Source organism: Quercus lobata, chromosome 8, assembly GCF_001633185.2.
Source record: "Quercus lobata isolate SW786 chromosome 8, ValleyOak3.0 Primary Assembly, whole genome shotgun sequence".
NCBI classification, from domain to species: domain Eukaryota; kingdom Viridiplantae; phylum Streptophyta; class Magnoliopsida; order Fagales; family Fagaceae; genus Quercus; species Quercus lobata.
This window is the reverse complement of record NC_044911.1, coordinates 15,267,354-15,339,007: the sequence shown is the minus strand read 5'-3', so window position 1 is coordinate 15,339,007 and position 71,654 is coordinate 15,267,354. Positions and strand designations below refer to the sequence as shown.

At 35.5% G+C, this 71,654-nt stretch overlaps 1 protein-coding gene and 1 pseudogene across 1 annotated transcript; both read left to right on the top strand.

The window, feature by feature from the left end:
• Positions 1-33,003: 33,003 nt before the first annotated feature.
• LOC115956467 (chaperone protein DnaJ-like) lies at positions 33,004-33,396 on the top strand. Its single transcript, XM_031074835.1, has one exon. The coding sequence runs from the start codon at positions 33,004-33,006 to the stop codon at positions 33,394-33,396; it is 393 nt and encodes a 130-aa protein (XP_030930695.1).
• A 15,733-nt stretch (positions 33,397-49,129) lies between these two features.
• Positions 49,130-55,157, top strand: LOC115956466 (annotated as a pseudogene).
• The last annotated feature ends 16,497 nt before the right edge of the window (positions 55,158-71,654 follow it).

Below are 71,654 nucleotides of genomic sequence, written 5' to 3'. Positions count from 1 at the left end.
GCAAGAGTTCTCTAGATCTGATGAGACAGAACAAGTGATATTGATGCTCAAGTCCACATGAAGCCAAGATGAGAAGACCACGTAGACGAAGTGAGAAGCAGACAACAAGGGTAATCTCAACGTTCAAGTCTCCATAATGAAGCGAACGGTAGTAGATGAGCAAGGAAGACATCACGAGCAATTTGAAGAGAAGGTGATAAATGCTAACTGCTAAGGTGACAAGATCCGTTGGAGGTTGCACAACTGCGACAATTTCTACACCCCTGCAAAAAGAAAAGAAAATCTATATTAGAGAACAACTAGAGATCTGAAGATAAGAAACCCTAGACTGAAGTGAAAGGGTATTGGGTACGTGGCACCTAAAGGGTCTAGCCCACTTGCTTGTCACATTAGTCAAAGTTCAATTAATGTGCTTGCTTCCTCATGCTTCCAAAGTCGGCATGCCATTCCTTGGGCAGTGACCAAAGGTCTGACTTCTCTTAATGAGAAGTGTTGTAAGGCATGTGGGACACGCTGAAGAAAAGGAAAAGAAAGAAGCAAAGGCCATTCGGCCTTGTGTGGGAGCTGAAGCAGAAACAGAGAACTAAAGCATGGAGAGTTTCGGCTATTTCTGTGTGAGTTCTAGAGTGAGCAAGTAACACAAAAGAGAGAGCTTCAGCTGAGAGGTGTAGTCCAAAAAATAGAGAGAAACACAGTGAGAGTATGAGAGAGTGAAAAAGAAAAATGAGACATTTTTTTTTTGCTCAAGTTACACACAAGGAAGATAAATTGGTGGAGTTCTCATGGAGTTTATGAGTGCTACAACCATGGAGAGTTGGAGTATTCAAAAGAAGATTTTGCTACTAGCTTTGTGGTAAGATTGTATTTACTCCTTGAGATTTATTTGTTATATATCCAATTTATTGTGGACTCAAGTTTAGCATAAACTTGATAGTTGTAATCTCTATTTATAGTGGATATTTTTCTCAGCTGCCCCGTGGTTTTTCTCTCTACACTAGAGGGTTTTTCACGTAAGATTTGGTGTTCTTGCGTGGTTGTGTTTGTATGGTGCTTGCTGAATTTTTTTGTTTCCATAATATTGCTATTGCTTGGTAGTTATATATTTTAATTCACACATAGACATTGAGGGGATTAGGATTTTTCCCCAACAAGTGGTATCAGAGCTATTGGTTGCTTGGGTTTGATTGTCTTGTGTTGGATTAAATGGAGAATATGACTATGAATACTATGGTTAAACTCTCGGCATCGAATTATTCGATATGGAAGCCGATGATGGAGGATGTCCTTTATTGCAAGGATTTGCATGACCCTATTGAGGGTGATAGTGCCAAGCCTAGTGATATGTCAGATAGAGACTAGGAGAAATTAAATAGAAAAACTATTAGGTGTATTAGACAATACATCGATGTTAGTGTTTTTCACCACGTGTCTCAGGAAACAAATGCAGAGGCTCTTTGGGAAAAATTAAGGAGTCTTTATGAAAGAAAGACAGCTAAAAATAAAATTTTTATTGCTAGAAAACTTGTGAATTTGAAGCTTAAAGAAGGTAAGTCCATTGCCAAGCACCTTAATGAGTTCCAAGACTTGGTTAATCAGATGATTACAATGAAGCTAGTAATAGATGATGAGTTGCAAGCTTTATTGCTTCTGATTTCCTTACCTGATAGTTGGGAGACTTTAGTAGTGTCATTTAGTAATTCTGCTCCGAATGGTGTGTTACAACTTGCCATGGTTAAAAATAGTTTGCTTAATGAAGAAACTAGAAGAAAGGATATGGGCAAGGATATTGCACATGCTCTTGCCACAGAGAACAGGGGGAGAACTAAGAGTAGAAATTCTAAAGGGCGAGGTAAATCCAGAAGTCGGTCAGAATCAAAAGGAAAATTCAAGTGCTTTTATTGTGATAAATAAGGTCACATAAAAAGGAACTGCAAGGCTTGGAAGAACAAACAAAAAGAGGATAAAAATCAGAAAAAGGTTGTTATAGTGTTGGAAGATGAGGTCCTAGCCATAAGACAAGATGATTGTTGAACAGTTTCAAATCCTTATGTTGAATGGGTGATTGATTCAGCTGCTTCCTACCATGTCACTCCCAGAAAGGAGTTATTCACTTCATACAAAGTGAGAAACTTTGGGAGAGTGAAGATGGGCATTAATAGTTATGCCGACATTGTGGGAATTGGTGATATATGTGTTAGGGCTAACACCGGATACACCTTGATTTTGAAGGATGTGAGACATGTTCCGGATATTTGCCTAAATTTGATTTCCACTCATGTTCTTGATAAAGAAGGTTATGGCAATTATTTTCGTGATGGAAAATGGAGGCTTAGCAAAGGATCATTAGTGTTTGTTAGAGGGAAAATTTGTTTTACACTTTACAAGACAAGTAAAGTTGTGCAAGGATGTTGTTAGTGCGGCTCAAGAGGATTCTTCGCCTAACTTGTGGCATAGGCAGCTAGCTCACATGAGTGAAAAAGGGTTGCAGATCTTGGCAAAGAAGTCTCTCATTCCCTTTGCCAAAGGTACGTCACTAAATCCTTGTGACTTTTGTTTATTTGGTAAACAACATAGAGTTTCATTTAATATACCCTCTACTAGAAAACCCAATGTATTATATCTTGTTTATTCTGATGTATGTGGTCCCATTGATGTTGAGACTTTAGGTGGCAATAAATATTTTGTTACATTTATTGATGATGCTTCACGAAAGGTGTGGGTTTATGTTTTGAAAACAAAAGACCAGATATTTGAACACTTCAAGAAATTCCATGCCATGGTAGAAAGAGAGAAATGAAAGCCTTTGAAGTGTCTCCGTAGTGATAACGGAGGTGAATACACATCTAATGAATTTAAGAGTTAGTGCTTCAAGAAAGACATTAGAAATGAGAAGACAGTTCCTGGTACCCCAAGCAAAATGGTGTGGCAAAAAGGATGAACTGCACTATTGTTGAGAAGATCAGATGTATGTTAAGAATGGCTAATCTACCTAAGTCATTTTGGGGTGAAGCTATTGTGACTACATGCTACCTAATTAATAAATCTCCATCAGTTCCTTTGAATTTTGATATTCCAGAAAGAGTATGGACAGGGAAAGATGTTTCTTACTCTCACTTGAAGGTATTCGGGTGCAAGGCATTTGTTCATGTGCCTAGGAACAAAGATCAAAGCTTGATAGCAAATCCACTCCTTGTATATTTGTTGGATATGGAGATGCAGAATTTGGCTACAAGCTATGGGATCCTAAAGAAATGAAGATGATTAGAAGTCGAGTTGTAGTTTTTCATGAGAATGAAAACTTGGCAGATTTTGAGAAAAGTGAGAAGCATAAAGCTACAGTTGGAGGTGTTCCTGATCTTACACCTAACTCTTCTTCCTCAAATAATGCCACAAATAGGGAAGAGGTACAAGATGAGAATTATTGTGATGAACCAACTGAATTTAATGCTGATGAGCCAGCAGGTGTTGATGGTGATGATGTGATAGATATAGATTGTGTTGAGCAGAGGGAGCAGCCTCCTCCAATAGAGATGGTAGAACCTCAGGTGAGAAGGTCTACTAGAGAGCATCGTCCATCGACTAGATACCCCACTTCTGAGTATACTATGATTACTAAAGAGAGGGGAGCTAGAAAGTTTTCAAGAAGTATAGTCTCATAAGGATAAGCAAAGTTGGTTGAAGGCAATGCATGAAGAGATGAATTCTTTGAACAAGAATAAGACTTATGACCTCGTCGAACTTCCTAAAGGCAAGAAGTTACTAAGAAACAAATGGGTGTTTTAGCTAAAGAAAGTTGGTGACAAGTTAGTGAAGTATAAAGCTCGATTGGTGGTCAAGGGTTTCAGTCAGAAACAAGGGATTGACTTTGATGAGATATTTTATCCAGTAGTCAAGATGAGTTCCATTCGGGTAGTTCTAGGATTAGTAGCTAACTTGGATCTTAAGCTTGAGCAACTTGATGTGAAGACAGTTTTTCTTCATGGTGATTTGAAAGAAGAAATCTACATGGATCAATTAGAGGGATTCAAAGTGAAAGGGAAAGAACACATTGTTTGCAAGTTAAAGAAGAGTTTCTATGGCTTGAAGCAAGCTCCAAGACAGTGGTACAAGAAGTTTGACTCATTCATGGTGGGTCATGGGTACACAAGGACAAATGCATATCATTGTATGTATGTCAGAAAATTTCCCAATGGTAAATTTGTTATTCTTCTGCTATATGTAGATGAAATGTTGATAGTAGGACAAGATGCAGGTGTGATTGGAAATTTAAAGAATGACTTGTTCAAGTCATTTGATATGAAAGACTTGGGTCCTTCAAGGCAAATTTTGGGTATGCAGATTCTACGTGACAGGAAAGCTAAGAAGCTATGATTATCACAAGAGAAATATATTGAGCGGATTCTTGAAAGGTTCAATATGAAGCATGCCAAGCCAGTCAATACACTTCTTGGTTCTCATTTCAAGTTAAGAAAGAGATCTTGTTCTTCATCAAAGAAAGAGAAGGGAGACATAGCATCAACCATTTATTCCTCAGCAGTTGGGATTTTGATGTATGCTATGGTTTGCACACGACCAGATATTGCTCATGTAGTTAGTGTTGTCAACATGTTCATGGTTAATCCTAGTAAAGATCACTGGGAAGCAGTGAAGTGGATCTTCAGGTACTTGAGAGGTAGCTTTAAATTGTGCTTGACTTTTGGTGATTCTAAACCAATTTTGGAGGGTTATGTAGATGCAGATTGGGCAGGTGACTATAATGGTAGGAAATCTACATCGGGGTATTTATTTACTTTTGCAGGGGGAGCTGTATCATGGCAGTCAAGATTGCAGAAGTGTGCTGCCTTATCTACAACTGAAGCTGAGTATATTGCAGCTAATGAAGCAGGTAAAGAGATGCTTTGGTTGAAACAATTTCTCCAAGAATTGGGTTTGAAGCAAGATGGGTATGTAGTTAATTGTGATAGTTAGAGTGCTATAGACTTGAGCAAGAATTCTATGTATCATTCACGCTCGAAGCACATTGAGGTGAGATACAATTGGTTGAGACTAGTTGTTGAACAACAGTTATTTGAATTAGAGAGGATTCACACAGATGAAAATCAAGCTAACATGTTGACCAAGGTTGTGTCTAGAGAGAAGCTAAAGCTTTGTGTCGGTTGGCCAGCATGAATTCTAACAGAAGAGTTGAGTTAAAGATCTCCTCCGTAGTGGGCTAGAGGGAGAGATTATTGGGTACGTGGCACCTAAAGGCCACTTGCTTGTCACATTAGTCAAAGTTCAATTAATGTGCTTGCTTCCTCATGCTTCCAAAGTTAGCATGCCATTCCTTGGGCAATGACCAAAGCATGGAGAAGTCTGACTTCTCTTAATGAGAAGTGTTGCAACGCATGTGGGACACGCTGAAGAAAAGGAAAAGAAAGAAGCAAAGGCCATTCGGCCTTGTGTGGGAGCTGAAGCAGAAACAAAGAGCTGAAGCACAGAGAGTTTCGGTCATTTTTGTGTGAGTTCCAAAGTGAGCAAGTAACACAAAAGAGAGAGCTTCAGCTAAGAGGTGCAGTTCGAAAAATAGAGAGAAACACAGTGAGAGTGTGAGAGAGTGAAAAAGAAAAATGAGACATTTTTCTTTGCTCAAGTTACACATAAGGAAGATAAATTGGTGGAGTTCTCATGGAGTTTTTGAGTGCTACAACCATGGAGAGACACTACAAGAAAAACAGGCTATTGCGGCGGGCCAAAAGTGCCGCTAAAGCCCAAAAAAGCGCCGCTAAAGGTACATTCGACCTATAGCGACGGGTGCTATTGCGGCAGGCCGTCCCACCAGTGTTGCAATGCCGCTATAGGTCGATTGCGGCGGTCGCGAAAAGCGCCGTTATATATGTACCTTTTAGCGGTGGGTGAAGGTTGATTGCGGCGGGCATAAAACCGCCGCCATACATGTTTAGAATTCATGGCATTGACTTTTAGCGACGAATCATGCACACCGCTATTGGTGTCTACCTTTAGCGGCGAGCAGACTACGCCGCTATAGGCAATCAATCAAAACAGACTAATTGAACTTTTAGTGGCGGGTAGAAACGCCGCTATATGTTTCAACCTTTAGTGGCAAGCAATAAGCGCCGCTATAGGAATTCATTTAAAACATAAAATGTGCACCTATTGCGGCACTTTTTGACTGCCGCTATAGGTTTTTTTTTTTTTTTTTTTTTTTATCAATGGGTTTTAAAACTGCTGTTTGCATCAAATATATTATTCAAACCTATTACAAAGAACCTGTAATAGTTTTAACTCTACTAACACAATTCCACAAATGTAATTAATTAACAACACCACAAATGTGAATTCTAAAATGGATAAATGAAAATACATGGAAAGATAGGATTCATAATGAGAAAATCCGCCTAAAGATGAGTGGCCTTATTAATGAAAAGATAAAGGAGAGTCACTTGACATGGTTTGGTCATGTTCTATAGAGAGCAATTAATGCACTAGCAAAAAAAGGTAAAGGATTACCAAAAATAGCATAAGTAAAAGTAGTAAAAAAGGACATGTCAATTAAGAAAATAATAAGAAGTATGATTTCAGTTTACAAATAGAATAGAATAGTGGAAAAGAATACTTGTGACAAATTCTAACAAACTGTTACAGATCTAAAACCAAACCCAAAAAATTTAGGATTAGGGCTTGGTTGTTGTTGTAATCATTTAGAATTCCAACCATTTCAAGCAGCCCAAGACTGGTTTAGGCAACAAAATAAATTACCTTGAGGAAATAAGGGAAAAGAAACTTCAGATTTTAAGCTTGTCCAATACTTTTGGTCTCACTTTCAAAGGTGGAGATGAGAGATTTTATTCATGGGTGTTGGAGTTACAGAGTGTTTTGACTGAAAAATGAATTATGGATATTATATTAAACGTGCATAGCATATTACATACTCAAACAAAGTTAAAATGTAGCCATTTGTACCTAGGATCGGCCACGTTCAAAAGAAAGACTTGGCTCAATTATGAAACCAAACTAAGAGTGAGAGTTAAACAATCTGACTTACAAACAAGGTCGAGAAAAAGGCATCAAAGCTTGAAACTTCATGCCAATGACAAACACATCAATGATCTTTAACAATTTTGTCTATATGGAAACAATATGTAAATATTTTTGTTATTAAATTTAAAAGAGACAATTGTCAATTCTTTTTTTTCATTAGCCAGTTACTTGTGCACCCATGAGTCTCGAACTCACAATCTCATCCTTCACCTTATTCTTATACCATTTGAGCTAGAGTTAATTGGAGACAATTGTCATTTCCCAAGTAAAATACAAAGGACATGTATAGTTTCAACAATACAACCAAATACCTATAATAATAAACAGCAGAAAAATTATTTTGCTAGTCATACATAAGCCTTTTTATTTACATTTATCATAAAATGAGCAGCGATGTCCCACACAGAAAAACATATGGAACAGCAGAAACTGAAGCTTCTTAAATCTCAATTGCATTATAATTATAGTTTGTTCCTTTAGCTAACAACAAAACATTTTCACCAGACTTTATTTTGGAAAACAACAGAAAAGTACTCATTACCTATGTAGGTATCCGAATAACAATTAGCAGTTCTCACAAGAGTAAAGAGCCAACAGCAGCGTCTCATACATTGGTAGTCCCATCCTCAGATGCAGCACTTCCTCCATCTACAAAAAAAAGAACAGGAGTTAATTTTAGTTCCCTTGTGAGAAAATATAATATGGTAAAGAATAGCTGTAAGCAAGTATTCAACAATAAATGTTTTAACAGTTAGGCACACCTTCACCACCTGCTGGAGCATAGGGAGACTTCCAGTATCTTGTTTACTGTTGTGTGGGCTAAAAAAATAAAGCACCAAGAATAACTTTTCATGAGCATTATAGAGATTTCAAAATAGGAATAAAAGTACAATCATTTTAAATGTTAGTTCTTGTATGTTGATATAATAGGTAAACATGTCCAACTAGTTCTTTTTAAGCCGATCCATAAAGCTAACCATTAGATAGGCATGCTGACAGTAGCCTACTCAACTCATTTTGGCATTTCAATCATTCATGTTGGACTTAGCACTTTGCCTCAATCCTAAATTATATAATCATACTTTTCTTGTATGCAAGATGCACCTTATGCATACAATTTTGTATACTTGCGCGCAAGAATCTATGTATAGATACAACTCATACAAGCTGGCATGTGCGCGTGTGTGTTACACACCTAATGTTGTTAAAAGTGAAAATTGGCCTCAGGGTGCCAAGTTTGTATATGGCCCACAAGGCACTAAAAGGAAGCCTACATAAGTGAAGACAACAATGTCTAAACATGTGCAAATATTATAAACTCAAATTATAACCTAAAGTAATAAACTGGAATCTTAATGAATTGTTTTCTAGAAATGTAATGTATTCATTTACAACTTGGCATTTTGTTAGAAGGAAGAGAGAGAGAGAGGAAACATTTATGTGTTAAGAGATTTTGACTAAAATAAAGGGGAGTTTTCAAAAAAAAAAAAAAAAAAAAAAAAACAGAAAACCAAAACAAAGCAAAATAGAATGATAATAATTTCTAATAAGTTACCAATTGTCCCAAAAGTTTAAATTATTAGGAAATTGTGAATTTAATTATTTAACCATAATTCTAACACTTCCCCTTGGCCTAAACTCTCCCTTAATAAGTGGAGCCCAACATATGAGATTTTTAACATTTTAAATGGGAGGTAGACACAGGGATCAAATTTAGGATCTTCTGCTCTAATACTATGATAAGTTACTAATTGTTCTAAAAGCATAAGCTATAAAGAAATAGTGAATTTAATTATTTAACCATAATTCTAACAATTTCAATTCAATAAAAAAAAATTACAAAAATGGAGCCATTTTATAATTTCTTTACTCTTTATAGAGTAAAATATATGAAATTTGGGGTATAAAATGCATGTTGGGGAAAAAAAACCATTTAACAGAAAATAGAAAAGAAACTGGCTAAGAGGAATCACCCTCCCTTGAGGTTTTGGAAAATGTCAAAAACTCTCTCCTATTTTTTAAAAATGACACTTATTCCGTTGTGATTATTACTTTTATTTTATATTTTTTTTCTAAATTTTCTTATTATATAACCAATCTAGTTACTGAACAATCTTTTAGAAGTCATTGTTTGATGTGGTGCATTTGGTAGGAGAGAAACAACCAGTGTTTTGAAGACTCTGAAAAGACAATAGCCAACTTATAACTTTTCTTCTTTAAAACACTATTAGATTGGATGTCTATCATAGGAAGTCATTCTATTTTTCCGGTTTATGATTTGATGGATGCTTGCAATTTGCATATTTGATTGTTTTGGTCTCTTGCAATATACTTCCTGTAACCATACCGCAACACATGGCATTAACATTGTAACTTAAGTGGAGATACTTGTGTGTTGTACTGTAACAAGTAACCAAACTATGCCAGGCAATAAATTAGTTATCATCTCATGGTTAAGATATAAGTGGGTACTATAAAAACAAAAATAAAAAATTTGTTGGTACTATAGAATATGAGCTAGGAAAACACATTATTATACTAATCTGAAAAGCATGAAGTAGGAAAACACTTATAAGCATTAAACATAATACTAAGGTTTGACATCTAGCAATCATATCTTTGTCTTGGTTACACATAATTGAAGGAATGCACATTTACAAAACAATTTCAAGTTTAGTTATTAGCTAACCAAAAAGATTAGGCAGGACTTTAGTAGACAAACTTCCACCACTTTATTTGGAATAAAAACAAATTGGGCTATACATGGATATTGATAATCGAAAGAAAAAAAAAAAGCTTTGAAGTGCATATAATCAAGAATTAGAATGGTGGTCTTTTTGAGAACACAAGTGGTATACCAAGTACAAATTTGATCCCTACCACCAAAGTTCTTTAAATACGTTACACTCATTTGGTAACCAAGCTGATAAAATGTTTTACCAAAAATATTTTACATATAAAATATTTTACTTCGAAACAAAGAGAGAGTATGTAGAAAACATTATTCAAGTGTTTTATATTTTAGTGCTATGTCAATTTGAAGAGAACACAGTAGAAATTGGTAGAACCTTTGCTCGTTCTAAAACCAGCTCTGCATTAGCCTCTTCAAGCTTTGACTGAAGTTCACTTATCAATTTCAAATGGTCCTCATTTTTAGCACCTGAACAAGTATGGACACATAGATAAAAAAAAGTTAGGACCAAATTTTGTAGCTTGGAAATTACCACTCAAGAAAATGTATTTTTAGTGACGAAAAAATTCGTCACTAAAAATCCTGTTTTTCATCACTAAGAACCTTTAGTGACAAAATTCGTTTCGTCACTGTAGCCCCGTCGCTAAAAGTCCTGGCGACGAAATTTTTCGTCACTAAAAGTCCGATTTGTTTAAAAAAAAAAACTTTTAGCGACGAAAACGTTTCATCGCTAAATGTTTTCCTCGCTAAAAACAGTGTTTAGTGACGAAATATTTTCGTCACTAAAACTATTTCAGTTTATTAAATCATATTTAGTGACGAAATATTTCGTCACTAAAACTATTTTTGGGTACATTTAGTGACGAAAAAATTCGTCACTAAAACTATTTTTAAGAAAATTCAGACACATATAGTGACGAAATTTTTAAGAAAATTCAGACACATATAGTGACGAAAATTTTCGTCATTAAAACCATTTCTTACAAAATTCCGCTGCATTTAGTGACGAAATATTTCATCACTAAAACAATTTTTTGTTGCCATATTTGTGACGAAAAAATTCGTCACTAAAACTTATTTTCTATTTTTATTATTTTCATAGCGTTGATATTAACCTGTAACCTGTCATTATATTATTAAAACCTCACATTTGATTAACATATTTATTTCAACAACACATTTATAAAAAATTGATCCATACATTCTACAAGTTAAAATTAAAGTAAGTATCCAATTCAAACTCCTTCCATACAATAAGTGTTTGCAACACATACAATAATTGTTTGCAGCACATACAATAACTTAAGATGTTTTATAACAATACAAAAAATGTGGCATAATATAATTAGAACTAACGGAAGATGTCCTCATATGTCTTCAAATAATGCCTAAAGGAAATCCCCTAAATCCACCAATAAGAAATATGCACAAATATAAATCTTTAGTCAAATATATTCTACATAGTGCCAACAGAAAATTCACTTCTATATCTTCAGTATCATAAACTAAAGATTAAATAACCTATCACGTGACAAATATTAGTTTCAAATGATACATAAAAAATGAAGCGTTTTAATTTAAAGATAAAGTACTAACCAATAAGTGATTTAGCTTGAAGATGAACCACCTCCATAGGTAAAAGCATCATCATAACCCTTGCTCCTCAAAAAATTAAGAATATTGTTTTGGACCTCATCTTGCTTAGCTCGTGCCTCTTGCTCCTTAGCTCGCTCCTCTTCGTCCCTGGCTCTTGCCTCTTTGAGCTCAATTATCTCACTTTCTAACCGATGAATATACTCCACCGAGGAATTAGATGAGGTAGTGGTTACTAGAGAAGAGGAAAGTCTCATGCCAAGTCCTTTTACAATACTGGATTTCTTCTTAAAAACCAAATTTGAGATCTCCTCTTGTGTAAGGGGAATTGCATTAGGATCTTGACAATGATCCTCTTGCACTTTGAGAATAGTTTCCTACCATTTGAAAGAGAAAAAAACAAGCAATCACAACATTAATAATACATATGTTATAACTTTACAAACATGATAAAGATGGAATAATAGGGATGGAATGATACACATACATATGTCGCTTCATCCTCAGGTTGTATCCACCTATTTGTATTTGGATTGAAATGAACATCTTTGTAGATTTTTGCCAATTCAGGAACTTGACCGTCATTATTATTTGTCTAGTAACATTCGAGTATTAGTTATTTATATTTAATTAATCATAACATGTAATACACTTAAGGTTTAAGAAAATGAAAAAACACACCTCCTCATCAACCCTAACAACAAGTGCCTTTGTCCCGCATCTATGTTTGCCTGAAGTTTTGCTCCTATTTTCAGAGTTAATTCTTGATTTTTCCTAATAAAGAACATTCAAGATATTTATTAGATCATGACTAAAACAATATACATTTACTTCATCTAAGTATTAATCTAATCATTTGACAACATAATATAGTAAATATTAGATAATAATAATATACGCATAAATAATTTACCAGCCAATCCTTATTGGTCCATCTCCCTTCAATAAGTCTAGTCCACTGCGCAAGTGTGGCATTCTTTGGCAGGTGGGTTTTTGCATAGTTAGCACCATGAGATTGTACGAGTTTTTTATAAGTCTAATACAACTTGTTAGAGCCGCTACTCAATAATCTTCCACATTTTGTATTTATTGCTTTCGTTACTAAGTTGGAATCTCCTTCTAGCTCAAACTGATCCTGTAAATTAAAGTATATATGTATTATAAAATTATTATTATATTAATTTAATATGCTTAGTGATAACAAAGACGAGTTAGACGTTATCAATATGAATTTACCTCGATACTTTGAAGCACCACATCTTTAGTAGCAGCATCAACACTTTTCCAATTTTTTACGTTGTAACTTGACAAATTACTTCGTACTTGTACACCAATTTGATTGACAAGCTTGCATGCATTCTTCCCAACAGGAGCATCATACTCTGCAGCTATATGTACTGGCAGTTTACCACTTTTTTCAACAAGTGCCCGTACGGCTACACCACGTGTTGTTCCACGGATATTTTTGCTAGTAGGTCCTATTTAAAAATTATCAATGTTATAAAATAATACATTCTATGTACATTAAGTATATGAAACAATCAAGCTCACTTATTAATCATCTAACTACACTACATATACCACATTCACTATAGAAGAGCCAAGTAAATAGTTAATAATAGTAGCCCAGCCTGTTCTCCCACCAATTAGCTCACAACCATATGGTGCCAAAGTAAATTCTCATCAACGGATTCATCATAATAATATACTCAAAAAGATTAAGTTATTATAAATGCATCAAAATAAACTAGAACTATTATCAAGAAATTTCAAACCCATCTAAAATCCTACCAAACAACCAACCCCTCTAATGGTCATATCCCTCTCAGGCATTTCATCAAACAGCTATGTAGCATTCTCAAAAAGCATTGCATTTTACATACAAAGAGCAATGAATTGGAAAAACAACCAACAATGGGCATTTTACCACAACCAAGCCTACCCAATCCACCACAACTAGCTATCAAGCCAAGAAAAAAAAAAAAAACATCGCACAAGGAGAATTGAAAAAAAAGAGAGCAGCCAAAAAAAAAAAAAAAAAAAGGAAAGAGAGAGCATGTATACCAACGGTGAACAGCCAGTGAGACGACGGCGAAACTTTGGCATTGGCGACGGCTTCAACGACAACGGCGACGGCTTCAACGTCGTCGTAATAGATCTCGACAGCGACGGCTTCAACGTTGTCGTAATAGATCTCGACGGCGACGGCTTCAACGTCGTCGTAATAGACCTGGGTTTCGGAGATGGCGTTGACGGAGATGGCGTCGACGAAGACCTGGGTTTTGGTGAAGTTCAGGTCGGAGACGGAGATGGTGTCGATGGAGACCTGGGTTTCTCTCTTTTTTTTTTTTGAGCGTGGGTTTCTCTCTTTTTTTTTGAGCGTGAGTTTCTCAGTTTTTTGTTTTGCTGAGGGTGTGAGCTTTGTTTGGGAGTATTTATAGTGGTATTTTAGCGACGAAATTTTTTCGTCGCTAAAGACCACTTTTTGTGACGAAACATAAATTCGTCACTAGAAGTGGGCAATAGCGACAAAATAATTTCGTCGCTAAAGACCACTTTATAGCGACGAAATGCTTTCGTTGCTGTTTCCTACTTCTAGTGACGAATTTTTTTTTTTCGTCACTAAAGAAACCATTTTTTTGTTAAGATTTTTAGCGACGAAATTTAAATTTCGTCGTTGTAGCATATTTTTAGTGACGAATTTCTGTTTCATCACAAAATGACCCAGAATTTGTTAAACTTTTAGCGACGAATTTTATTTTCGTCACTAAAGAAACCATTTTTTGTTAACATTTTTAGTGACGAAATTTCACTTTCGTCACTGTAGTATACTTTTAGTGACGAATTTAGGTTTCGTCACTAAAAATATATAAGTGCAAAACTATTATTATTTTTAGTGACGAATATGTTTCGTCACTAATTCTTCTTTATAGCGATGAAATAATTTTCGTCACTAATACTATCCACAGCAATTCCTACAGTGACGAAATATTTTGTCACTAAAAATTTCAACTTTTAGTGACGAAATATTTCGTCGCTATAGATTAATTACACTCCCGCCAAAATTTCCCTCTACAGGCACCCATTTTTTAGATCTCAATAGTGACGAAATTTATTTTTCGTCGCTAAATGTTATAATTTTTTTAACTATTAGTGACGAAATTCATATTTCGTCACTAAAGCTGTATTTTTAGCGACGAAAAATATTTCCTCACTAATTTTTGTCACTAAAAATATATTTTGTTGTAATGTACATTGGTTCAGTAAAGTGCCTTGGGACCTACCCTTCTTATTTGTAAGGGCAGCTTCTAGTCTGGACAAGCGTTCCTATTATATAAAAACCAGCTAGTTAGCAAAATTCCAGCGTAAATTGGAAAGGGGAAAAACAAACCTATATTATTTACTTTAGAAACATAAATACTTTTTTACTAAATGAATTGCATCTAAGATATAAAGTGCAAAAAAAAAAAAAAAGCCACAAGAAATCGTTTTTTTATACAATTAATTTTAAAATTGGGTTGAATGGGAACACATTTGGGACACCTACAGCAGGTTCCTGACAAGCAAGTTTTTTTAAGGGAAAAACTTCCATCCAGTGATCTCCCGCACTGGACGGGATGTTGGGCCGACACGTAACCATTTTAGGATACATGTCATGCTAGCTAGTGTCACCTCCAGTGAGAACTAGAGCCAAGCCAAACCCTTCCTTTTTTTTTCAAATGGGTAAGTTATAAACGCGTTCACTGATTCTTGCTCTTGTGGAAACCAAATTGTTCTTGTGGGCATAAAATTTTATACCCAAACAATGTGATTTTCAACTTGCAATCAATTCTAAATGAAAAGAAGATATACTTTTTTGTACTCTTGTAATGAGGCTTCCAGTAGCCATCAAAAATCCAAGCAATTCATCTCTCACCACATACAACCTCTATGAGAAACAATGTGATAAAAACAAACCTTTTTTTTTTTTTTTTAATTTCGAAAACAAAAACATAAGAAGAGAGAGCATATAAAAAATGCCCAAGTTTGAGTCCAACCAATCGCAAGTTTAATTCCAAACTACTCAAACATGCTTTAATCTACATTCACATAAGCATACACAAAGACATAAAGGTCGTAAAATAAAAAATTAAAAAAAAAAAAAGTTTTACATTTAGGAACCAACTACAAAATGCCAAATTGTGTTGTTTTATAAACCAGTTACGCAATTAACAACAATTTCAGCAATCCTCATCCAAACCACAAAAACACATAAACTAATCCATACTATGTAAAAAACACAGTTTTACATCTAGGAACTAGTTACAAAATGCCAAATTGTGTTGTTTTTGTGATCTGAACATGCTATTTTCTACGATCACAAGTCCCAAGTCCCAACAAGTTCATACAATTCCCAATTTCAGACATCCTTAGCCAAATTACCAAAAAAAAAAAAAAAAAAATTCCATACAACAAACATGTAAAAGCACATTCAGCTACCAGTTAGAAAAAAACTCCAAGATATTGCAACTTTTTTTTTTAGATTTAATTAGATTAAGTCAGGTATTGGTCCGTTTGGATAGGCGTTTTGGGAGATTAAAATAGCATTTTTAAAACCCAAAACTCTATTTTACAACCACAACTCCTCACAGTTTTTTTTACCAATGCTAGTTTTAAACTCAAAACACAGTTTTCCAATGGCTTATGTGCTTTTTTTTTTTTTTTTTTTTTTTTTTGATAAGGGCTTATGTGCTTTTAATTCTAGATAACGAGGAATTCAAGGTATTACCGTCATGTCTGAAAATACAGACTTTCTTTTGCCTCGCGAAGCACAAAAAGCCTCTCCGATCGTCCCAAGAATACACATTGGCGCCCTTGGCTTTGGTGATTACAGCGTTGGTCTCCAAACTTGGGAGCCTATGGAAAGTGATCGATTCCGAGAGCGATAGAAGGAGCTCTCTCAACTCCAACACTTCCATTGAGATTAGATGCCTTCTCGAGAACCCAGCCACGTTTCTCTCCAGTACGTACGGCTCCCTGCACAGATCTTGGGCTTGAGGGAGGTAATCGGACGACGGAGAAAAGTCAAGAAAAGTTTTATAAAAAAAGAAAAAAAGAAATGAAAATAGAAGAAACCAACCTCAAATTCAGAAGCTCTTTGGTAAAACGGCTCCAAGGTCTTTTCCAGGTGGCTTTGATTCTCAGATTCCCCCATTTTTCTTATTCTGTTGGGTTTTTTTTTTTGGTGAGGGGTTCTTAGTTTTTTCAGAACGGCTTCTTCAACCGTCAACTGCGTTGGCGTGGTGCTCGGGTTTTAGAGGAGAGGAATAAAAAAAAAAAAACAACGGCCACCCACAAACCCTCATCACTGAGGAAATCGAAGAGGGCATATTGAAAGCCATAGCCGTCGCCCAAACTCTTCTTCCTCAACCCCAAGCCGCCGCCCAACTACGTCACCGGTGAGTGGATGAGGTGGTTGGCTAAAAATTTTGTGTTTAGTAGGGTTCGAACCTGGGCAACACATTATTCTGCGCATGTGTTACCACTAAATTAGTAGTACTCCTCATTAAATATTTTCTACATAATAATATTTAATACACTAGTATTATGCTTGATTTATAACTTAATAAAAAATTATATATAAATTAAAAAATATATTTTTTTATAATAGAATATAATTTAATAACAAATAAAATAGTCATTTTTAAAAATTATGGCAAGTTTTAAATTTTTAGAAGCTCTTTGTAGTAAAATTTTAATTTGTTTATATATATGGCAATTAAAAATCTTTCCATTATACTTGCTAACAAATTTCTTGCATATATAACCAAAAATAAATTCCATAAATTACAAAAATAAAGTATCTAGATTGCAATGTATATGTAAATTTTACCTATAATTAGCATAATCAATTAAAAACACCAAATCAATTTTACCTATAATTAGCATAATCAATTAACATTGTCATAAGTAAGGAAATAATCAATTATGCATAATCAATTTTACCTATAATTAGCATAATCAATTTTACCTATAATTAGCGTAATCAATTAACATAATCAATTAGCATAATCAATTAGCATAATCAATTTTACCTATACTTAGCATAATCAATTAACATTGTCATAAGTAAGGAAATAATTAGCATAATCAATTAAAAACACCAAATCAAAAAATCATATCAATAATTAAGATGAATTGCATTATCTGAATTTTTTTAATAAAAAATCATAGAATTTAAGTAACAATTGAATTACGTTAATAGAAAAATAGGAACACAATAAAATAAAATAAAATAAAAAATAGCTCTTCTCACATAAATCTCCTAATTTCATATTGTAGATGAGTTCCATCCCAAATAGATTTGGTGATAAAATTTCTTGTATATATGACTGAACTAAATATTCCATAATGAGTGTCTGATCATGATGGGGAGGAAGAGAAAGAGGGAAAGGGGAGAACGGCTGCTGCTGAAGTGAGAGACAAATGCTAAAAAATAGGGTTAGTAGGGTTATAAAGCAAACCCAAAACGACGTAGTTTTGGTAATAAAAAGAGAAAAAATAAAAAAAATAAAAAAGCTTTTACTATGGGTCAAACCTGGGATGAATGGTGGGAATGTGAGTGTCCTTGCCGCTAGGATACCTTGAACTTTTTGATATAATTTGTAAAATTATATTATGAACATATTTTATAAATAAATATTTCATAAATAGTAATTTTTAATCTTTAATAAATAAATATTTTATAAATAGTAATATTTAATATTTTCTTGATTAATAAGATTGAATATAATACTTCAAATTAATAAAATATAATTTAACAATACAAATTAAAAAAATAAACTATATTAATTAATAAAAATATTTTTTAATAATTCAATTTAACAAGATTTAATTTAATTTAATTTAATACTTCAAATTAATAAAATATAATTCCTCACTAAAAATTAGTAAAATATAATGTAATAGCTAAAAAAATTGTAAGATGAGACTTGAGGACCAACAATAATAAAATATAATTTAATATTTTAATAGGGTTGGGTATATAAAACCTATTTAACTAATTGCTTCTAACCCAAACCCAACCCAACTCAATTATAATGAGTAAACCCCAACCCACCCAATTATAAAAATTACCAAAATGCCCCTAAAGTGTAAATGACCAAACTACTCTAAAATCGTCAAAAATGACCAAAACACCCCAAAACCTCAAAATTACCAAAATAACCACGAAACCTAAAAATGACCAAAATACCCCCAAAACCCAAAAAAATGACCCAAATATCCCAAAAACCAAAAAAAATGACCAAAATACCCCCAAAACCCAAAAAATTACCAAAATACCCCTTGAACCCATAAAATGACTAAAATACCCCTTGAACCAATAAAATGACCAAAATACTCTCTCTCAACTAATATGTTCTTAACATGCATGCTAATTTTCATGCCAATCCGGTTTAATTTACATTTGATCTTTAAACTCATCTTTTATGCATTATTTTAAATAATAAAAACTTGAATTTAAACAATTAATTAATTACATGGCTATTAATCTTTTATCACCTTGAAATTTTGTAAGCTAAAAAAATATATGAAGATAATATAATCTAACGGTAGATTTTTCAAAATTCACATTGAATTAAGAAATATAGGGTTGGGTTCAAGTTACACTTGATGTAACTCTAAAAAATGTTACACCATCCAATAACTTATTGTTGAATTTATATTTTAAAAATCCAACCGTTGGATCACATTTTCTATATGTTCTTACCATGCATGCCAATTTTCATGCCAATCGGATGTAATTTACCATTTTATCTTTAAACTCATCTTTTATGAGTTATTTTTAAACTACAAAAACTTAAATTTAAACAATTGATTGATGACATGGCTATTAATCTTGAATCACCTTGATATTTTATAAGCATGAAAAATATATGAAGATAATGTAATCTAACGATAGATTTGTTAAAATTCACATCGACTTAAGAAATATAGGGCTGGGTTCAAGTTACACTTGATGTAACTCTAAAAAATGTTACACCACCTAATAACTTATTGTTGAATTCATATTTTGAAAATCCAACCGATGGATCACATTTTCTATATGTTTTTAACATGCATGCCAATTTTTATGCCAATCGGATGTAATTTACCATTTTATCTTTAAACTCATATTTTATGCGTTATTTTAAACTACAAAAACTTGAATTTAAACAATTGACTGATAACATGACTATTAATCTTTGATCACCTTGAAATTTTGCAAGCAAGAAAAATATATGAAGATAATGTAATCTAACGGTAGATTTGTCAAAATTCACATTGAATTAAGAAATATAGGGTTGGGTTCAAGTTACACTTGATGTAACTCTAAAAAATGTTACACCATTCAATAACTTATTTTTGAATTCATATTTTAAAAATCCAACCGTTGGATCACATTTTTTACATGTTCTTACCCTGCATGCAAATTTTCATGCCAATCGGAAGTAATTTACCATTTGATCTTTAAACTCATCTTTTATGCGTTATTTTAAACTACAAAAACTTGAATTTAAATAATTAATTGATGACATGAATATTAATCTTGGATCACCTTGATATTTTGTGAGAATGAAAAATATATGAAGATAATGTAATCTAACGGTAGGTTTGTCAAAATTCACATCGACTTAAGAAATATAGGGCTGGGTTTAAGTTACACTTGATGTAACTTTAAAAAATGTTACACCATCCAATAACTTATTGTTGAATTCATATTTTGAAAATCCAACCGATGGATCACATTTTCTATATGTTCTTAACATGCATGCCAATTTTTATGCCAATCGGATGTAATTTACCATTTGATCTTTAAACTCATATTTTATGCGTTAATTTAAACTACAAAAACTTGAATTTATACAATTGATTAATGACATGACTATTAATCTTGGATCACCTTGATATTTTGTAAGCATGAAAAATATATGAAGATAATTTAATCTAATGGTAAATTTGTCAAAATTCACATCGACTTAAGTAATATAGGACTGAGTTCAAGTTACACCTGATGTAACTTTAAAAAATATTACACCATCTAATAACTTATTGTTGAATTCATATTTTGAAAATCCAACCAATGAATCACATTTTCTATATGTTCTTAACATGCATGCCAATTTTTATGCCAATCAGATGTAATTTATCATTTGATCTTTAAACTCATCTTTTATGTTTAAACTACAAAAACTTGAATTTAAATAATTGATTGATGACATCGCTATTAATTTTTGATCACCTTGAAATTTTGTAAGCATTAAAAATATATGAAGATAATGTAATCTAACGGTAGATTTGTCAAAATTCACATTGAATTAAAAAATATAGGGTGGGGTTCAAGTTACACTTGATGTAACTCTAAAAAATGATACACCATCCAATAACTTATTTTTGAATTCATATTTTAAAAATCCAACCGTTGGATCACATTTTCTATATGTTATTACCATGCATGCCAATTTTCATGCCAATCGGATGTAATTCACCATTTGATCTTAAAACTCATCTTTTATGTGTTATTTTAAACTATAAAAACTTGAATTTAAACAATTGATTGATGACATGACTATTAATCTTGGATTACCTTGATATTTTGTAAGCATGAAAAATATATGAAGATAATGTAATCTAACGGTAGATTTGTCAAAATTCATATCGAATTAAGAAATATAGGATTGGGTTCAAGTTACACTTGATGTAACTCAAAAAAATGTTATACCAACCAATAACTTATTATCGAATTCATATTTTGAAAATCCAACCGTTGGATCACATGTTCTATATGTTCTTAACATGCATGCTAATTTTCATGCCAATCATATGTAATTTAAACTCATCTTTATGCGTTATTTTAAACTACAAAAACTTGAATTTAAACAATTGATTGATGATATGATTATTAATCTTTAATCACCTTGAAATTTTATAAGCATGAAAAATATATGAAGATAATGTAATCTAACGGTATGTTTGTCAAAATTCACATCGAATTAAGAAATATATGGTTGGGTTCAAGTTACACTTGATGTAACTCTAAAAAATGTTACACCACCCAATAACTTATTTTTCAATTCATATTTTGAAAATCTAACCGTTGGATCACATTTTTTATATATTCTTAACATGCATGCCAATTTTCATGCCAATTGGTTGTAATTTACCATTTGATCTTTAAACTCATCTTTTATGCGTTATTTTAAACTACAAAAACTTGAATTTAAACAATTAATTGATGACATGACTATTAATATTTGATCGCCTTAAAATTTTGTAAGCATGAAAAATATATGAAGATAATGTAATCTAACATTAGATTTGTCAAAATTCACATTGAATCAAGAAATATTGGGTTGGGTTCAAGTTACACCTGATGTAACTTTAAAAAATATTACACCAACCAATAACTTATTTTTGAATTCATATTTTGAAAATTCAACCGTTGGATAACATGTACTATATGTTCTTAATATGCATGCCAATTTTCATGCCAATCGGGTGTAATTTACAATTTGATCTTTAAACTCATCTTTTATGCATTATTTTAAACTATAAAAACTTGAATTTAAACAATTAATTGATGACATGACTATTAATCTTTGATTACTTTGAAATTTTGTAACCAAAAAAAATATATGAAGATAATTTAATCTAACGATAGATTTGTCAAAATTCACATTGAATTGAGAAATATATGGTTGGGTTCAAGTTACACTTGATGTAACTCTAAAAAATGTTATACCAACCAATAACTTATTATTGAATTCATATTTTGAAAATCCAACCGTTGGATTACATGTTCTATATGTTCTTAATATGTATGCTAATTTTCATGTCAATCGGGTGTAATTTATTATTTGATCTTTAAGTGGGAAGGTGAAAAGAACAGAAGGAAATTTAAAGGTCTATTGCGGGCGGTCCAACCTGCCACTATAACTAAGAAAGGGCGCTGCAAAAAGGATCCCTATTGTGGCGAGGTTTTGGAGCGACACTATATCTCAGTTACCGTTGCTAAAATAGGTCTATTGCGGTGGTTTTATGTCCTGCCGCTGTAGATGCCGCAAAAAACCCTACCTATAGTGGCAGTCACAAAAAACGCTGCAATAGATCTATTGTATAGCGGCGGGCCAAAAACGAGCCACAATAGGCGACATATAGCGGCAGTTTTCGCACCCACCGCAATAGACCCGGCGCAATAGCCCGTTTTTCTTGTAGTGAGAGTTGGAATATTCAAAAGAAGATTTTGCTACTGACTTTGTGGTGAGATTGTATTTACTCCTTGAGATTTATTTGTTATATTTCCAATTTATTGTGGACTCAAGTTTAGCATAAACTTGATAGTTGTAATCTCTATTTATAGTGGATATTTTTTGGAGCTGTCCCGTGGTTTCTTCTTCTACACTAGAGGGTTTTCCACGTAAGATTTGGTGTTCTTGTGTGTTTGTGTTTGTGTGGTGCTTGCTGAATTTTTTTGTTTCCATAATATTGCTATTGCTTGGTAGTTATATATTTTAATTCACACGTAGACATTGAGGGGATTAGGATTTTTCCCCAACAAAGGAGAGTACCTACCGTGTCCAATATATAGAGGGAAATTTAGACATTGCTTTAAAAAAATAATTAGTTAAAAAAAATCCCCCTCAATCAGGGGACGCCGAAGGCAAAACAACAAATCACAAGGGAACAACATAATTGATTTCTATCCAATATCAGTCAATGCCCAAAAGGAAGGCCGAAGGTAGCACTGAAAGGAAATAAAATTTTGATTACAATCAATTTTGGGGTGTAAAAGGAAAGGTTGGGAGCTAGGGTGAGAAATTAAATCACTATATCAGCTAAGGAAACAAATCACCAGTTAATAGGAAAACAAATTTTCAACGGCGGGAGTCTTAATACAAAAGGAAAGTAAGCATTGGATTGCTCACCAAGGTTTTGAGAATCAAATTAATCTCGGTAGTATCTGAGGGTCAACATTGCGTGGTCAAGCCAAGCAGGAGGGTTAATTTTGATCATTGACGTTGTACCCCAATGTGATGTGCTAGGCTACCTTTTTTTGCATAAGAGTGTTGAAAGTCATGCATGCCAATTTGCCAAAGAAGCAGACGAGCAAGCCACAGCTATGTACCCAAAAAAAAAAAAACAAAGAAGGGTCTCACACACGTAGGCTCAAAGCTTGATTGTCTAAAGTTGAAAGAAAGGAACAACGTAAGTTGTATTGCCATTCAAGACAAATCTATCGTGCAAACAAATCAAAGCTCACTTATAAATAAAATAAAATAAAAAAAGGTTAAAAAAAGAAATCAATCAAGAAGACGGTGGACTTCAATCCTTGTCTCATGCATCACAATCATGCACGAAGCCAAATCTTGAAGTAAGGGCATTTGTAGACATCAAAATTTTATGATGTATTCACAACCATCCGATTGATCATGATCAAATATTTGTGATCAAATTAATCTCCAATTGATGATGTGGATGATCAGCCAATGAAATCATGCCACGTGGCAGCATCAAGTGAAGAAATCCACATGACAACGTCAAAAGAAAAGAGTCATATGGAATGTTCTTACTAAATGCAAGGCCAAAATTAAGGTCAAATTTGAATTTAAATTCAAAATTTGTCATTAACTCTCAGTAAGTGCTGAGAGAAAATTCCAAATTAAATACTATTGAGTTGCCTAAAAATAGAGGCTTCTCATATGAGAATGGGGAGAAACTTAGAGAGAAAAATCCAATAACACTCTGCCAAAATAGAGTGTCATCTCTAAGTCCAAAAGAGCATTCTTGATCCCTCAAAATCAAGGCTCATTTCTACTTCCTTAAATCAAAGTAGAGATTTTCCTTCAATTAAGTTCGAGATCAAGCCAACGGCCCTCAACTTCAAATCAAAACTCAAGGACATCCAATCACACATCCAACTTGGAGACATCAAAGTACAGTTCAAGATCAAGCTTCATAGCCCTTCGGATCATGAAGTTACTTGGAGATCAAATCAGAGGAGTTTTATTGTATTCTTTCATTGTAAAGAGTCATACAGAGGATTGTACTTGCTTATATACAAATCAATACAATTGATAATTTGTTACACTATTTCGTGATCGTGTGATTCTTCTTTTATGAAAATTGTGTGTACAGGCATAAAGAGCATTTTAAATAAGGAAATTTAGACATATCCTAGCCAAGAAGGCTAGGCCAACATTAGTAAATCAATAAATCATGCTAGAGAAATTTAAAAAAAAAAGCATTAAAAAAGCTTAAATTAAATGGGTGTAGATGTAGCTTTTTGGCTACTATCTACACCCTCCAACCTCAAAACCAAGGAAGAGAGAACATAATATTTTTGGTGTGTTTTTAGAGACAGAATTGTACGAGAGAGAGAGAGAGAGAGAGAGAGAGAGAGAGAGAGAGAAATGTTTCTAGAAAAATGCCTCATAACCCCAAAATTCACTCCTTTGGAAATTTGGAGGGGGCAGCGAGTATTTTATATTTTTTGGGGAACTGTGAATTGGGCACCTACTTAGGGTGCGCCCGAATTTCCCACACGTTAAGTGTGCTCCAATTCTTGATTCACATGCCTTCTCAATTTTCAACTTCGAAAGCTTGTTTGGAAGCCTTACCAAACTCCAATTGACTTAATTCTAGTGGCTAGATCATTCCATGGACCAAAACATTGTGGGCCCCTAAAGTAGACTACCTTGTTTGGCATTGTTTTCTTGATATATCGACAGTTTTAACTCTGATTTTGACCTAGGAGTAGTCGTTTGGAAGGGAATAAAAAATATCCTTTAATATGATCTAGGATTTATCCTAATTAGATGGTCGGATCTAAATTTAACTCTCGGTCATCAAAAAAGTCAACCTAGGTCAAATTTGGACAATATTGACAAAAAGCTCCAAAACCTTGGATTTGATATAAAAACATGAAAAGAAGTATTTTGTTGAAGTTTTGACCATTTTTTACCTTCGGTCAACTCTCAGTTGACTAGTGGTATTTTGGTTATTTGACCTGAACAAACATTTTGAGTACTCTAATGCCCAAACGGGATAAACCATGATGTTCTAGTTGTTCCCATGGTCTCTTGATTAGAAAATGATTTTCTATTTTTTGAAATTTTTGGAGTCTGACACACAAATCGAAGGAGGTCAAAATGCTGTATCAACATTGTTGACATTAAATGTACAAATTGGGTACATTCTTTGAAAAACTGTGTACCCTTTTTTATAAGAAAAAATTGTGGACATTGAATGTACATAATTGTTAACATTTTTTGAAAATTATGTACTTTGTATAGAATTGTATATATTCTTTGCGAAATTGTATACGTCGAATATATAGGGATGTGTACTTTCATTGTAAATTGTGTACATTGAATAGACATAAATTAGTATATTCTTAGGAAAATAGTGTACCATGAATATACAGAGTTGTGTACATTCTTTGAAATATTATGTATTTTGAATGTATAGAATTGTGTAAATTCTTTGGAAAATTGCGTCCTTTGAATATATAGAGTTGTATATATTGTTTGAAAAATTGGGTACATTCAATGCACAAAATCATGTAAAATCTTTGGAAAATGTGTGTTAAATATACAAAATTGTATACATATTTTTTAAAATTTACATACGTTGAATGTACAGAATTTAGTACCGTTTTTGAAAAATTGTGTATGATTAATGTATAGAATTGTATATGTTTTTTGAAAAGTTGGGTACTTTGAATGTAGAGAACAATGTACACTTTTTTGTAAAATTGTGTTAGTTTTTTTTTTTTTTTTTTTTTTTTTTTTTTTTTTTTTTTTTTAATTTTTTGAGAATCCAAAGCTGAAGCTTTTCATTAAGGAAGGCAGTGTAAGTTAGCCAAGAATACAGGTATAAGGTCTGATGGTACTTCTTCCATCCAGACGAACATTTGTTGAATAATGGATGCATGTCTAGCTAATGAGTGTGCTAACCTATTACATTGTCTCCTTACAAAAGAAAACTGAATCCTGGAGAAGTGGGAAGTAAGGAATAGGATATCAGCTATCAAGTTGCCGTAGTGTGCAAGTGTGTTTCTACCATCTTTTATGGTCTTCACAAGTACTTCAGAGTCTCCTTCAAGTATCACATTGTCAAAACCAAGCTCTAAAGCAAACTCCATGGCTCTTCTTGCTGCAAGGGCCTTTACCTCAATGACTGATGTGGGTAGAGGAATCCGTTGAGAGAGTGAGGCCATGACCAGTCCAGCTTCATTGCGAATCACCACCCCTATTCCAGTAGTACCGTCCTCGGCAAAGGTTGCTCCATCAAAATTCAACTTGTAGTTGTGTGCCCCTGGTGCAGTCCACGTAATTGGTGTGCGTTGTGCATGGGGCAAAGGCAGTTCGGTAGTCATGGCATTGTCTTCTGTAACAGTGGCTTCATCGAGATTCAAATTGTGGCTATGTGCCTCTGTTGTAGAGTACGAAAACAGAGAGGTACTCATAGCAGCTTCAGTCAATTGTTCCCGGGCAAACTCAATTACCTTATTGAGAGGTAATGTAGGTTTACCCAGGCGTAAGTTATTGTGCCAAGTACACAATGTCCATATCATAGCCGCAAACAAGTCCGGGTCCTTATTACCTGCAAAAATACAATCAAAGATGTCAATAAAAGAGGTGCACGCCTTGAGCATGCCATGATTCCACTTTGGCATTGAACTCCATAGAGGGTCGTAGGTTAGGACATAGGAATAAGGCATGGATTGCATCCTCCTGCTGTGTTTTGCAAGCATCACAGCAACCATCTGTGATGATTTTACGACGGACCAGATTCAGTTTAGTGGGCAGAGCATTTTTACATGCCTTCCATGCGAGGTGTTTAATTTTATTGGGAACATGGAGACCCCAAATCCTATTCCACAGCAGCTTCAAAACTTCCACTTCAGACAGGCCTGGTTGTTTCCTGCATTGTTCGTTATACAAGAATCTATATCCGGATTTGACTGTATACACCCCATCCGGATTGAAGGGCCACAGCAATACATCATCTTGAATGGACCTACAGAGCGGCATGTTTTTCTGGTGGTTGCCTCAAAAGCCAAGAAAGTTCTGTCATTTGCATCCTCATTCCACACCTTATATACCGGGTCAATCAAATCACTAACCATAGTTAAGCCACTCCCCTCCACCTTTGGTGAGACAACTTTGGGTGCGGCTTTGAAAGGCAACCAATTGTCCCCCCCAAATATATACTGATCTGCCCGAACCTATTCTCCACCTTGCACCACGCTTGATCACATCACACCCCTTCATAAGGCTCTTCCAAGCATATGAAGCATTGGTTATTGTTAGATTTGAAAAAATCAGGAAAATCTTCCATTTAAGTAGAAGACCATAAGGCCTCGTTTGGGAGGAGGGAATGGAATAGAATGGAAAAAAAATAAAAAGAATAATTTTAGAATATTCTTCCCTTCCCCTTGTTTGGGAGTTTTAATGGAGGGAATGGAAAGCTCATTCCCTTATTTGGGAGTTTAAGTAGAAGGGAATGGAATGAGTAGGAGGGAACACTCATTCCTCTCTATTCCCTTAAAACCTCAAATTTTCATTCCTCCCGAAATTGGGAGGAATGAGAGGGAATGAAATTAGATTTAATGATTTTTTTACTAAAACTCCCAAAATATCCCTGTATATTCAATTATTTATTTTAAAATAAGGGTCTAATAGTAATATTGTTATAAAATGAATCCATTCCATTCCCTCTATGTTGCTCCCAAACAACATACATTCCATTCCTTCATTTTAAAACATTCAATCAAGGTTACCTAATTCCATTCTATTCCATTCTTTTCCATTCATTTCTCTTGCTTAAATACATTCCATTCCATTCCGTTCCTTTCCATTCCTTTATGATCATTCTATTCCATTCCCTTCCCTTCCCTTATGAACTCCCAAACGGAGCCTAAAGGTCTTGCATGTTGAAGGAAAATCTTACCTAAAAGGTCATCCATACAAGAAGACCATCTTCCACCACAAACTATCTAACAATGAATAAAAAGCATAACTGGCAAGGGCATTTAATGACATAATAGGCGACTACAACCCAGCATCTAAATGGCCATTAAGTTAGAAGACGTTACAATTAGAGCAATAAATGATAAGAATCATCCAAAACTAGCATTAAATGCTAGCATTTATAGAAGAATAATGGTCAAGCAATAGTTGTGCACGTTAAATGGCCCAGGCGTTACGCCAATCATATAAACGCACAACATTAAATGACAGATAGGCAATGGCTAGAAGATACAACTATAAAAGGCAACACATCTCCATAGATAGAGAGGTATGTGCTACATGAGACATATACCTCTTTTGACTATCAAAGTTATAATATTATTTCCTTGGAGTCTTGACTTAAAAGTCGAAGACCCTTAGGTTGGTGCCACATTGGTACCCCCTCCAATCAACCCTATCTTTTTTGTAGGCTTGGTGGATCTTCCAACATCATTTCTTCGAAATGATCTTCCATCGATATCTCTGAACGAAGGTGAATTTTCACTACAACAATTATGATATTGCATGGTAAGAGTTCAATACGAAAACCCGTAGTGATGGGTTTCTTTCTAGCATCATCAACTAATAAAGTTACTTTTCTGTTAGAGGCTCGATAGCCAAACGTTATATCGATTGCATTATATTTCATATCCAGTAGTTGTTATTCTTCATTTGTACACTATTTAACTATTTAAGTTGTATTCCCAAGTATATGATATCTTGTAATTTTGAAGACTACTGGTTAAAATGGCTTCTTCAATAACAAAAATGTGGCTACATATATATATATATTGGCTGAATTGAGGCTACTTATAACCTATTTAACAAGTATATATTTAATCTCTCTCTCTCAAAAAAAAAAAAAAAGTATATATCTAATACTATATTTAAATGTAGAAGCAGAGACAAAGTTAAAATTTTAAAACACTAAACTTGTTAGGGCTTTTAATGAGAAAATCTTGGAACATAATTTCTTTTTTACCACAACTTTTGTTACAATTGTGATATGATACAGTGTCTTTTGCCACCACTTATTTTTACCAACTTATTTTACCATTTAGTTTATTTTTGCTACTATTTATAGGTTCCACTGTACTTTTTGGTACTATTTATGAGTCTCACTGTACTATTTCAGCTAACTTTTATCTTTATCTACAGTACTTTCAGCAAAAAGTTTTCAATTTCAACAAAATATGCAGATTTCAAGCAGACTCATAGTGTGAGTGATTAAGAGAAAATAGTAGATCTATATAAAAATGTTAGACAATCACTCACAGTAGGTTCATCTGTGTTGTGGCAAAAAAAAAAAAAAAAAAAAATTGTAATCCTAAAACCACTAGTGTTACTTCAAAAAGTTACTTTTCTACTAGAAACAAATTCACAATTTTTGTTACAACTCTCTCTCTCTCTCTCTCTCTCTCTCTCTCTCGTGTGTCAACCTATGATGGGCTGTCTCCCATTTTCACATGCTATTCTTTTCTCCACCAATTATAGTGAGAGTCACGCGAGGGACTTGCCGCAAAATTTGTAATTTTGTTGAGTTTCTAGATCTTTATTTTTATTTTTAATTGAGCTTGCCTTCCATGAGGCGACGTAGATAATTTATTTTGATTGGTTTTAAAAAAAAAATAATTTTTTCAATAAATCATCCTTATTTTTGTAACGGTAACATTCCCCGTAGTCTGTTAAACTCAAGGAACGTCAACAGTCATCAGTCACACCCAGTCACCCACCACTCTCCTTCTTCTATGATTTTCTGGTGTAATGCTTGAAAGAAGAATCAAAATCTGAATGTTTTGCAAAGAGAGGCCAACGCCATTGTGTTCGACAAAATGTCGGTGTATATCAATTATCAAGCACGTCGTGCAGCACCCCCCGTTAGGAAAAAATCACATATTTCTATCTCATTTTTTCCCCTTTTATATTAATTTCAATGTCTGCTTGTAGTATTAAATGGTTTTTTATGATGTCTCTTTTACTATGGATTGCTGCCAAGCGAAACGGTTGCTCTATGTTTCATGTGTTTGATGAAATGCCTATTAGAAAGATTAAAAAAGAAAAAAAAGAAAGAAAGACGGTCCTGTTTATGTAGAACAAATAGGAAGAATATATGTTCAGCAATGCATACTATTAAGTTCCTAAAGCTTATTGACAAATTGTTTTCGAAATTGAGAAAAACTTTTGATGTGTGTTTTATTGAAACAAATAAAAGGATTAATTCAAGTGTATGGGAATGAAGTTGTCTCATTAAAATATCATAGGCTCATTCTCTGAATAAGTTTTTTTTTTCAACTTTTGTAAGAAATTGCAGGAAAATAAAGAATGCAGGGTGTTGATGGCTATGGTGACACTTGGGAAGTGACTCTGTGCATCAATTCACGTGTCCTTCAGACAATGGCGGAGCCAAGGTTTTAGTTTAGGGGGGGCAAAATTGAAAGACTAGATTGAAAGTAAAATTAATCTAAATATTACTAATCAATTTAAATAACAAAATAGATAAACAATTATATACTAATGTAATTGTCATACAAGATCAAATATAATATAAACTTTAATTTATATTTGCATACCTAGTTTAATTTACTCAATTGGAAGATTTGCAAAATATACCTTGATACAAGTTTGTTTAAAATTTGATTTGAAAATCATTATTTTGATTAGGCTTCATCATAATCTCAATTGCTTACAAGTACACATTTTATATAATTAAAATAAATAAAATCACTTCATAGTTAATAACAATCAAATTAAGAGATTAATTTAAAGACATAGAAGTTAAACATGTGATTTGATTCCTCAAAATAAATCAATGTAAAAATGTTAAGGATATAAAAATATACCAGCAAAGTTGTACTTTCTTGGCCTTGAATACTCTTAAAAAGTTATGTAAAATTCAATATTTCTTTCTCTATTCTTTTAAGTGGTAAGAACTTTTCTCAAAAAAATAAAAAAAAAAGTGGTAAGAACTAAGAAGTTAAAATTTTGGTCTATGACAAAAATAAAGTGTTTGAAACTGTGAAAAAGTTAAGATAGAAGAGAAAACAATTAGGAGGCTAGGGTTTTAGTTTGATATAAAAGGTCTTAAATATTATTTTTTATTATTATGATGATGTGGATACCCTAATTCAAAGGAAATAATTGTGTGACAAAGGCACCAGGGGGAAAAAAATTGCAGTTGCTTAAGAACATGCGGCAGAAAAAAAAAAAAAAAAAAAAGGAATATGGTTTTTAAGTGGGACCCAAAAAACATAGTTTTGTTTAAAAAGATAAATAAACCTAGGACACGTTTGTGTTATTTCTTATGGAAACTATACATGGAAAAAGACAAAATAGTGTTATTTGTCCTCTGGGTATGGAACATTTGAGTTCAAAATGGCAGGTATTGTAAATTGCAATACTATATAGGATTTTTTTTGGGGGGGTCAGGGGGGGCAGTTGCCCCCCCTCGACCCTCCCTGCCTTCAGGTAAGTTTCACCCTTTAATGCCTTTTGAAGGTTGATGTTGCACAGAATCAGTAGGCTGAATGCTTCGGCTCTAGTGGGCTACTAGTGGCTGTGGAAGGCCTACAAAGATGAACACACAATCAAAAGGGGACCGGAGTTGACCGGCCAAATATCCTCCGATGGCTAAGTTAGTTTCTCACAAAAATGGAGTTCCAACTTTGTAGGAGTAAAATTTCAGAATGTACTTGCCTCGGTTTGATTTAGACCGGTCCTTTATATAGAGAACCTTGGAGTGGTTATTAACTTAGTAACTTCCCCAAGATTCATGCAAACCAATGAGTCCAGACATAACTTCCTCAACGGCTACAAAAGTTGCAACCGCTAATGGAAGTTAAGTATTCGAGGAATTTATGGCGATAATCATGGGTTTGGTAACCGTTCCATGATACTGAGAATTTCCCAAGTGTTGCATGTTCATCTATCCATTTCATGGACGATTTGGTTGTTCTTGGACGTCTGATCATTGTCCATGGAGACTTCATTGTCATCGATGGACGATTTCATTGTCCATGAACAATATTCTTGTCCATGACCATCCTTCTCATCCTTGGGTGATTTCTGATCTTGCTTGCTCTCTGGGTCCTGGATGATACCTTTGGACGAATTGGACATAACAAATTTTTCGTTATCCCATCGAAGGTTTTTATATTTTTCCCAATATATATATATATAGAGAGATGAATGTTTAAGTATTTCAATTTGCCATAGTCAACAAGACAAATATATAGCACCTTAATGGCCTGTTTGGAAGTTTTATAAAGGAGGGAGAGTAGAGTAAAGGGAGGGAGAGTAATTCAATTACCTTATTTAGAAGTTTTTTAAGGAAGAAGGGGGAGGGGTTTGGAGGAATTTGGAGGGGTTTCAACTACCTCTAACCCCTCATTTTAATTCCCCCAAATTGGAGAGATTTGTAGGAAGAGTAGAGTAGATAAATTATTGATCAAATAAATTCCCCAATTTACCCTTTCTAAATTAACAAAATTACAAATTGATTATATAAATAATCTTTGTTTGTTTCCTAAGAAAATTTAACACTACAAATGACAAATCTTCCAGTGCTTTCTTACAAACCAAACACAATTTCTACTAAATTTAGTATCTATACAATTTCTATCCAGAACAAATCTTCCTAGTGATGCCATGGCGACTGAGGCAAGGCCGTATTCCTTGTCGGCGGTGGTGCATCTGGCGAGTCTGTATGAGGTGCTTAGAGTGGAGCGAACGGCTTTGTTGAAGGAGATAAAGACGACGTACCAGAGCCTGGCCAAGATGTACCATCCGGACGCCATGATCCAACAACACCACCAAGATGAAGACAAGCCAGAAATCCAGTTGGACTCTGAATCAGACGACAGAGATTTCATAGAGATTCACAACACGTACGCGACACTCTCCGATCCAGTGGCGTGTGCGCTCTATGATCTCTCCTTGGGGAACACAACTTCCCAGTTCAACAACCAGAGGGGACCGTTTGGGTTCGACATCGGATTCAGATTCTCAACTCCGAATCAGACTGGATTTTACTTGACCTGAAGATGGGAAACCAATCAGTGCTGGTAGCCTGAACTAGGATCCGATCAATGTCGGATTTTACCCAACTCGAAGATGGGAAACCAATCGGACTGGATTTTCTTTTGCATTTTTTTTTTTACCCCAAAAAAAAAAATTTTCGTTGAACCTCTTGTGGAACTCATGGTTTTGTTTGGGTTTAAAATTTTTGAATTCTGTTTGGGTTTTGAATTTTTGAATTTATTTTTATTTTTATTATAATTTTTTTTGAGGTAATAAAAATTATTTTATAATAGTTAATAGTAGTTTTATATTTTTATTAGTGGTATTTAATGGAATGAGAATGTTGATTAAATAATTATTTAATCTAACAAATTAATCATAGATTAATATTGCAAGTCCATTTTCAAATAGGAGTAAATTTGTCTATTTAAATCATTTCCTCTCATTTCCATCTTAATTTTTAAAACATCCAAATAAGAGGAAGGACTAATTACTCCCTTCCCCCTTACTAATTTGAAAAACATCCAAACAAGGTGGAGGATAACCATTCTCCTTTACTCTCCTCCCCTCTACTCTCTTTCTAAACTTCTAAACAGGCCATAAAGGAAGAAAGGAGTACTAAAGAAAGGGAGAAAACAATAGGACACTTGTGTCCAATTTATGCCAACATTGTTTAAACCTAAAATGCAAATGCTATTTTAGCTGTCGCAAGTAGAGCTGGCAAACTAAGCCCAAACCCATTTGTCCACCCAAACCCACCCACTCTAACTAAACCCAAACTCACCCAATTATTAATTGGGTTAAATGGGCATCAACCCAATTAGACCCAATAATTATTGGGTTTTAATTAAAAACCCATTGAGCCCCATTTAACTCAAAAACAATATACTTAAATTCAATCCAACCCTTCTCATAAAAAAAAAAAAAAAAAAAAAAAAAAAAAAAAAAGAAAAGAAAGCAGTATATGAACAATCAAAGTATAAATTTATATTCCTATAAAAAAAAAGTATAAATTTATATTTTTCCTAGAGATTATTTTCTCAGCAAACAATCATAGAAATCAAAATCCTACGAATCTAGCAAAAGTAGTATGAGTTTCTAGACTAGATAAGGTACTATTCTTGACCAGCAATGTCCCAGATCTGAGCCTTCACGCTCTTGTCCTCAATGACAAGAGTGTGAGTATGGAACTCAACGCCGATGAAGGCTTTGGAGTCCAAACTGAACTCGTTGCATGCGAACCGAGCCAGTATCTGAGACTTCCCGACTGCCGAGTCACCTATCAGCATCACCTTGAACACATAGTCTATATTCTGGTTCGAATCTCCATATCCTGCTCCTCCACCTCCACCGCTAGCCATTTTCAGAGAGAGCTATGAATCTCTGAGCATTTTTTGGTTACTCTGTACTTTATGGAAGTTCAGAGATTGGTGAGGAAAGGCTTAAGTTTTTTTCGGTGTGTGTGAGAACTGTGAGAGGTAGGCAATGTTTGGATAGCATTGTGTTTTTGCTGAGTTGCGTTTCTGCGTTTTTCTTTTCTTTTTTTTTTCTTTTTTTTTTTCTCCACGCGTTTTTCCCACAAGCGGCTACTGTTCATGCAACAGTAGCCGCAACTTTTGACTGGTCTTTCATGAACAGTGCATCTGTGCACTGTTTATGGATCCACAAATTTCATTTTTTATCAATTTTTTCATTAAAAATGGATCCCACGGTACTATTCACACATTTAAAAATTATTTTGCTACAGTATTTTCAGTTTTCAGTTTTCAGTTTCAGCAAAATAAGTTCTATCTAAACAGACCCGTAAAATGAGATTGATTTTGATGAAAAATGAATGAGCAACACGATTTTGTTGATTTTTTGTGTATTTAAATATTTGGCTTTGTTTGTACTTTATATTATAATAATTGATAAGGATGCGTTTATATTTCTCTTTTTTTGGATCAGAATAATTTCTATTTGTTGTTTTCAAAATTCCAGAAAAATTTTGAGCTTGTAATGACATTTCTTTGTATTTGTTGCACTTTTTGGTTGCCAAGAAATTAAGTGAGAGAAAATAGAAAAGAAAAGAAAATATTTTTTTATTTGGATTTTTAATATAATTGCTGATGTGGATGTGCTTATGTGGAGTTTTTTAATCCCAAGATTGGATACTAGAGAGAGTGGAAAAGGGAATCCAAGAAAGTGTTAGGGTTTTCACTTTAATGGTATTTTGGTAATTTTGATAATTGGGTAATTGGGTAAGTTGGGGTTTATCCATAATAATTGGGTTGAGTTAGATTTGGGTTAGAAGCAATTAGTTACATGGATTTTAATGGGCAAATGGGTTTTATATACCCAACCCAATTATTCCCATCCCAAACCCACCCATTTGACACCCCTAGTAGCAGGCCACAAATTTCTAATAACATTAAATTGTAAGATAATTGCTGCAAGAGCTGGTAAATGCTCGCAAGAGGTCCAAAACCAAAGTGGATGTTAAGATCCTAGCTGATCTTAACTACTTTAGACGGATTTGGGTGAACTGGGGAAATTAGGAAAGGAATTTGGGTAGGTTTATATGAGGAACCGGGCCTCCTAGAGCATGATAGAGAAACAGAGAAAGAGATTAGAAACTAAGATTGATCAAAAAAAAAAAAAAAAAAGGAATATGGTTTTTAAGTGGGACCCAAAAAACATAGTTTTGTTTAAAAAGATAAATAAACCTAGGACACGTTTGTGTTATTTCTTATGGAAACTATACATGGAAAAAGACAAAATAGTGTTATTTGTCCTCTGGGTATGGAACATTTGAGTTCAAAATGGCAGGTATTGTAAATTGCAATACTATATAGGATTTTTTTTGGGGGGGTCAAGGGGGGGCAGTTGCCCCCCCTCGACCCTCCCTGCCTTCAGGTAAGTTTCACCCTTTAATGCCTTTTGAAGGTTGATGTTGCACAGAATCAGTAGGCTGAATGCTTCGGCTCTAGTGGGCTACTAGTGGCTGTGGAAGGCCTACAAAGATGAACACACAATCAAAAGGGGACCGGAGTTGACCGGCCAAATATCCTCCGATGGCTAAGTTAGTTTCTCACAAAAATGGAGTTCCAACTTTGTAGGAGTAAAATTTCAGAATGTACTTGCCTCGGTTTGATTTAGACCGGTCCTTTATATAGAGAACCTTGGAGTGGTTATTAACTTAGTAACTTCCCCAAGATTCATGCAAACCAATGAGTCCAGACATAACTTCCTCAACGGCTACAAAAGTTGCAACCGCTAATGGAAGTTAAGTATTCGAGGAATTTATGGCGATAATCATGGGTTTGGTAACCGTTCCATGATACTGAGAATTTCCCAAGTGTTGCATGTTCATCTATCCATTTCATGGACGATTTGGTTGTTCTTGGACGTCTGATCATTGTCCATGGAGACTTCATTGTCATCGATGGACGATTTCATTGTCCATGAACAATATTCTTGTCCATGACCATCCTTCTCATCCTTGGGTGATTTCTGATCTTGCTTGCTCTCTGGGTCCTGGATGATACCTTTGGACGAATTGGACATAACAAATTTTTCGTTATCCCATCGAAGGTTTTTATATTTTTCCCAATATATATATATATAGAGAGATGAATGTTTAAGTATTTCAATTTGCCATAGTCAACAAGACAAATATATAGCACCTTAATGGCCTGTTTGGAAGTTTTATAAAGGAGGGAGAGTAGAGTAAAGGGAGGGAGAGTAATTCAATTACCTTATTTAGAAGTTTTTTAAGGAAGAAGGGGGAGGGGTTTGGAGGAATTTGGAGGGGTTTCAACTACCTCTAACCCCTCATTTTAATTCCCCCAAATTGGAGAGATTTGTAGGAAGAGTAGAGTAGATAAATTATTGATCAAATAAATTCCCCAATTTACCCTTTCTAAATTAACAAAATTACAAATTGATTATATAAATAATCTTTGTTTGTTTCCTAAGAAAATTTAACACTACAAATGACAAATCTTCCAGTGCTTTCTTACAAACCAAACACAATTTCTACTAAATTTAGTATCTATACAATTTCTATCCAGAACAAATCTTCCTAGTGATGCCATGGCGACTGAGGCAAGGCCGTATTCCTTGTCGGCGGTGGTGCATCTGGCGAGTCTGTATGAGGTGCTTAGAGTGGAGCGAACGGCTTTGTTGAAGGAGATAAAGACGACGTACCAGAGCCTGGCCAAGATGTACCATCCGGACGCCATGATCCAACAACACCACCAAGATGAAGACAAGCCAGAAATCTAGTTGGACTCTGAATCAGACGACAGAGATTTCATAGAGATTCACAACACGTACGCGACACTCTCCGATCCAGTGGCGTGTGCGCTCTATGATCTCTCCTTGGGGAACACAACTTCCCAGTTCAACAACCAGAGGGGACCGTTTGGGTTCGACATCGGATTCAGATTCTCAACTCCGAATCAGACTGGATTTTACTCGACCTGAAGATGGGAAACCAATCAGTGCTGGTAGCCTGAACTAGGATTCGATCAGTGTTGGATTTTACCCAACTCGAAGATGGGAAACCAATCGGACTGGATTTTCTTTTGCATTTTTTTTTTACCCCAAAAAAAAAAAATTTCGTTGAACCTCTTGTGGAACTCATGGTTTTGTTTGGGTTTAAAATTTTTGAATTTTGTTTGGGTTTTGAATTTTTGAATTTATTTTTATTTTTATTATAATTTTTTTTGAGGTAATAAAAATTATTTTATAATAGTTAATAGTAGTTTTATATTTTTATTAGTGGTATTTAATGGAATGAGAATGTTGATTAAATAATTATTTAATCTAACAAATTAATCATAGATTAATATTGCAAGTCCATTTTCAAATAGGAGTAAATTTGTCTATTTAAATCATTTCCTCTCATTTCCATCTTAATTTTTAAAACATCCAAATAAGAGGAAGGACTAATTACTCCCTTCCCCCTTACTAATTTGAAAAACATCCAAACAAGGTGGAGGATAACCATTCTCCTTTACTCTCCTCCCCTCTACTCTCTTTCTAAACTTCTAAACAGGCCATAAAGGAAGAAAGGAGTACTAAAGAAAGGGAGAAAACAATAGGACACTTGTGTCCAATTTATGCCAACATTGTTTAAACCTAAAATGCAAATGCTATTTTAGCTGTCGCAAGTAGAGCTGGCAAACTAAGCCCAAACCCATTTGTCCACCCAAACCCACCCACTCTAACTAAACCCAAACTCACCCAATTATTAATTGGGTTAAATGGGCATCAACCCAATTAGACCCAATAATTATTGGGTTTTAATTAAAAACCCATTGAGCCCCATTTAACTCAAAAACAATATACTTAAATTCAACCCAACCCTTCTCATAAAAAAAAAAAAAAAAAAAAAAAAAAAAAAAAAAAAAAAAAAAAAAGAAAGCAGTATATGAACAATCAAAGTATAAATTTATATTCCTATAAAAAAAAAGTATAAATTTATATTTTTCCTAGAGATTATTTTCTCAGCAAACAATCATAGAAATCAAAATCCTACGAATCTAGCAAAAGTAGTATGAGTTTCTAGACTAGATAAGGTACTATTCTTGACCAGCAATGTCCCAGATCTGAGCCTTCACGCTCTTGTCCTCAATGACAAGAGTGTGAGTATGGAACTCAACGCCGATGAAGGCTTTGGAGTCCAAACTGAACTCGTTGCATGCGAACCGAGCCAGTATCTGAGACTTCCCGACTGCCGAGTCACCTATCAGCATCACCTTGAACACATAGTCTATATTCTGGTTCGAATCTCCATATCCTGCTCCTCCACCTCCACCGCTAGCCATTTTCAGAGAGAGCTATGAATCTCTGAGCATTTTTTGGTTACTCTGTACTTTATGGAAGTTCAGAGATTGGTGAGGAAAGGCTTAAGTTTTTTTCGGTGTGTGTGAGAACTGTGAGAGGTAGGCAATGTTTGGATAGCATTGTGTTTTTGCTGAGTTGCGTTTCTGCGTTTTTCTTTTCTTTTTTTTTTCTTTTTTTTTTTCTCCACGCGTTTTTCCCACAAGCGGCTACTGTTCATGCAACAGTAGCCGCAACTTTTGACTGGTCTTTCATGAACAGTGCATCTGTGCACTGTTTATGGATCCACAAATTTCATTTTTTATCAATTTTTTCATTAAAAATGGATCCCACGGTACTATTCACACATTTAAAAATTATTTTGCTACAGTATTTTCAGTTTTCAGTTTTCAGTTTCAGCAAAATAAGTTCTATCTAAACAGACCCGTAAAATGAGATTGATTTTGATGAAAAATGAATGAGCAACACGATTTTGTTGATTTTTTGTGTATTTAAATATTTGGCTTTGTTTGTACTTTATATTATAATAATTGATAAGGATGCGTTTATATTTCTCTTTTTTTGGATCAGAATAATTTCTATTTGTTGTTTTCAAAATTCCAGAAAAATTTTGAGCTTGTAATGACATTTCTTTGTATTTGTTGCACTTTTTGGTTGCCAAGAAATTAAGTGAGAGAAAATAGAAAAGAAAAGAAAATATTTTTTTATTTGGATTTTTAATATAATTGCTGATGTGGATGTGCTTATGTGGAGTTTTTTAATCCCAAGATTGGATACTAGAGAGAGTGGAAAAGGGAATCCAAGAAAGTGTTAGGGTTTTCACTTTAATGGTATTTTGGTAATTTTGATAATTGGGTAATTGGGTAAGTTGGGGTTTATCCATAATAATTGGGTTGAGTTAGATTTGGGTTAGAAGCAATTAGTTACATGGATTTTAATGGGCAAATGGGTTTTATATACCCAACCCAATTATTCCCATCCCAAACCCACCCATTTGACACCCCTAGTAGCAGGCCACAAATTTCTAATAACATTAAATTGTAAGATAATTGCTGCAAGAGCTGGTAAATGCTCGCAAGAGGTCCAAAACCAAAGTGGATGTTAAGATCCTAGCTGATCTTAACTACTTTAGACGGATTTGGGTGAACTGGGGAAATTAGGAAAGGAATTTGGGTAGGTTTATATGAGGAACCGGGCCTCCTAGAGCATGATAGAGAAACAGAGAAAGAGATTAGAAACTAAGATTGATCTTATTTAATGGATTCCTAATTACAATCTATTTTGATTATACAACCAACTCTCATAATAACTGCCTTGACAAGCTGGCAGGTAGTTATTCTAACAACAAATTTGTTATTACCATACTCCTAACAGCACATGCAAATTCGCACAAGGCTAATACAATGCATCTAATTACATCAAAGCTAATCACAGTGCAACACTCTAGCTGGTATCTTAACAGTGGCACTTTCTAAAGTAGAATTACATGGCAGTAGTAATAAGATTCATAACTTAGTAAAAGTATCAAAACTTGGAAACAAAAGCTGTATTTTGCAATGAAAAATATTGTTTTAACCTAGAAAGCTCTACCGCATTCAAATTTAGCCTTAATAAACCATCTCAAAATCATGCTTTATAACACCCAGCTGTAAGTTTAGGGTGCATTAGACTGAGTCCCATACCGCTAATTAGATCTTAAAACCTGTCTGCTCAAAGATCAACTTGGCTGACATAGCTTTGACTATCCAAAAACTATTTGTGGCAAAGCTTTGACTATCCTTCTCATACGTGGCTACCAGGGATGAAGTTTGGATGGAAACTTAATTAAGAGATTTTGCTAATAATTTTTTATTTGTAATTTTATTGGGTGGACAATTTTGAAGTTTTTGTAGAGAAAATAATTGGTTTATTATTATTATTATTATTATTATTATTAAAGAACCTAAATTAAGAAATATTTTGCTAAGAATTGTTTATTTGTAATTTTTTGGGTAGACAATTTTGTATTTTTTGCAAAGAAAATAATCTCAATAAATTATCAACAATAAATTGTTTTCCTAATCAGTCAAATTAATCATTGTTAAGTGACGATTACTATGACATTTTGTTTGCTTGCCAAGCATCTTCATATAGGTATTTTTTGATTCGGTATATATTTATGAATGTATTGAGATAAGCACTGTATTCAAGAAAGAAAGATCATGATCCTACTTTGTATACTTCAAAAGAGATAGATTTGTTTGCGATTAAAGATTAATTGTTTTTGTGGTGGTCCTTTCGCAACAACCTTAAGCTTTTGGGCCTAAACCCCCAATTTATTTGTACTATAGGTTGCGCTTATCCCACAATGGGAGGTCCAAGAGGTGCTTCTTTATGTATCAGAGAGAATTAACATTTCTTTTACACCAAACTCCCTAGTTCCTAGTTCGGCTGAGATGCTCACTAAACAGCCGAGATTCTACCCTAGAATCCGAGCAGGATTCCCTTCTCCCCAAGTAAAGTCTTTTTCTCACTACTCTCGTGTTTCACTTCCCAAACTTTTCCAACCCCCACCACCTTGCCCCTCCTCCCCTATTTATAGTCTTTCCTTAGTGGGGTTGTCATGATGAGGGGGTATTTTCCCACGTTAGTGGATCCCTCTATCCTATATTCCTGACAAGATGGGACCCACCGCTTGCTGTTGACATGACCTCCTTGAAACTTGTACCAAACGCCGATTAATGCTCGATGAGCAAATTTCCCCAAGGCATTACCTTCGACCCATGGCAAAATCTTAGGGCACTCAGTATGAGTGCTCGGTCGGGCATCTCTTAGCCTGATGCTGGATAAGTTTGGCCTAACAAGCTAAATAGGCTGAGACTATGGGAAGTTTAGGCCTGAAGCTCGGGGATGGGCCGACATTTTCAGTACGTACAGTTTTTAATGGTGGGAAACTCTATTTTTATAATTCATTTCTAAGTATCATCATTGGAAAAATTTAAATCTCCCTATATTCTGTAACTAGCAAATTAGCTCATAATATGAGTAGAAAAAAATTTTAATATAAAAATAAAGTAATAATATATATATAACTTTTTATTTATAAAGGACACAAAATTAATTATTTAAAAAAAAAAAAAAAGCAATATGACATTGTTTATTTTAGAAAAAAAAAAAAAATCATTGCTCCTTGTTGGTTTGGTAAAGAGTTATGCATAAAAAATAGAACATTTCTTAATTAATAGTTTAATAATCTAAAATTAAATTATCTTATGAGAAAAACGTTTTATTACAAATTACTAATCTTAATATAGAATTTTATGAATACTTAAAAAAATAAATTCTATATTATATTTCATTACAAAATAAATTCTATCAGTTTTTATTTTGTCAACGAAATTTAAAAATATGCTTAATGTATTATTGATTGAAGAAGCTCACTCGAGCGGAGACCAAGGCTCACTCAAGGTTGTAAATACTTGTGGGCCATGTGGCAAGTGAGGCCTCGCCTCATCCTCACTAGACTCTCGAAAAAGAATCACGAAAAAGAATTCAAATCCTATTTTGATTAGAATTCTATCCCTACATGTAAACACCTATTTAAACCATCTAAGCATGATTTCCAATGAGGGTTATAGAGGCAAAATCTCAGCTTTTGGAGAGAAAACCAATAACTTTCATTCTATGAGATCTCATTACGGAAGAGCACTTCTAGTTTTTTAAGAGATTTTGATCCAAATTTTGAAACCATGGAGCCTTCCTTCCATTGAGTTAATTGTAGATAAAATCTTCAAGGAGGTTTCGTAGACTGTGCTAGAGTTTCTAGACTGTGCTCACGTCAATCTCTTGAGATTCTAGAGTCTAAGCACAAAGGTTTTGATCAAGATTGTAAAATTCCTTCTTTTATAATGGATTGCCTTAGTTAGGCTACCCTAGTTAGGATAAGTTACCCTTGCAGTGGCTTTCCCTTTTGGTGAGTTCTCCATTGGTTTTCCACTTCAACTAATTGATTTAATTTGAAATTAAATAACTATTCCACTATATAATTAATCGTAGGTCTATCCGAATTCAATAGTTGTCATATTCTAGTTTCTTTTGTATAATGTGAAGCCGATCTTACTCTTATCATATCAGATAAAATGGAGAACAATGTAATGTTGCGACAAAATGAAGACTTAAAGGTTCCATTCTTTAGCCTAGATTCCTTAGCCACTGCCACTAACAACTTTCCAAGCAATAACAAGCTAGGTGAAGGGGGCTTTGGACTTGTATACAGGGTAAATCTATATAATAATTTTATAAAGACTATAGAAAAAGCAATTATATATCATCATATTCTATATAAATAAATTTTGCTTACAAATGTGATTTTCCAGAGTACACTAACAGATGGACATGAAATTGCTGTGAAAAGGCTTTGACGAAGTACTGTGCAAGGATTGAATGCATTTAAAAATGAAGTTGTGTTGATTGTCAAATTGAAACACCATAATCTAGTTAGGCTTTTGGGCTATTGCATTGAAGGAGAGGAGACAATGCTAATCTATGAATACATGCCCAAAGGAAGCATAGAGTCCTTCATTTTTGGTTTGAACTTCTCAAAAACTTAATAATTTTTTCCAAACTTCATGATTTTTTTTTTTTAAGGACAAAGTTTCTCCAAACCAATTTAGAGAAAAATTCCTCCAACCCACTACGTGACAACTTGAAAAATTACCCTTACGTACTTTGAGTCACATAATCTACTCAATAGTCGTATGACCTGTTTAAATGATAAATAATTTAATGAATCATGTCATTTAATAATTGTGGATGGTTCTATGAACCGTCACGAGATGAAATAGAGGAGATTTTCAAAGCTAGTTTGGGGGAAAAAAAATTACATTTATTATTACTATTATTTAAATAAATTTCAATTTCCTGTTTTATTGTTCATGTTGGACTTAGTATTAACACAAATGAGAAACTTGCCAAATCAAACAAGAGCTAAAGTTTTAGGTTGGTCTTTGCGCTTCAACATTATTTGTGGGATTGTGCGGGGGCTTTTCTATCTACATGAGGACTCTAGATTGAGAAATATACATAGAGATCTCAAAGCCAGTAATGTTTTACTCGATAGTAACATGAAGGAAATACAAATAGAGTGGTTGGAACTTAGTTGGAATTCTTAACATGCCCTATAATCAACTATTTTTTTTCCTTAATCAAAAAGTTTCATTCTTAATGATATTCTGCAATGGTCATATGGTACCTGAATATGCCATTGATGGTCTATTTTTAGTAAAGTTTGATGTATTCTGTAGAGAGGGAAAATTCCCGACCTATCATAAGCTGACACGTCACATTACCAAGTCCACAAAATATAGCCAATTACAAAGCACCACGTATTGCTGCTAGGTTTTGCTATCACTATTCAGAAACCAACAGGAATTTGCCAAGTGTCATGCAAAAACCAATCACACATCGGCGCGTGTAAGCGATGACACAAGCAGTCCAGCACGTGTAAGCGATGACACAAGCAATCCAGCACATGTAAGTGATGACATAAGCAGACCAATCAGGCTGTGACATGTATCACCAATCAAACTCTGCCACGTGTCGCTCACCCACCCCCAAACTCCTATAAATAGAAGCCTTCCTAAGACATTTGAGGAGGCCAAGATTCAGAAGTGAAAAAGCCCTACAAGAATCAAGCCTCAAAGCCTTCAAGAACTTCAACTCCAAAATCGGAGAACATTCAAAGTAGAATCATCCAAACCATCTACCTAGATCCTAAAGTTTGCGAGAATCAAGCTCAAAGTGTTTGAAAACATCAACAAACTGCAAATTAGCGAACCTCTACGGATTCAAGCCTCCAAAGCCCCGAAGGACTTCCATTACAAACCTTCAAATATGAAGAACATTCGAAGAGGAATCATCCAAATCATATTCCTAGATCTCAAAGTTCACTGGAATCAAGCTCAAAAGCCTCCAGAAACCTCAAACAACCATAAATCAGTGAAACTCCATGGATTCAAGCCTCTAAAGCCCCGAAGAACTTCCACCACAAACCTTCGAAGACGAAGAACACATGAAGAACACGAAGAACGTGAAGAACAAAGGACTTCTAACAAGCTCATAGTCAGAGATTCATTCTAATTCCATTTCAGCAATCTTCAATCCATTCTTCAACCAAATTGAGGGATATTTTGTGTTCAAGTCAAAATCATATTACCACAATTCCAATCAACAAGTCTTTTAAGGAGATCGAATAAGAGGATCACTTTTTTTTAATCACAGAGAATTGTACCACACAATCATCAATACAAATTCGCATTTGTGAAACTATTTTACTTGTTTGACTTATTTCCAACCGAGAAATTTAGTCGTCCACAAATTCTGGCACGCCCAGTGGGACATCTCTGCCTCTCATCTCATTCTCCTTCAACGAAAGAAATCTTCATCATCTTGCTGCCTACTTTAATGGTTTCTAGCAAGAACATTCAAGCTTCAACAATAGCTACTTCAATTAGAGTTGGTACGGCTACCACCAACAATTATAATGGTGCAATCAGTCACAGCCAACCTAAAGCAAACAATAAACTTCAAGCTCAATCAACCAAGGAAGCCAAGGTCCAAACAATCATCTCCTTAGACCCTCTTACAAGAAACAAGGTCATCAACAAGGGTATCTCCACCTTGGAACACCTCAAGTATAGGGGCAAATCCCCTTCTTCCTTCACAAGGAGTTGGTCGCACGATTTCTCTCCCATCAAAGGGAACTCAAAAGATGAGATTTCACGTGCTCACTTCAAATCACTTTCTTCTCCATCATCTTGGGAAGTTGTGTTAGTCATGATGACTAACACCTCTACCATGGAAAAAAAGATGGTTGAAATGGAACAAAGAGTTGTCCTTCTCACAAAAGCACTTGAAGATAAGGACCTCCAAATTGCAACTTTAATGAACAAACTTGAAGTACAAGATCTTGGTGAATCAAGCCATGGTCATAAATTCACATCTACAAAGGATGATGAAGGGAAAGAAATTGAAAACACTCCCCGACGAGAACAATCTACTTCAGTTGCTTCGTTGTCAGTCCAACAATTACAAGACATGATAACAAATACCATTCGAGCACAATATGGAGGTTCTTCTACAAGTTCTCTCACATATTCAAAATCCTACACAAAGCGCATCGACAACATGAGAATGCCAAATGGGTATCAACCCCCAAAGTTCTTGCAGTTTGATGGCAAAGGAAATCCTAAGCAACACATTGCTCACTTTGTAGAAACTTATGAGAACGCAGGGACTCAAGGAGGCCTCCTTGTAAAGCAATCTATTCGTTCACTCAAGGGAAATGCCTTTGATTAGTATACAGACTTAGTACCTGAGTCAATCGACAGTTGGGAGCAACTCACAAGAGAATTTCTAGACCGATTCTATAGCACGCGTCGCACGATGAGCATGATGGAGCTTACTAATACCAAGCAATGGCAAAATGAGCCGGTGGTTAATTATATCAATCGATGGCGTTCTTTGAGTTTGGATTGCAAGGATAGACTTTCTGAAATATCTGCTGTAGAGACGTGCATCCAAGGCATGCATTGGGGACTTCTTTACATCCTCCAAGGGATAAAGCCCCGAACATTTGAAGAGCTACCAACTCGTGCGCATGACATGGAGCTGAGCATTGCTAGCCGCGGAAATACAAAACCTCCCATCCCTGAGGAAATCAGAAAAGAAGTAAGGAGGAATGACAGGAATGCAAAAAGCAATCTCAAAGACTCAATGGTTGTTAACATTGCTGTAGTCAAGGTTCTAGAAAAAGGAGCAAAGGCAAATGAAAAACGGCTTGAAGGATGGCAAAAGAACGAAGTGCGTCACTTGACTTTTAAGGAACGTGAGCAAAAAGTATGTCCGTTCCCCAATGAAGATGTGCCAAACATCTTAGAACAACTATTGCAATTGAAGCTAATTGAATTTCCAAAATGCAAGCAGCCAGAAGACATAGGGAAAGTTGATGACTCTAACTACTGCAAATATCATCGCATCATTGGCCACCCAATCCAAAAATGTTTCGTCTTCAAAGAACAAATCATGAAGCTTGCCAAAGAAAACAAGATCGATCTAAACTTCGACGAAGTTGTCAGGTCAAACAATGTGACCGTTGCTTATGATATACTTCCAACTCTCAAGCAGGGGGCAAACACTAACCAAGCTCACAAGTTGATCAACAATGATGATGCAAGGATTGGCCCCATCAACGGGAAGTTCCTTAAACACTTCTATGCTTGAACATCAAGGATTGCTCCTTGGTAAGAGTTTAAACTACCCACTGTAGCGCTGCAAAGAGTATATGATGTCTTCCCATTACCCTTGAAAGCGCACCAATAAGGAGAAATTAATCTCACTTCATGTCACCAGTTGCAAGCGTAGCGTAGTGGTTGGATGCCTATGTCACCCTTGAGGCCAAGGTCTCGAGTTCGATTAGTGGTGATACCCACTATTACACACTGAGCCCTCCTTTTGCAAAAAATCACCAAAAAAAAAAATCTTTTGAACTACGTCATGACTTGATCCCTCTCGAGGGTACGTAGGCAACTTAGTATCTTTTGCTAAGTTCAGTCACGCACTAAAAAAAAAATTATTAAAAAAAACAAAAAAAACAACCAAAAAAAAAATCATCCAAAAAGAACTTATAAAAAAAAAAGATCATAAAAAAAAATTCATAAAAAAAAAAAAGAAATCACCAAAAAAAAAAAAAAAATCTGTTGAACTACATGATGACTTGATCCCTCTCCGGGGTATGTAGGCAGCTTAGTACTTGTCACTAAGTTCAGTCACATGAAAAGAAGAAGGATTGCCAGTATAGCTTGAAGAGTTTTCCAACAGTCATCAATAGGCTTTTAAGGTCCCTTTGGTTGGCAAGACATTGCTTAAAGACAGTCGACCTCTCAATAGGATGATCAAATATCGTTGTAGTAGAAAATGAAGACTGTAAGGAGTTGACATTGCTTAACTTTCTTAGAAATGATGATGAACATAAGTTGATGCTTGGTTGTGGAGTAAAACAAAATCTCCAACTTCTTTTTGCAAGAAATGAAGTCTTCATAGCATTGCCCATCTTCTATGGATATTCTCCCACATTTCTGAAATATGCTTTGCATCACTCATCTCCTGGGGATCTTCTTGTACCTTTCAAGTCTAGGCTACATCGTCTCTCTTCTAGGTTGTGCCACTTCACAACTTTGAAATTTAACCCACATCATCTCCCTTCTGAGTGATGTTGTTTCATATCATGTCTCTGAAATCTGGACAACATCACCTTCCTTCAACATCTAAAGTTGGTGTTGCATCATCTCTCCTTTAAGGGCATGTTCGTACAATGTCAAAGTCCTGGTGGCATTCTCCTCACATCTTCAAGGTTTTGTCAGCATCTCTTTGCATCCTCAAAGTCTTGATGGGAGCTTCTTGAAACTTCAAGGTTTTGTTGGCATTTCCTTGCATCTTCAAAGTCTTGATGGGATCTCCTTGCATCTTCAAAGTCTTGACAGCATACTCTAGCGTCTTCAAAGTATTGGTGTCATTTTTTCCCGCATCTTCAAGATTTTGTTGACATTTCCTTGCATCTTCAAAATCTTGATAGGGACTCCTTGCATCTTCAACGTCTTGTTGGCATCTCTAAAATCTTGATGTTTGGCTACAGTGCTATGCATTCTCGACGTCTGAGCTATGTTGCCTCTAAAAATTAATGTTGTTGTAGCTTTATTATAAAGGTCAATATTGGTGCAACTTCAATACGAGTGCAAGTGCTAATGTGGGGTGTTGTCGTGGCTTCATGACAATGATGAACGTTGGCACAGCTTTGGTGCGAATGAAGTGTTAACTTGGCTTCATGACAAAGATGAACATTGGCATGACTTTGGTGCGAATGAAGGGTTGTTGTGGCTTTATAGAAAAAATGAATGTTGGCACGGCTTCAGTGCAAATGATGATGCGACTTCATAGCAAATGCAAGTGCAAATATTGCTTCATGGCAAAAATGAATGTTGGCACGGCTTCAGTGCAAATGATGGTGCAACTTCACGGCAGATGCAAGTGCAAATATTGCTTCATGGCAAAAATGAATGTTGGCATGACTTCAGTACAAGGACAAATGCTAGCACGGCTTCATGGTAAAGACTCTTGATGTTGTTGCATGGCAAAGGCTCTTGAGATGGCTGCATTGCAAAGGCTCTTGAGATGGCTGCGTTGCAAAAGCTCTTGATGTGGTTGCGTTGCAAAGGCTCTTAAGATTGTTGCGTTGAAAAGACAAGTGTTGGTGCGGCTTAATTGCCAAGATAATGGCCAGTACAACTTCAAAGTCAAGTGCTAGTAATAGCATCATTGAATCATGAAAACCTTTGATAACATTGTTGCCTAGATGACTGTCGCTATGAGAACGTCAAGGATGGAGTCAAACATCACTATAAGAACGTTGGTGTAAAGCTTGACGTTAAAGCCCAAAGAATAAGGAAAGCCTGCATAACAAAAACAAGCAATAACAAAGAACTTGTCAGAAGAAAATCTCATGGCACGTCTGTAAAAAAAAAAAAAAAAAAAAAAGGTTAGCACAAACCAAGCATGTTAAAAAAAAAAAAAAAAAGCATAATTTCTATGTATCATGCTACCAACTGGAGACAGATTAGTGCATGCCCTGGGTGGCTTTATATAGAAAACTTCTTAGATAACAGACAAAAAAAAAGTTTAAAGTTAGACTTTGCAACTCGAATGCACTCAAAGTCAAAGGAAACTGCACCAAACCTTGAAAGAAAGGGGATAAGTGCCCGTAAATGGATCATGTTGTCAGAAGAGACTATTGCACTTGGATGAAGGACAAAATTGACATCGTCTTCTACGGCCTTCAATCTACCAAACATGAAAATTCCAGATCCAGATGTCCAGCCACGCATCGCCAAAAGCATCAAAGATCACAGACTACTCCTTGACATTCGTAGAAATCCATACCTCACTTTACGAAGGTAGCATTATCACTTGATCCAGCGGCCCTCGATGTACAAAACCCAAAAAGGTCATCAACAATGGAGCCACCACGCGCCGCCACAAACTCGCGATGACCAACGGTTAATTTCTCAAAACCGTGCAAAAATGTTCCTGATTTTACAAAATTGACACTACAGGGGTCTTGTACGGCCTTAGAACTACAAAACCTGAAAATTTCAGGCCCAGAAACACAGACACACGCCGCCACGCGCCTCTTGAAGCTCCGAAAAATGCTGCCTAAATGAAACACTCGCCTCCATCAGTTATCACGTGCTTACACGCACTGACGCCTCTTTCCCACGTACCACGCGCTGCCACGCGCTATACCCTGACACGCGCCTCAGTTGTATGACGTCGTGGATGATGTCAGCCGACCCGGTTTGACCGGCCTGGAAATATGACCTGGATCTGAACCACTTGCAAAAAAAAATTTAATTAAAAAAAAAAAGTGAGAGAAGAAATCCTTTGACTAAGTGGACCTTTGACTTTGACCAAAAGTCAAAATTTTCAAAAGGAGCCTGTCCTACTCAATTTTTCGCGTACATTCCAATTTTGGAGTCTGTCCCGTCATTTAAAACTTGAAAATTGCACAAATGACTCAATTCCAAGATAGTTGTCTTTTGTGTTGAAGTTGACCCAAAGTCAAGATTTTCAAGCCAGGCTTGTCTTGCTCAGTTTTTCGCAACTTGGAAACCACTTATGTGACCCACTTCTCCGAAGTACTAGCAGTGTCCAAAACTTAAGCTCCCAAGGTCAAGATTTGAGATTCATCCACTTGGTCTGGCTTCCCTCAGGGTTATTCTCCAGACTTCATCAAGGCTTCCCTTCCAAAGTACAAATGAACTCTCACAAGTGTGTCTTGAACTTGAAATTACACTTGGTCATTAGTTCAACCTACCATTCCCGTTCGGTGCCTACCAATCTCCAACTTACCATTCCCATTTGGTGCCTACCGTTCCCATCTATCGTTCTCACCAAAAATTCTCAACTACCTATCTACCATTCTTCGTCTCTCTGCTATAAATAGAAGGGTCGGATTCATTAAGAACTCATCAAAAAAAAAAAAAAAAAACACACACACACACACACACTGAATCATGAAATGAAGATTTGCTTCTTTCAAATTTTCGAGTCCTCCTTCTCACAGCTATTTCTCATTATAGCTTCATGATCCTCAATACCTAGCAACCAATATTGCTTCGTAATCATCTTGAACTCAACCTTCTCATGGTTCAGTAAAAAACCTCCTCACAACATCATTGTAGTTTTGAGATCCAAACAAACTTTGTTTTGCCACTTAACGACCACATTTGTCCATAAAATTTCTCATAACATTGCCTGTATCATTGTTCCTTGTAGTCTCAGATCTACCTAATCAAGAGATCTAAGGCCAACTGAATCTCTCATACCCTAGCTCAAGGAGTTTCCTAACTGCATTGGGAACTCCATAGTCTTTCTCAAGTTGTTTGGTCTTACAGCAAAGGTAGAGGTTCGGAACAAACAACAACTTGTTTGGTTTCTAAACCAGGTTCACAAGTTAGCTCCATCTTTCATTTTTTTGTGCTTTTCCAACAAGTGGCAGTAGGTGAAGATGGTAAAAAGTGTTGGGGTATTCTACAAATTGTCTTCCATCCAACACTTGAAACAACCTCCAAGGCACTAGCTCATCAGAATTCAACCTTTGGTGCCGGTAAATGGTCACCAAAGCCTTATTCCATGTCCCCACTAGTGTGGGACCCAAAGGTCATCGTTGTTGGTACCTTAAAACACATTTTCTGAAATTAATTCAACTTAACGTCCGTCGGCATGGTCCTATCACACAGGCACACTTGATAACTCGTCGCCGGACCTCATTCAACATGCAGTCAGTCCCATATCCAAAGGTGTACTTCCCATAAACATCTACATCAAAGGGTCCCCAACGTACAGGGCCAGCGCCATGGTGGCGTATGTTTCACCCATTCACTTTGCTTCATCCCCGTCTTCTTCACCACCAACATCAGCATCCCTAGAATCCATACTCTTCTGAAATTACCTCAACTTAACTTGAGTGATACAATTACACATGCGCATTCAACCACTTTCCCAAATGTCCTCGCCGTAATCCAAGGTATGCTCTTCAGAAATTACTTCGCCTGGACTTCTTAAAAACGCGAGGCTAGCCCCATGACTTTGCATGCTGTACCCAGCTACCATTCTCTCATCTTCCCCACTTCTACACCCTGTGATCGCCGCCAACGATCCAAAATATTCTTCTGAAATTATCTCAACTTAACCTTTGCTAAAATGATTCAATCTTGCAAGTATATCCAACTTCTTGCAAACAACTTTCAGCCTCACCAACCCACTCCAAGTACCATAGAACACTCTTTTGAAATTACTTCAACTTAACCTCTGTTGAGAAGGTTCGGTCACGCAAGTACATTCAAATACTCGCAGACCCATTTTCGGTCTCATCAAAGCCTTTCATGTGGGTGGGTCTACTCTTCGGAAATTATCTCATCCTGCTGAAAGCTCTACCACCTTCAACTACTTCAATTAAAGAGTCAAGTGTAAAAATCCATTTTTTTCAAAACTCATTCCCATACCACACTCTGAAACTATGTGCGTGAACGAGTCTCGAGGGGGCATTTGTAAAGAGGGAAAATTCCCAACCTATCACAAGTTGACACGTCACATTACCAAGTCCACAAAATACAGCCAATTACAAAGCACCACGTATTGCTGCTAGGTTTTGCTATCACTATTCAGAAACCAACAGAAATTTGCCAAGTGTCGGCGCATGTAAGCGATGACACAAGCAGTCCAGTACGTGTAAAAGATGACACAAGCAGTCCAGTACGTGTAAGCGATGACACAAGCAATCTAGCACGTGTAAGCGATGACATAAGCGGACCAATCAGGCTATGACATGTGTCACCAATCAGACTCCACCACGTGTCGCTCACCCACCCCCAAACTCCTATAAATAGAAGCCTTCCTAAGACATTTGAGGAGGCCAAGATTCAGAAGTGAAAAAGTTCTGCAAGAATCAAGCCTCAAAGCCTTCAAGAACTTCAACTCCAAAATCGGAGAACATTCGAAGCAGAATCATCCAAACCATCTGCCTAGATCCTAAAGTTTGCGGGAATCAAGCTCAAAGTGTCCGAAAACATCAACAAACCATAAATCAGCGAAGCTCTACTTATTCAAGCCTCCAAAGCCCCGAAGGACTTCCATTACAAACCTTCAAATACGAAGAACATTTGAAGAGGAATCATCCAAATCATATTCCTAGATCTCAAAGTTCACTGGAATCAAGCTCAAAATCCTCCAGAAACCTCAAATAACCACAAATCAGTGAAACTCCACGGATTCAAGCCTCTAAAGCCCCGAAGAACTTCCACCACAAACCTTCGAAGACGAAGAACACATAAAGAACACGAAGAACTTGAAGAACAAAGGACTTCTAACAAGCTCATAGCTAGAGATTCATTCTAATTCCATTTCAGCAATCTTCAATCCATCCTTCAACCAAATTGAAGGATATTTTGTGTTCAAGTCAAAATCATATTACCACAATTCCAATCAACAAGTCTTTTAAGGAGATCGAATAAGAGGATCACTGTTTTGTAATCACAGAAAATTGTACCACACAATCATCAATACAAATTCGCATTTGTGAAACTATTTTACTTGCTTGACTTATTTCCAACCGAAAAATTTAGTCGTCCACATATTCAGTTTCGAAATATTTTTGCTGTAGATATTAAGTAGAAATATTCCATTGATGGTCTATTTACATATAATGATACAGATAATGATAAGAAAATTTTAAATGTTTTAAGCATGGAAATTATGGAAAGAAGGCAGGCCTTAAGAACTAATTGATACTTGCTTAGAGGAATGTGCATCCTATTGGAGTTTGTTCCTTGCCTCCATATAAGTTTCTTATGTTTTCAACAGCATTATTAGGGATCGGTCTAACATGTCATTTGTGGTTATAATGTTGCATGGTGAGTGTTCATTACCTGAACCTAGGGGTGGTAATTTTTATCCATATCCATGAACTCGCCCATTACCAACCTTATTTGGATGAGTCTTAACCCAGCCCATTTGAGTATTTGGGTTAAATGGATAAAGACCCATTTGGTTATTTAATTAGATGGGTCTAAATGGATAAATCCACTAATACCCACTAAACCCATCTAAACTTTAAAATTAAATAAACCTACTAATACCCACTACACCCTTCTAAAATCTAAAATTAAATAAACAGTATAACCTCTATATTTCTAAGCCCAAACATTCGGCCCTCAGTCTCACTCTCCCTCAGATTTTCTCAGTAACCAAACACTTTCTCAAACACTTTAACAGAAAAGAAATCCCAAACCCAGCGTGAAATTCTCAAACGACAGAAACCCTGTTTAGCCTCAACCTTCTTAGACAAAACCCTCATCATTTAGTCCGCCTAAACCCTGACTCTCCTCCACCGCCTCACTGGCCACTCTGAGGGCATCTCCGACCTTGCCTGGTCCTTCGACTCCCACAACATCTGCTTCGCCTCTGATGACCGCACTCTCCGCATCTAGGATGCATACGCCTCCACCAGCAACTCCTCCCACGTCAAGACCCTGAAGGGCCACTCCAATTTGGTCTTCTGTGTGAACTTCATCCCCCAATCAAATCTGATCATGTATGGATCTTTCGACGAAACGTTGTGTGTTTGGGTGGTGAAGACTGGGAAATGTTTACATGCAATCAAGGTGCATTCTATGCCTGTTATGTCTATGCATTTCAATTGAGATAGGTCGTTGATTGTATCGGCGAGTCACGATAGGAGTTGTAAGATTTGGGATTTGTCTAAGGGTACGCTTTTGAAAATGCTTATTGATGAAAAAGTTTTGAGAAATTTAGGGAAAAACTGTATTTTAGAGTTTAGACTAAAGTTCAAGTTAGTTCTATGAGTATTTGTTTGTTTGCTTAAAAGATTGTTTGATTAGCTAGGTATTGGTCTGGGTGAGGAGAAGTTCTGTTTGGTTTGTGAGAAAGTTTGGGAAAATAAATGAAAATGAAGTGGTTGATGTTGTTATAAAGCTAAAAGATTTAAATCCAATTTTCAAGGGTCCTGTTTGGTTTATAAGAAATTTTGTAGTTGCTAACTTAATGGGAAAATCTAGTAACAAGTTATTTATTTATTTGGGTCATATTGGGTTAAATGGGTGGGTTACTAATTAAATGGGTTGGGCGGGTAATAGATAATTAATTTATATATAAACGGGTCATAAATGGATAAATGGATAATTAGACACTCAACCCATTTATGACCCAACTCGCCCATTTGCCACCCCTACCTAAACCTAAAGAGCCTACTTCCTTTGTAGGAAAAAAATTGTCTTCACTAAGCAAGAACCAGTTTCCCTTAACCAATGAAGTTACTGTTATAGTGTTAGAGGCTTGATACCCAAACTTCATATCAATAGCATTATATTACATAAAGCAGTAGTTAGGGTTTTAGACCCCAATTCCCTCAAATTTTAATAAAATTTTAACCCAATAATTAATTATGCAATAAATCTGAATCAATTAAACATCAAACAAGCATAGATCACATGAACACCAAGAATAATGACCTAAGAAAACTTTTGAAACTATGGTTTCAAAGTAAAAAACCTGTGGAGGATTTAACCTAAACAATCCTTAAGGCAACAATTCACTAAAAGAGTTGAAGTTTATACAACAAACTTAATCCTAAATCTACTGCTACCTCATGTAGTACTTACTGGCGTGACTACATGTAGCTCTAAATCCACGAACTCTTCTACTATGAAACCATTGCACACAAACTCCCCTATTTGTGACTCTGAGATCTCCACTCGAAGATTTGGATCAGTAACACAAACTCTCCAATTTGTGACTTTGAGATCTCCACTCAAAGATTTAGATCAGCACCTATGGTTGACTGAATGCAGCAACTTTGCTTTATAACTGGATCTGTTGTTTGCACAAGATCTCCAACTGTAGCTCCAAATGGGTTTGAAAAATCTCCATATCTGTGTACAAAACACTGCCCTCTTGAATTACTAAAAACTTGCTCTAGGGTTTGTATTTATATATACTTAAGATCCATCAAAACCCTAGATCAAACCATTGAGAAGAAAACCAGATCTACAATCCGCACATATCTTGATAGGTTGAGATGTGCATCTCGATCGATCGAGATAAGTGATTCATTTTTGCACTTTTCTTTTTCTGATTTCTTGAGTCTTCAACTATGCTGAACTACATTTGTCTTATTTAACTGAATATTTCTAAACTAAACAACTAGACAAATTAAGTTTTGAAGGTTACAATTTGTTTATGGTTGCCAACCTAAAAATATAGACTTTACAAAAGTGCTACATCTACATCTTCAACAATGTTGAACTTCATTTGTCTGGTTTAATTTAATATTTCTAGACTAAACAACTAGACAAATTATGTTCTAAAGGTTACATTTTGTTTATGGTTTCCAACCTAAAAATATAGACTTTACAAAAGTGCTACATCTATAACGTTTTCACAAGACTTTCACAACAAATCCAAAATGACAAGTTATTACTTGCTGTTACTAGTGGGCAAGAAAGTAATTTTACTAGAGGGTTCAGATTAAAACCAACAACAACCTACCACATAGGATTTGTAGTGAAAGTGTTGTGGAAATAGAAATTATCTATTAAATACCCTATAATTGATAATTATCTTGTATATTTTGTAAGCTAAACCCAACTGTATCCCCCAAGAATGTGACATCAGTCTTATTTGAATGAAGAAGGCTTAAAATGATCTCTTCAATAAAAAATAAAATAAAAATGGTTTAAGGCTACTTCAAATATGTAGTTTGAAAATGTTTCCCCCTTAAAATTGTTGGCTAAGAGCCAATGGTGACCAAGCTTAAAGATTCGTGGTATGGTCCCTATGGATTATGAAATCATCAAATGTTTCGCACATGAGTAATCAAGATAAAAAAATTTTGTTTGCTTATTACTTTATGTTGTTTATGGGATATTACATTATCAAATCCATTAGGGTTCAAAGATATGTTGACAGATCGAAATAACAAAATCTGTCAAAATTAAGTTGTGTTAATAAATTGTTTTAGGGTTGAGTTTGAATCAAATACTCCTCAAAGACAATAAAATTTTAATATGATCGTATTTGAGAAGCTTATGATCTCATTTTTTTTATACTAAATTTAGGCTAAACCTATTGGTTTTGGACATCCTCTGGGGTGTGCATAAAGAGTCACCATTTAATAAAACATCTTTATTGATTATATTGATAGGCCAAAAACGTATTGATCCCTTGTGATGAATTAATTGATTAATTAGCCAAGTTTTTTAATTAATCAAATTAACATGCAAACGTGTGGTAGCATAAACAAGATCTTGAGTGGTCGTAAAAGTCTCCATCACGGCACTGAGTGAGAGAGGAGGAGCAACTGTAGGATCAGCAGTATCATCAGCAGCAAGATCCATAGCAGCAGTAGGATCCACAAGAATCTCCTCAGTAGTAGGTTGATCACCAGAGGCAGGAGTAGCAATAGAAGCTTCCCCTCTTGGTCCCTTTAAAGTCTCAGTGCTTGGTTTAGCACTCTTCATTTGAGCTTGTCGCTTTTTAAGAAAGGTGGCTCCAATAAGGGCAATAATATGTACTAATTCAAGGGAAGGAAAACTATCTAACCCTAGAAAAAGTAAAACCATATAGATAAAAACATGAAAGAACAGATTATGTGCCTTGAGTTTACTCCTATACACCTCAACAATAGTCTCAATAAAAAGGAAAGGAAAACGCATGGACCCATTTGTGATAAAAGCATACAGAAAAGCACATCTATCCAAAGGGATGGTGTGAATGTGAGAGATAGGAAAGATGTTATGACAAGCTATCCTAAAGAAAAGATAGTTAACCTCAGTCAACTCACTTGAGTTTATTCTTGGTTCAGATCCCCAAGTGACTGATCTTCCATAAAGCAAAGACATCACATCATTTACAGGAGGAGACTTAGTGTATGGGAAAGTAGGTTTACGAACTAGAGGTACACCTAGAGCTTCAGAAGCTACATGTTAGTTATCTTAAACTCTTTACCTTTAATCCAAGTAGTCAAATAACGACCACTTGTAACCTCAGAATGTATAAAGAGATTTAAGTAGAATTCTCTGATTAAGGCAATAGGAGGAGGATGAGAAACATCACACAAAGAACTGCAGTTCCTAGACACTAGATTCCTACGGATGGAAGGATCTAATTCATCTAGAACTAACTATCTTTCCCCCAAATAGACCTATACTTAGTCAAGGTCTCAAAGATTTGCTCAGTTTTGGCTGTAGGAAACCTAACCCTATCAGGTAGAGCAGGAGAAGAGGAGGATGCTAAGTTCCTATTGGCTTCATTTTTGAACTTTCTACCAATCCTAGGAGCCATATCTAAGATTAAAGAAAAAAAGAAAAAGAAACCAAAACTGAAACAAAGACCAAGGGTAGACTACATCAGATAGAGTTAGAGCACAAAATAACATGAAATTTTAAAAACTATATGAAGCATGATGCAAAGACACATATGCTGCATGATCTAATGCACAAAAATAGTTCAATTTCATCTCAATTTTGAAAATTGACTAAGAAAATTAGAAATTTAGCAAAATCCCTAATTTTGAAACCCTAATTTTCCAAAAATCCTCATATTGATCATTTGAACAACACAATAGGTATAAAACATGTTATAATCACTCAATTAAACAATATCACAAGCCAATTTTACCCAATTTCACCTAATTGAACAAAATCCCCAAATTTTCAAGAACATATAAACCCTAATTTTGAAATTTTGTAGAAATCCTAAATTTTTTGAAATTATAGCATGTGAATCATGTTTAAATGATGCATGAACAGAAATCCATCCAAAAATTTGGATAAGAAACACTCAAAATCATAAAAAAAATCCTAGAATCCTTTTAGTTCGATTTTTTTTTTTTTTTTTGGAGAAATAGATGAAAATGCATGAATGCATGTGATTTAACAAATAGAAGGGGTGAAAGAGTCTTACCAAGTATGAAGGAAGAAAAACCTTGAAGCTTTGACTTAGAAAAAGACCAAAAAAAAAAAAAAAAAAACTAAGAGAAATCGAGAGGAATCAAAGAGAAAGACAAAAGACTGAAGAACAATGTTCAAATGCCTTTTATTTTCTTTTAAAAAATGATTTTCGATTGGTCGGGAGGATCGAGCTAGGAATCAAAAATGTTTTAAAAACAAGTTCGACTGATCGAAAGGAATTGATGAAGGAGTCAAATTAGGTCGAGAGTTTTAGCCTTAAAAACTGGATTTTTCGATCGGTCAAAAAACAGTTTTGATCAATCAAAACATAAAAAATCAAAAAATTTTGAAAACTTGGAAATTTTCTGCCGAAACACTTTTAAACCAATTTTTATGAAATGAAATGCATGTCAATGATTCCAAATGTTTTCAAAAACACTTTCTCTTCAATCAAATCAATTTTTATTAAGATTCAAACATTTTTTCCTCAAAAATTATACCCATACCCCAAAAAGTATAAACATTTCAAGAAGCACAATATTGGATGGCCACAATAATTAACACACAATCACATGTACAATGGTTAACAAAGATTTGCGTGTGGTGTGTGCAACTAGTAAGTGTATGAGATACATAAAGGGTGATATGTAGATAGAAATTCAACACAATTTCTACATTATCAATCACATAAGTTTGAAAGTGGCTATCACCTAAAGAGTTATATCATATAACTCCCACATCTCATAGAAAACATGCTTGCAATCATGTAAAAGCATTTTTTTTTTTATTCTTTTTCTTTTGATGTCCTTTTTTTTTGTTTGCTTTTCCTTTTTTTCTTTTTCTTTTGAATTCTCTTTTGATTTTCTCATTATTTTTGAAATCAACTTCTCGTTTAATCTTGCTGTGCAAGTGCTATACCTTACCGAGCACGGCCTTTATAATTTACACACAGGTGTTCATGATTGGCGAGTAACAGTGGTGAGATGGTTATTTATGCCTTTCTCCTAGGATTTTTTAGTCCTTAAAATCAAAAGAATGTGACTTCAAAAACAAGAGCATGTGTTTAAAAACCATAAACAACTCACACAATTTAAGCACTACATAGCACAAACTAGCAAAGTGTAGGAAAAAAAGCTTATCTAAGCTAAACAAGGTATATAGTCATGAAATGCAAATTTCATAGGCCAACCTCAATTACACACTTGAAGATGTGTAATGCATTTTTTTTTTTCTGTTTTTATTTTATTTTTTATTAAAAAAAAACTTAAAAACATCATAAACAAACCAAGAATTAAAAGCATGAATGTAATGCAAAAGAAAATCCTAATGAAAAACATTTTGGTCACAAGAGATTAAAAGATTAAGCACAAGAACCATGTCAGATAGACTCACTAAGACTGGGTCTTTTGCATCCCCACTCTCTTAGATGTAAACTTGGGATTTGAGTTTCTAGATGAACTAGACTTAAACTCAGCTCCTGTATTGGCATAAAGGTTAAGAGCCTTTACCAATTCATGAATAAGTGCCATAGGATCTTGAGCTTTTGGCTTAGACAATTTTTGTTTCGTTGCTTTCTTTGAAGCTTGCAACTTAAAACAATTTAGGCGTGTATGCCTAGCTTCACCACAAAAATGACAAAACCATTGAAGTTTGTATTGTTTCTAACTTCCAGGATGATTGGGTTTCTTGGGTTTTGACTCACTTAGATCTACCCTAATTCTCGTAGTAGCTAGAGTTTCTTCCTTAGGTACCTTAACTTCAAGAGTAGGAATAGATGTTGCAGGTATAAACTTAGGAGGATGAACAACAGAAGTAGAAACACTTTATACAAAACCTAATCCTGTCTTATTAGAAAAATATTTTTGGACATTTAACTTATTCTCCAATTTAGAAGGAGAAGTCCTATCAAGTTGTTCTCTAGCAACAGATAATTCAGATTCTAAACTTTTGACTTTTTCAATCAAATAAATGTTCTCAATCTTAACAGAGGTTATGAGTTCATTAGCATCAAACAGTTTAACCAACATATTTTTATTTTATTGTTCAAGAGTGTTTATCTTCTTTAAACCTATGTCGACATTCATGGCATCCTTTGCTGCAATCTTGCAAAGCTTGTTGTAAGCATCTTGTAAGTTAGCATTCTCAGAGAGTTCCCCATTAGAAAGATTCTCCTCAAAAATTTCAGACTCACTTACCTCAGTAGTAGTAGTGAAAGCCATGAAATTTCCTTCTTGATCACTTTCAGACTCGTGATCAGAAACTTTATCATCACTAAGGGTAACGGCCATAACTTTTCCCGTAGATCTCAAGTAAGTAGGACACTTTGACCTAAGGTGACCATAACCCTGACAACTAAAACACTGTTGACCTAAAGAATTGTTAGAGGATTGAACAACCTTATCTTTTGATTTTTCCGAATTGTTATTTTTGGTTGTTTCATTCTTCTTCACATTCTTATTGTCAACATTATTTCAATTTCTTGCCTTTCTATTATTGTTCTTCAAAAAGTTTCTAAAGTTCTTGGCAAGATAAGCTATCTCTGTAGAAGAGATTTCATCATCAAATCCACTATCATCTACATCATCAACAGATTTTAAGGCCATAGATTTGGATTTGTTGGTTTTGGGTAGGTTAGACTCATAAGATTAAAGAGATCCTACAAGTTCATCAACAAGGATGGTGTCCACATCCTTACTTTCTGTTATAGCAGTGACTTTGGGTCTAAAATCCTCAGTCAAGGATCTAAAAATCTTCCTAACCACTTTAGGTTGATCATAAACTTCACCCAAATTAAAAGCAGAGTTCACAATATCATTCAGTTTGGCATAGAACTCATCAAAAGTCTCATCATCAAACATCCTTATGCTTTCAAACCTAGAGGTCAACTGCTGCAATTTATTAATCTTTACTGCCTTAGTCCCTTCATGTACAATTTCCAAAATATTCCACGCAATATGAGCAACTTCTACATTAAAGATCCTTTTAAATTCTTCCATATAAACAGTATTAAATATAGCATTTATAACCTTGCTATTAAAGCTTGCTATTTCTTTTTGTGCAGTGTTCCATTCACCGACAGGAGTGGTTGGTCTCTCCTAACCATTCTTGACAGAGAGCTATACTCTCTCATCCAAGGATTTCAAAAAGGCTTTCATCCTAACATTTTAGTAAGTATAGTTATTCCCATCAAAATTTTTTTTAACCGAGAAAGCTCTACCGTAGTCAAATTTAGCCTTAATAAACCATCCCAAAATCATGCTTTATAACACCCAACTATAAGTTTAGGGGGCATTAGACTGAGTCCCATAGTGCTAATGGATGCCTGCAACCTTGACCAAGATCTTAAAACCTGTACGCTCAAAGATCAACTAGGCTGACATAGTTATTCTCTAGCTATGGTCTAGGAGGTGGAGCTTCTCGGAGTACAAGCAACTTCGACTCCAGTTCAACGGTGATACCATTGATGCCACTGATGCCTGATGAAGGAAGTTAGTGCAATGGTGCTATTTTTTAGTCCAGTTCTCAGTGTTAAGTCATTAGCCATGAAACGCATCATATCATTGAAAGGAAGATGTAAAACGCAGCGTTTAAGTATGAGGCAGTTAGTTAGATCTTATTTACTATTAAGCATGTGCATTTAGTTGTTAAGATTAGTTATAACTAACCCTAGTTTGTTAAGCTCTCTCTCTCTCTCTCTCTATATATATATATATATATATTATATACTGTAAGGTTGAATTTATTCAACCATCTAATTGGTTTTATTCCGTGCCAAATTTGCTTGTATTTCAGCATTTAGTAACCCTGTATTTAGGTAGGCTTGTTGTAAGGGTAGTGAGTGAGATAGAGTGAAGTTTGCTCAAGAGTGTGCAAGAAAATAAAGACTCGCGGCTTGGCCTCGCGGGTGACTCGCGGCTGCAAGCCGCCAAACGCAGCACACGTGCCAAGCATGCCGGAAGGTGAACAGTCATGCTAGCTGGAGCACTACAGGACAAAACAGGACAACTGGCCATACGGTTATCTCGCGACTGGATCTCGCGACTTAGTCAAGCCGTAAGGTCAAGCCATGAGCCACCCCTGTTTTGTAAAACCTGACGTTTCACATTCCTCTCACACTCCAGTATAAATACCCCTTTTACCCACAAATGTAAGAGAGCTTCCAAAGAGATTTTTGAGAGAGAAACCCTAAAGAAAAACGAGATTGATTCACCAACAATCTATACATCAGAGTCTCTTCAAATTCCTCAACTCTCTTCCTCTCCATTGTCAAATCCTTGAGAGGCATTTTACCAAACCTTGTTCTCACCATATTCATCACTGTGAGAGGGCTGTTTGGATTTCTGGGAAGCAGTTAGGAAGGAACCAATCTTCATTGGTTGATGCTACGGTCTAGTAACGGAATCCGGGAAGCTAGAAAAGAAAAAGGTTCGGCGCAACCTCGTTGGAGCAAGAAGCTTGGAGGGCTTAGGTGCACTAGGTAAATTAGGCTTGGAGGGTCTATTGCTGTCCTTGTATCCCAACTATATTTTCTATTGGATTGTTTACCGCTTGGAGGGCGGCGGAGAGGTTTTACGCCGAGAGCTTCGGTTTCCTCTTTGATAACACATCGCGTGTTGTCTTTGTGTTTGCATCTTCCTTCCCTTTTATCTTTGCCTTTTTATTAACTGCTTTGGGTTGTGTTTTTAATTTGGCTTAGATAGTTTTTCCAATTTCATATTATAGCTTATGTTAAGTTTCCGCACACTAGTTGTTTGACATAATGCTTGAATTGGTTAAGTTGTAATTTGGGGGTTTAAACGTTCAAGGGTGTTTATACACATATTTGAACTTTCATTTGGTATCAGAGCAGGTACACTGTTATTGGTTTCATTACCATTGTGTGATCCTTGACTCCCTTTTGAGATGGATCGGTCTCAATCCCTAAATGCACCTCCATATTTTGATGGTAGTAATTATGCTTTTTGGAAGGTTCGCATGAGAGCTTTTCTGTGTTCTATTGATGAATCTGTTTGGAATGTTGTTGAGATTGGTTGGACCAGACCTAAGGCAGTCAAATCCACATGGGATAAGGCAGCACTCGCTGCATCTAATGCTAATAGTAAAACACTCAATGCTATTTTTTGTGGTGTGTTTCCAGATGAATTTCACAAGATCTCTCACATTACCGTTGCCAAAGAAGCATGGGAGGTATTGGAAACCACCTACGAAGGCACTAAGAAAGTTAAAGACACCAAGTTGCAAATGCTGACCACTCGGTTTGAGGAGCTCAAAATGAGTGAGGATGAGTCCTTTGACTCTTTCTATGGGAAGCTAAATGAGGTGGTTGTTAGCAAGTTCAATTTGGGGGAGAAAACGGCGGATTCTAAAATTGTAAGGAAGATCCTTCGATCATTGCCGGAAAGTTTTCGTGCTAAAGTGACAGCGATTGAAGAGAGCAAGGACCTTGATGACATCAAAGTCCAGGAGCTGGTTGGTTCTCTTCAGACTTATGAGATGTCGCTGCCCAATCAACGAAAGAGTAAATCTCTTGCTCTTAAGACCATTAATGAGAAGGTGGAAGATCATGACTCATCGGGAGAAGATGTGGTTGACAAAGATGTTGCATACCTTGTTAAAAATTTCAGAAAATTCTTGAAATTCAAAAATAATGGTAAATTTGGTGATAAAGAAAAATTTCAAAGTTCAGGAAGGGAGAAAAAAGAATTCAAAAGGAAAGATGGAAAAGAATCCCAACCTACACAAGGTGTCACTTGTTTCGAATGTAACGGGCATGGACACTTTAAGAAGGAATGTCCGAATTATTTGAAATCGAAAGGCAAAGTGTATGCCACGACATTGAGTGACTCGGATTCATCTGACTCAGAATTTGAAGAAAGCTGTGATGGAGAGGGGAACTACTCAACTTTTATGACTATTGCTCATGTTGAGTCTTCAGACGAGTTGAATCTGCTTGTACGAGACCTTGGAGAACATGGTGATGAAGAATCACCGGGAATTGTTGAAAAATCAGATGCTGAAGAAGATGAAAGCACAGCCAATCTTCAAGAGAATTATAACTCACTCCTGGAGAAGTCGGGTGAGTACACAAGGGTGGCCAAGGCTGCTGTGAGAAAAATGAAGAAGGCAAAGGAGGATTACAAAAGTCTCCTAATCCGATATAGGGAGGCCAAATATGAAATAGAGACACTGAATGGTGAGCTGTCCGAAACTTACACAAAAGTAAGATTTCTTGAGTAAGAGGTTGTGCAAGCAAATGCTAAAATAGAGAGGGTCACCACCAAGAAGTTAGATGATGTTATTTCATCTCAAAAGAACCTTTCAGACAAATCCGAGTTGGGATATACCGGAGGAAGTAGCTCATCTGGAAATGTCACTAAAGAAGTGAAGTTTGTAAAGGCTAAAGATCCAATTGTAGTTGACCTTATTGCTGAGAAGCTCAAGATGGAGGAGAAGAAGAATGTGGAGAACCAACGGTTGTTGAATCCCCGCAATCAGTATGTGGGCAGGTCTGAATCTCGTGCCAAGTCATGCCCACGACTACAAAGAGGTCCTAGAGTAACTTATGTGTGTCATTATTGCGGACTTTAAGGGCATACTCGACCAAATTGCCAAAAGTTGAGAGCAAAGAATAGTGCAACTCCTCAAAGGTCAGGAGGACCTAGAAATGATAGAAGAAATTGGGCAGGTGAACAATCTAGAGATCAGAATGGTGATCCCGGAATGATGAACGTGATGAAGATGATTGGTGCATTCACCAACTGCTTGGAAAGCTTCTCACGAAGGTTTGTGTTAGGTTCTAAAGTTTAGGACTTTATGTATTTTAGAACTCTAATGTGTAATCTTGGCAAACCATGATCAAAACAATGTGTTTAGAAGTGTTTAAAGCTAGCTTAAAGTTGTATGTCAATGTAAAGTTGGAATCGAGTGGAAAGTAGAAAGCAGTATGGCTTTCGGCCTGGCTTGATCGATCGAAGCTTAGGCTCGACCGATCGAACGTCGGGCAGATTGCTTTTCTGCAGATTCGTCTAACTCAGCCCTATGTGTTTAAAGCGTTTTTAGGGTTTCTTATTTTTCCTAAGTATAAAAGACAAACCCTAGTCACGTTTTAGTGTTGCTCATATTGCGGTTTGTGTAAATATCTTATGAGATTTAGAGGAGCTTTCCTTTACACAAACTTAGGGTTTTCAAGGAAGAGACATTCTCTAAACCTTGATGATCAAAACAGTTGCTGCCATTAAAGCTTAAAGAATACACAAGCGGGGGTGCTTGTAGCTGGTGGAATCCAAAGAAAGAAGGAGTCCGTGGATTCGGAGCTTGCACGTGGTCATGTCAGTAAGTTCTACTGGTTGGTAGCATTAGGAAGTCGAGCGGGGGTGCTTGTAAGTCCTTTTGTATGAACTTCGATTCTTTCTGATAGTGGATTCAAGTTTACCTTGAGGATAGCTAGGTCAAATCCTCCCCAGGTTTTTACCGGTTTGGTTTCCTGGGTGATCATATCGTGTGTTATTTATTTTCCGCTGCTTTGCATGATTTGATCTTTATTATTGTGATAACCTAGACTTGTTAATTGACTAAGTAACAACTTGGCTAATTACCTAGGTTTAATCAATTGTTTAAGGGGTCTAAAAACTATCAAGTGGTATCAGAGCGGGTAGCTCTTTTGTTGTTGATCCTTTGATCTTTGAGCTGATCCTTGACCCCTGTTGTCATGGAACACGGACACTCTCTAGTTATTCCTCCTCACTTTGATGGGAATAATTATGCTTACTGGAAAGTAAGGATGAAAGCCTTCCTGAAATCCATTGATGAGAGGGTGTGGAACTCCGTTGAATACGGATGGGAGAAGCCCACTACTCCTGTTAGTGAGTGGCAAACTTCTCAGAAAGAAGCAGCTTCGTTTAATAGCAAGGCTATGAATGCGATTTTTAATGCTGTTTCTATGGAGGAATTTAAGAGAATCTCGAATGTTGAGATCGCTCATACTGCTTGGAATATCCTCCAGACTGTGCATGAAGGCACAAAGGCTGTCAAAATAAATAAACTGCAGCAATTGACTTCTAAATTTGAATGCATTAGGATGTCTGATGATGAATCTTTTGATGAATTCTATGCAAAACTGAATGATATTGTTAATTCTGCTTTTAACTTGGGTGAAATCTATGATCAACCTAAAATTGTTAGGAAGATTCTTAGATCTTTGACTGAAGACTTTAGACCCAAGGTGACTGCCATTACTGAAAGCAAGGATGTGGACTCCATCCCTGTTGATGAGCTTGTAGGATCTCTTCAATCCTATGAGTTGGATCTACCCAAAACTTCCAAATCCAAATCAATGGCTCTTAAGTCAGTTGATGATGTTGAAAGTGGTGGATTTGATGATGAGCTCTCTGCTACAGAGATTGCCTATCTTGCCAAGAATTTTAGAAATTTTCTCAGGAATAACAATAGAAAGGCAAGAGGCACAAACACTGCTGAACCTAGAAATTTTAGGAAGTATGATCCCACTAAGGTTAATAACAATGATAAACCTAGAGAAAGAGTAGGTCAAACTTCCAATAATTCTTTGGGCTCTCAATGTTTTGGATGTCAAGGGTATGGACACTTGAAATCTGAATGTCCAACCTATTTGAAGTCTATGGGTAAGACTATGGCTGTAACCCTTAGTGATGGTGAAGTTTCTGATCATGATTCTGATTGTGATGAGGATGGAAACTTCATTGCTTTCACTGCTACTGCTGTAGTTGATGAGAGCATATCTGTTGAAGAGAACCCTTCTGATGGGGAACTCTCTGAAGATGCAGATCTTCAAGAGGCCTATAACAAACTTTGCAAAGTTGCTGCAAAGGATGCTATGAATGTTGAACTTGGCCTAAAGAAAATTGAATCTCTTGAGCTTGAAAAGAAAAATTTGCTTGTTAAATTATTTGATGCTAATGACCTTTTGAACAATGTGAAAACTTGAAAACATGTTTTTGCTTGATAAAGTTAAATCTTTAGAACTTGATTTATCTGTTGCTAGATCTGCTAGTTCTAAACTTGATCAAATGCTGAGTGTTCAAAAGTCATCTTCTGACAAAACTGGTTTAGGTTATGTTGATAGCATCTATGTGTCCGCTCCCCATTCCACTAAGTTTGTTCCTTCATCTTCTTCTTCTGGACCTTCTGCGAGTGAGATAGTGAGTGAAACTGTCAAACCCCCTGTGAGTGAGGTTGCTAAACCCTTAGAAGGTTCACCATCTAGGAAGATTAGGGTTGATCTGAAAGAATCTAAGCCTAAGAAGCCTACCCTATCTAAGGACAAGACACATGATAAACCTGCATGGGTTTGTCATTTTTGTGGAAAGACTAGACACATACGTCCAAATTGCTACAAGCTTGCAAGCTGCAAAGAGAGCAAACAAACCAAAAGTACCTGTGCCTCAAGCACTTGATCCTATGGTACTTATTGGTGATTTGGTAAAGGCTTTAAACTTTTATTCTAATTCTGGAGTTGAAATCATTCTCAAGTGAATAAGAACTCCAATGCTCGTGGTGCATCTAAAAAGTTTTGGATGCAAAAGACTCGACCTAACTGAGTCTTTCTGACATGGTCCTTGTGCTTCATTGCTCTACCCTTTGTGACCATTGTTCTTTGTTTTTTTTTTTTGTCTCTAGGATTTGCATTGCATAACATTCATGCATTTCATTCTAGGTGTTTTTATTTTTAATTAAAATAAAAAAAAAAAAAAAAAAAAAAAAGGGAAAAAGGAAGCACATTTTGATTTTGCACTATTCTTCTTGGTTTTTGAGAACAAGGTTGGTCAATTTATTTTCACATAACATGTTGTTTGTACCTTGTTTAGCTTTGATGAGCTTATTTATTGCACTCTACTAGTTGAAGATTTGTAGTGCATGTTGTGTGGGAAAGATGTGTATGGTTTTTGATTACTATGTCTTAATCTTGAAGTCACATGTTTTTTTTAAATGTTGGACTTGAACTTTTAGAGAAAGGCATAAATAACCATCTCACCACTGTTCACTAGCCAATCATGAACACCTTAGTGCATATCATAAGATTTTGTGCTCGAGAAAGTGTAGCACATGCACAAAAAGAACATAAGGTGAAGCCTCGGTAAAAGTGCTTAATTCTTGAAATCTAATTGGTGTGTACTATTAGGTTTGATGCCAAACTCACATAAACTTAAAATTGGACTATATATTATGAGGCATAAATACAAGAAAATTACATGATTGCAAGCTTATGATCTAGAAGATGTGGGAGTTATATGATGTAACTCTTTAGGTGATAGTCTCTTTTAAAATTCTATGTGATGAATTTTGTAGACTTTGTGATTGATTGCTATTCACATATCACCTCACATGTATCTCATGTCTTTGCTAGTCGCACACACTACACGTGTTACTCGTTGCTAAACATTGTACATGTTATTGTGTGTGTTTATGGTCTGACCAACCAAATTTTTGCAATCACTTTGAATTATGTGCAAACTAAATTTGTTGCTTGAAAATTTGTGAAGAATGCAAAATTTTGTTTTTGGGGATATTGGGTTTAAAATTCTTGATTGAATAACATATCATCTCATACTCATGCATTTTTTGTCTTAAATTTTAATGCTTTGAGTCAAATTTTTTTGTTTTTCAAAAATTGTGTTTTTCCAGAAAATTTGGTGAGCCTCTGCCTGACTCGATCGGTCCATCCTGTTTTTCGACCGATCGAAATTTTAAAAATTTTAATTTTTTTAAGAGAGGGAGCCTCTGTCTGTTTCGACCGGTTGATGCTGATTTTCGACTGATCGAAACTCGTGTTTCTGGTTTTTAAAAAGGCAGAATAGGACTTTTTCAAAGTCATTATTCAATTTTTTTTCAAAGTTCCTCTCTCTCTCCGCGTTGGCACTTGACTCCACCATCAATTTTTGTCGTTTTCCTTCAAGATTCTTGTTGGGTTTTTCTCTTTAGAAGCCGGTAAGACCTTTTTGCCCATCTTTTTCAAGTTTATTTCTTGATTTCATGCATTTTTTCATGCATTCTCATGTCTATTTTCGGCACTTTCAAAATTATTGGGGTTTTTGATGATTCAAGCCAATTCTTGTGTAATTGATCAATGGGTTTTTATGCCATGATGTTATATTAATGTTCCCTATGATTTAATTTGATCAATTTGGTGGTTTTTGAAAAATTGAAAATTCTAGGGTTTTGAATTTGATCCGAATTGGGGATTTTGTCAAATTAGGTTTAAATTGATGAAATTGGCTTCTCCAATTGATGTAATTGGTCATTATTATTGTTATTCTATCATGTGAAATGATCAATTCGTCAATTTTTTTTTAAAATTGATCAAGTGGTTTCTTTAATTTGGGGTTTTTGTGTTAAAAACCTTTATGTGCAAGCCATTTTTATAATTTGAATCTTTTTGACTCAATTCACTGCATTAGCACATGCATCATGACATTTTAACTTGCTCATGCATCATATAGATTTTTTTTGTTGTTTTTGTGCTAACTTGCAGTTTGCCCTTGGTTTCTATTTTGTGGTTTTTGTTCTTTCGCTCTATGTTTTGATCCTTCTCTTAGCACCATGCCTAGGAAAACTAGAGCTAATAGGACCACTTCCACTTCCTCTATGTCTCCACCTAGAGTAGAGCTGTTTAAGAATGATAAGTGTAGAGAAGCCTATGACACCTTGATCTGTAGGCGTAAGATCTGGTCTGAGCGAGCTATTATGTTAAATGCGCTTGATCCGGCCATTAGGACTAACTTTGAGTCTAGGGGTTGGTTGCCTCTCGTACAGATAGATTATCCACCTCCGACCGCCCTGATTAGAGAGTTCTATGCGAATCTCTCTTGCCACATCTATGATTCCAACACCCTTGTTAGGAGTTGGATACGAGGTGTAGAGTTCACCATTACCCCTCGGGTGGTGGCTGATGCTCTAGGGGTGCCGGTAGCTCGGGATGCTGTCTATCCCTATGAGGAGTCACCCTCTTTAGATGTAGTCATGTCTTACATCACTGGGTCATCTATCCAGTGGGGTTCTGATCCTCGAATCACGTCCGCTGAGCTTACCGAGACTGCTTATCTCCTTTTTAGGATTGCGTGTCATTCTGTGTGGCCTATCTCTCACTTCCACACCATCCCTTTAGAGCGATGTGTGTTTTTGTATGCCTTAGCTTGTGGAGCGTCTATCAGTTTTCCTCACTTGTTCCTTCGTTCTTTGAACGAGCTTCATAGGAGTTCTGCCGTAGGGCATGTGCTGATTCATCCTATTTTCATTCATAGGATTCTGCTCTATTTGGGTTTAGATGGTTTTCCTTCAAGTGAGCCTGTTCATGTGATAGCTCCTATAGGTGCCAGCTTTCTTCGTCAGAGGGCTGCTCAGTTGAAGGGTCCTCCTTCT

Coding starts and splice junctions, on each gene's coding strand:
- LOC115956467 (XM_031074835.1), top strand. CDS start 33,004: ATGGCGACTGAGGCAAGGCCGTATTCCTTGTCGGCGGTGGTGCATCTG.